The sequence below is a fragment of the Gadus morhua genome, chromosome 23 (genome assembly GCF_902167405.1).
Source record: "Gadus morhua chromosome 23, gadMor3.0, whole genome shotgun sequence".
NCBI classification, from domain to species: Eukaryota; Metazoa; Chordata; class Actinopteri; order Gadiformes; family Gadidae; genus Gadus; species Gadus morhua.
In genome coordinates this window covers 2381125-2453213 of record NC_044070.1, presented here as the reverse complement: position 1 = coordinate 2453213, position 72089 = coordinate 2381125, and the positions used below count along the sequence as shown (strand labels likewise).

The following is a 72089-nucleotide window of genomic DNA, read 5'->3' as shown; positions in this document are numbered from 1 at the left end:
GTCTCTATACCTCCTATCTCCTGTCTACTCCATATCTAGAATTCCATGTCCTGACCTTGACTTCCCGTGACATATCGTGTAACAATGAATGATTCCCTAAAGAACATTGAGCACTGGCATGGAGGATTGCAGCGGGCTGCCCAGCCTCCTTCCGCCCAGGACATAGTCTTCCAATGCGCTCAGCTGACGCGTCTACCAAGGCTCATTATTCTCTGTCTGGCCCAACCTTGACGAGGGGGGGGGCTTGCAGTCAGGGTACCTTTTGGGGGGGGAAGAGATGACGAGCTGTCATCCATACCCCTCGGTATGTTCTCTCGGCCTCCATGTGGCGGTTGAGTTCATCTCTCCAGGGTAGCGGCTGGGGCAGAGGAGGAAGAGTCTCCCCTTCCATAGGCATCTCTCCCCCTCAGGAAGCGTGTCCTTTCAATGGCCTTCAACCAGGGAACTCCTCCCACATGGCCTCCTCCTGCTTCCTCCTTCCCCATGAAGTGAGAGGGGGAGCGGTGCTGGGGGTGCGGGGCTGAAGTAGGTGGGGCGCTGAACTGGGGGAGCCGCTGAGTGGCTGGGGGCATATACAGCCCCAGAGCACCCACAGTTATTCACCATCAGACGTCTCCGGGGCGTGTGGCGAGAGAGACGGGCAGTGGGTGTCCACCATAATGAGGTCATTATCAAATGTTGAGCTTGGTCTGATCAGGCCCGGGCAAAAGGGGGAGAGAACCTAACCCTCTCATGGGAGAGGACATGGTCTGCTCTCTGCAGTGGACCTGCTCTGAGCTGATAGATGTGTGTGTGTGGCTGTGATGGATTGATTCTCCTTGCTCCTGTTTGATTGATTTCAAACTGAGTTGTAACCGATAGTTCTGCTGTAATGCAGAACTATGTATTTTCATAGAGATCCCAGATTATCTCTGCATACCAATGTATTTTTAGCTTTTATGAAGTGTGTGTGTGTGTGTGTGTGTGTGTGTGTGTGTGTGTGTGTGTGTGTGTGTGTGTGTGTGTGTGTGTGTGTGTGTGTGTGTGTGTGTGTGTGTGTGTGTGTGTGTGGTTCTCAGGCTGCTCCAGGGTGTCGGCAGGCCCGACGAGGTGGTGGCGTGTGTGGAGGCCGGGGTGGACCTGTTCGAGAGCTTCTTCCCCTTCCAGGTGACGGAGCGGGGCTGCGCCTTGACCTTTGACCTGGACCTCTCCCTGGACCCCGAGAGAGCAGGTATCACGCCCAGTACCCCAGGTGTGCAGTAGTGCGGCAGTGCCTCCTCACCTTGCTTTAGAGGCTATGCCGTCGTAAACGTCGGGGCACAAACATGCTTCTTTAGCAGCTCACCTGTGAGCCAGCGGTACAATCTTTAACATTAGAATATTAGGGGACGTTTTCTTAGTTTAAATGTGTGTGTTTTTTTACCGAAAGAAATACGGTATTGTCTCCTTGGTAGCTGAAGGCTGTGATGCCGCTGTGATTTTGTGGAGGAATCCACAATGGATTCTTCTGTTGCCTTCATGTCATGAAGGGGAGATCTAGTCATCTCAACTCTCTAAAGATAAAGGCTTATGACACACACCAGAGGATTGAGGCCTGATTCTTCCATTTCCTATTATCATCATCGTAGAAAGTCGCATAATTGCAGGCGTCAGTGTGTAACATCCAGAGGCAAATGATGTGAATGCTAAGCGATAGCTTAGAGGAACATCAGAGCCTAAGAACTTACGGCCATGGTCTGAGATTCACATCCCCCTCGGATACCCCTCTGCCAGCACACACTGCAGTCCGCGCATCCTTAAAAAGTCTTAAATTCATGTTTCTAAATTTAAGGCCTTAAAAAATTCTTCAATTCGTTACAAATGTCATATGCTGGTCCTAAATACTGTAACGCAAGATCTTAAATTTGTCGGGCAGGTCTATTTTTTTATTTTTTTTTCTCCTGGGACTTTTCAGGAAGGACATGTAGAGAGGCTTCTTTCTTGCTAGCTGCATATATAAACGATTATCTGCGTGCTTGCTAGATAGTCTGCGACAATGGGTAGGTGCAAATTCAAGGACAGTTGGCTGGAAGACGTCCGTTTCCGAAGTTGCCTCGCGTCTGTTGCCAAACACCCCACCATAGCGTGTTTAAAGTCTTAAAATTAATTCAAGGTGGTATTAAAAAGGTCTTAAAAAGTCTTAAATTTCACTTGCTGAAACCTGCAGATACCCTAACATAAAGACCATCCACCTAATGTGTAAAGAAACATTGCTACAATCATACCTTGTTAGAACCGAATCCTTCATCAGAAATTTTAGAAGGTGTAGCTCTGCCAATGAATGAGCGGTCAGGGCTTTAAGTTTCCATCTTGAAGGCAGGGAGAGATGGTATGCTAGTTAATTTCTGCTTAGAGTGGCCATGTGGAAGGCAGGGAGAGATATACTGGGTAGCCCCGCCCATTCCGCCGGCGATTTGAGTTCGCCCGGCACAAGGGTCTGGAGAAGAGCAATACATTTCTTTCTGCTTCCGTTTTTGCGGAAGCCAATCACCAAGCTGGCTTTTCCCATTGGCGCGCGATTGGCTGGTTTAACACAATGACGACAGGGAAGCGACAGCAAGCAGCCTATCGCGTACAGAGTCGATTGAACTAGGCCCGTTGATCGCGCCTCTTGTGCTGAAGAAAATGACAGCTTCCCCAGACTAAGGGAGAGATGGTTTGCTAGTTCGATTCTGCTTTGAGTTTCCACGTGGAAGGCAGGGAGCGATGGTTTGCTAGCTTGATTCTCTTATGCTGGTTAAGCCATAGGGACTACAGTCAGGGCTGTGTGGTGTCTTCACATCAATGCCTCACCCTGTCTTGCCCCTGTGTTGTTATCCAGGTTTTATTCTCATTCATTTTATTTAAAGGATTTGCCGATGGGTTATAGCCTCTAGCTTTAAAGGGTCAGTGTGTAGGAATCAGTCCAATCTAGTGTTACAATTGTATATTGCATTCAAACGAATAGTGCTTTGCTTTTTTTTTTGGATGGGGCAACCTGGTTGCAACTATGGTAGGCGGTATATGCCAAGAAGCTTCAGCTGCTTTCACACGTTAGTCCTGCTATTCTTCCACTATTCTCCCGATGGGCTGTATATCTGAACGCTGGGTACGATATGCACCACTGACATTGGTATCCTGAAAATATCCTGAAAAAATACTACCCCTGAGGTAGTATTTTCGCTGGCGGAAATGTTAATGACCTTATAATTGTAAATGAGGAGTAGAAAGTCGGCATTTCACACCATTTGAGTGGGCGCGTTGATGACACTTCGGTCTGCATGTGCATGTCATTGAGTGGCACCCTAAGAGCAGCCTGTTGCCTTTTGTTCGCTGAATGGTGCCGACAGCAGGAAAGGTGTAACACTAATCATCTCGTAGTTGGAGGCAAGAGAGTAAACGTGCTCCAATAGTGCGAGATAAAAATAAAGCACATTCATTTGAAGGATTTTAGCTTGTGTGTGATTTATCACGGGCACGGGCACGCACAAGCTAAAATCATTCTAATTAATGTGCTTTATTTTTATCTCACACTATTGGAGCACGTATACTCTCTTGCGCTCCGCCTCAAACTACGAGATGGTTAGTTACACCTTTCCTGCTGATGGCTCCCAGACCGAGGAGCACAGGGGAGACATTCCCTCCAGGGCCGATGCTCTCTCGAGGGCAACACCCATCACTTTGACCGGCAGTGCGTCTGCTTATAGGTCTCAAGTTTGGTCTCAGCTTTGGTAGGGACACTTCACAGATAAAAACCAAGATCACTACGTAGACTGCATCATGCTGAACAATAAATACTTTATTAAAATAAAATCTAGATTTACATGTGCACAACTTCTGAAGCGAATAACGTGGAGGCAGGTCAGAAGTGCGCGTGTGCTCCAGAGATTCACGTGAATATTTAATCAGTGCCCGTGCCCATCGCGCAAGGTATTTGAAGGACGCAGCTTATCAGCGCCGGGCTTCCCCCCCAAAATCGGCGTGTCTTTAGGGCGGTGGCCGCCGAGTTTGGCAAGAGTTTGCCATAAAATATTATATTAAATGCATTATGTAAAACATATTTACGTTATATTAAATAATAAATCAAAATATTGGTAGGGACAATCCTTTCTTCCCAAAGTTGGTCGGGAAATGTATGTTACCTCTGTCCCTATGCAAAATAACGCCCTTGCTTTATTCATACACACAACCAGACTCGTTCATTACTTCACTAAACGGACACGCACGCTACCGCTCGCTCTCCTCACTCGTCCACTCAATCGCTGACGACACACACACACTAACATACACACACACACACACACACACACACACACACACACACACACAGAGAGACACACACAGACGCACACAGACATGGCAGAGGTGATTTTACACCAATGACGACATATTTATGAAAGAGGACATTGATTTTAGCTAATACATTACTTAAAATGCTTCATAGTGTCCCTTTGACGGTCCTCATATGTAGACGCTTGCCGAGTCAAAGGGTACTCCTCTTTAGCGTAGCGTATTAGCATATATGATAATATAACCCTATAGCCAGCTCTTCATCCTCCTCTCCTCTTCCACTGCTTGTTTCCATCTGCCAGTCTATTTAATTATGGTACTCCTATCTCTCTGTTTCAGTTGTTCCCAGTTACTCACAGAGGCCTTTTCCTTCATGCAATAACTTGGGGGTTCTGTGCTTCCCAGGGAACTCATTAACGCTCCTCTCTGGTGCGCTATCTCCTGCTTTACTTTGTGTCGACGTGGCTTCCTACTCTACCCGTGTTCTGAAGCCCTCTCCACAAGGTGTTTCTCAGCATGGCTGTCGTGGAACTCCTTTGTGTCGGACCAACCTTCTTTCTTCAGCTGGCCTCGTTCAGGCTTCTTCCCCTGATCCTCTGATCTTTCAGTTCACAGGGCCCCTGACTCTGAGGGCCCCTGACTCTGAGGGCTCCTGACTCTGGGGGCCCCTGACTCCGGGGGCCCCTGACTCTGAGGGCCCCTGGCTCTGAGGGCTCCTGACTCTGAGGGCCCCTGACTCTGAGGGCCCCTGACTCTGAGGGCCCCTGGCTCTGGGGGCTCCTGACTCTGGGGGCCCTTGAGGCTGAGGGCCAGTTGGTGAGCCTCTCCCACGTCTTTTGCTTGTCAACGTCCAGCTGGCGACATCCCCCATCAGTCACTAACTGTCACTGGTCTTCTTTACTATATAAGTGCTGATAAGATGATATTATTTCTGATATTTATGTTAGGTTGTGTGAGTCAATATTATCCACTGTCCTAATCTCCCCCTGTTGTGGGGGGAGAGCTCTCTACATCTGTTTAGGAGGTCAGCCTTGTGCATTATTCTGTCCCCCTAGCTGTCGCTACTCTTCCCTATCCCCCAGTGGCAAGAAATGTACTGAATCGATACTGCTGTAAATATGCAAGAAAAGAAGGGGAAACATGGTCTTCAACCGTATTGAATGTATTTTGTCTTGTATATGATTTATATTCATTGCATCAACAAAGCATTCACAGCAGTGACATTTCATTATTACGTATTTCTAATTCATCGCACCGATGAATCGCAAGGCAGAGCATGACAAGGAACGAGGCGCAGATATTAACACACTTTTATTGTGTGTGTGTGTGTGTGTGTGTGTGTGTGTGTGTGTGTGTGTGTGTGTGTGTGTGTGTGTGTGTGTGTGTGTGTGTGTGTTTGTGTGTCAGTGCTGGAGCTGGAGCTTGGTGAGGAGCTGGATGAGACGTGGCAGCCCGAGCGGGGCAGAGATGCTGAGCTGGAAGACGGAGCAGAGACGATGACGCCTTTTGAGATGGATCTGAAGGACACCAAGTGAGTCTCACTCTGTCCACTCACCTCCACGGGAGGCTTCAGTCCGTCTGGGTTCTCTGTTAAGAGCGAGTCTCCTTTTGAATGACCTTCAAACCCCACAGTAGTGCATCTTTTTTGCATTTTTTAGTGCATCACAGCAGAACTTCTTATCCAGCAGTCCTACTGTGTTACAGCAGAATCTCTGATCCAGCAGTCCTACTGTGTTACAGCAGAATCTCTGATCCAGCAGTCCTAGGACTTCTAGATCAGAAGTTCCAGCAGTTCCAGCAGTCCTACTGTGTTACAGCAGAATCTCTGATCCAGCAGTCCTAGGACTTCTAGATCAGAAGTTCCAGCAGTTCCAGCAGTCCTATGTTACAGCAGAACTTCTGGGGAAGATGGACCAGAGTGGGGCGGAGTGACGCCTTGATTCCTGTTTCGTGACAGAGCTATTCTACCGAAATAAACACATTTTTCATGGTGGATGAAGCTATCAGATTGTTTTTCGTCATTGCCTATGCTAGATGGTTTGAATTTGAAACCTTTACAAACCTTTTACAGTTTCCTAGGGCCGGTCAAGTTTGTGTTCAGTAATTAAGGTCTGATTTTGAGTCTAGGGTAGTCTAGTGGTTGGTGTGTGACTCCCTCCCTGCACAAAGGCCCTGGTTCATACCCCAGTGTCCACAGGCTACTTGTAGGCATCTTTCAGACAGATGACCTAACCTTGATCTGTCCATCAATGAATAGATAATTAGTCTTTGATCAAAATAACAAAATAGTAAACAGTTACCCCCAAAGCCACTGCAGAGTGTTGGCCTAAAGAAGACCACCCTGTGTGTTGTATCTCAACCCCTCCCAGGTACCGGGGGGACTTCAGACCGCTGGTGGAGGGCTGCGGCTGCTACTGCTGCACCAACCACCAGAGGGCCTATCTGCACCACCTCCTGGTGACCAATGAGCTGCTGGCGGGGGTGCTGCTGATGCTCCACAACACCGCCCAGTACACCGCCTTCTTCAGGGCCCTGCGAGCCGCGCTGGCCAACGACCAGCTCGAGCTGTTTAAGACGAGAGTCCTCCGTATCAAACGGGTGGTGTAGAACCACCCCCCCCCCAGGGACAGGAGATGAGTCTGTGGAGGCAGCCCAGAGGGCCACACATGAGCCCAACTCAGAGTTCAAGTGATCAACGAGGCGGGGAGGAGAGAAGTTCTAGAGAGACAGCGAGGCAACGAGAGTTTTGCATTGTTTGTTGTGTGCAGTATCGATGCGACTGTCTACCTGCATGCATTCTGCAGGCATTAGTTGGGCCCCCGAGAGCCTCCTTCTCCAATCACTCAGAGAATCACTACCCTGCAGGATTCCTTAAGATATGTAAGACATCGACTACATTTTTGCTTGAAGAAGACTCAACCACGAGAAGATGTTGTTATTGTTGTTTCTAAGACCTGACGTTTGGCGACTATTTCCCCGTTGTTGCAGCGTATTGATCTCTCCAGTGTGTATGCTCTTGCATTACCTTCTACGTTTGACTCATATTCATGAATATTTTTAATGCTTGGCTGTGCCTACAAAGAGATTGAGTCTCACAAGCTGTAATAAAATTGAAGAATCTATTCATCTATTCCATTTCTTATTGTTGCATTGTTATTCCGCACGAAAGTGTGCTCTCTCCCGAACATGCGTGGTGTGATGGGTGGGGGAGGGGCTTCTGAGAGAAAGGTTAGCTTTTCCCCATCAGTCAACCCTCCTCTCCACCTGCCTGGGAGACACTGACCGAAAGAGAAAACCTCCGCTTTCCACCCCAGATAAGAGGCATCAGCAAATACAGCTGACTCGAGAGTGTGGTGACGGCTGTGCCGGAAGTCTGATGCTGTAGACCCTGCTGCTGGACACAGGATATATTACGACATGTAATCTACTTGTCATTGCATCTTTGTAAGAAAAGTGAAAAATGCATTATGTTGGAGACAAATAGTGGCAATTTCAAAAAAAAAAATGTAACCAGAGAACCTTGTGAATAAATCTTCATCAGTTTGTAATGAGGTTTGTCATGACAAACCTCATCAGTTTGTCATGAGGTGGAACATCTGGGTCATGGTTCCTGAGGCGGGCCTACTGAGACGACTCACCATCACGTTACCTCCAGATGTTCTCCTGACTCACCCTCACGTTGCCTCCAGATGTTCTCCTGACTCACCATCACGTTACCTCCAGATGTTCTCCTGACTCACCATCACGTTACCTCCAGATGTTCTCCTGACTCACCATCACGTTACCTCTAGATGTTCTCCTGACTCACCATCACGTTACCTCTAGATGTTCTCCTGACTCACCATCACGTTACCTCTAGATGTTCTGACTCACCATCACGTTACCTCCAGATGTTCTCCTGACTCACCATCACGTTACTTCCAGATGTTCTCCTGACTCACCATCACGTTACCTCTAGATGTTCTCCTGACTCACCATCACGTTACCTCTAGATGTTTTGACTCACCATCACGTTACCTCTGACTCACCATCACGTTACCTCTAGATGTTCTCCTGACTCACCATCACGTTACCTCTAGATGTTCTGACTCACCATCACGTTACCTCTAGATGTTCTCCTGACTCACCATCACGTTACCTCTAGATGTTCTGACTCACCATCACGTTACCTCTAGATGTTCTCCTGACTCACCATCACGTTACCTCTAGATGTTCTCCTGACTCACCATCACGTTACCTCTAGATGTTCTCCTTCCTTCCCCTCATCACGTTTACCTGCCAACTCAGGCTTTCCAGGCGGTCCAAATCAGCAACTCTTTACTTGAACCTAGATTACATACTGCAGCTACGATGACAAAAGGCTATTTCTATTATTATTCTATTATATTATTATTCTATTTGCCCTGTGAGCTTGTTTTAAAGGTTTTTCCCTTTCTGTGACCCAGGAGAACAGGATTGATTGTGTTTGGTTGAAGTAGTGTTCACCTGGGCACACGGTGTCCTAGCAGAGGGATTGGGGGGTTTTGGTAATGGGGGATACATTCTCCCTCGGTATCCTGATGAACGCTCTCATCAGTAATACCTGTTGGTATATTATCAGTGAATAATGTCAAAAATAAAAAACGATAATCTAGCCATCCTTTCCAAGACAGAACAAGCTGCATAACTTTTCTAAACTCTCAGTTTACTTGTTTTATATATTTATTCATATACTTTCAATTTTTTAGCCTTGGACTTACGTGAGCAAACTTCTAGTGTAAGGATCACAACTATCAATAGTATCTTCTATCTATACAGGGATATATACAGCGAAGTAATTGATATACCTAGAAAAGTAGCTGGACTGTAAAGTGTGGACTGAACTGGAGTAGAGTCGATCACAGTACAGTTGGGGAGGGGAAGAGAGATGAGATTTTGGGTAAATGAGAAATGTGAGAGTTCTTTTGTCATCCTGATTGTGTATTGACTTTCTGTCGAGTGAAATGCTCATTGCAAGCTTCCTATTCATGTCTGATGTACCCCCACTGTCCACAAACAACCCCCCCCTCCCCATATGGATATAGAGAATAGTTGCCACGCCCCAGTGGTGGTGGTGACATTTATATAAAAGAGTGCATTCAACTACATTAAACCTTATACTACAATGATCATTTAGTAGGCCATAGCCCTACAGCCCCGTCCCAGACCTACAACCTCCCATTCAACATGCAAATCTGAGAATCAGACATCTATTTCATAACAAGAAAAGATTATGAGCAACATGCATGTGAATTCCTTTTATCTTATAAGGGGCATGGTGCAGGCTGACCTTTTTTTTACCCAGACTACCCAGAAAAAACGCGTCTATGCCGAAATGCATAGACGCGTTCCCCTGAGTCCTGGGAACGACCTACTCGAGATTTAGATTTCTAGTGCTTACAGAAAATATTAGCGGTCAGCTTTTTGGACAAAGCCTCTCAGAAGTGTTGCCTGCAAGAACTAGCGGATCAGAAATCGTTTTGGAGATAGGAATGTCCTACTGCCCTGAGGCTTGACCACCTGACTGTAGGGCCTTACTGGGACCTCTCCCTGGGATTCTCTTAGCCCCGTGGTTATCCTTATGAATTCTCTTTCACGTCTTTCCTTGACCTCATGACGTTTTCCAGGAGAAGAGGTTATGAAAGGATGCTCGTTTATTTTTGTGCTCTTTCAGCGATTACCGCAATTGGCCCCTCATCCCTGGACCCTCGGGGTCTTCTTTACTCTCTGGAGCGATGGGGTCTTCTTTACTCTCTGGAGCGATTGGGTCTTCTTTACTCTCTGGAGCGACAGGGTCTTCTTTACTCTCTGGACCGATGGGGTCTCTTTACCCTCTGGAGCGATGGGGTCTTCTTTACTCTCTGGAGCGATGGGGTCTTCTTTGCACCGAAGACAGCGGTTGTCAGACTTCCATTGTAGAAGGTCTGTGATCCACATGACCGCCCACACACAGCGGACTCCTTCTCTCTCTGAAGGGTCTAAATGACAGTCAGCCCTCATAGATAATTTCAAGCAATTATGCATTTGGAACTTTCAACTGCTTTCAACTTTAAAACGTTGTCCCCACTGTTCAGAACTCATTCAAAGTGGGGGCGTGGCCTTCGGTTGATCCCACATCTCACACGGTGGCCACACTGCTGTTCACTTGAATGGCAGCTCAATACATTTTTAAGCAAAAAGTTTTTCCATGGCTTTCCAAGCCAAAAGAATAGACAAAAGTCTATTGGCTGGGATAGAAATGTGATCGAAGTTTCACGGTCTCTCAAACTTATTTTTGAACAGTTTTGTTGATAAAGTACCACAGAGTCACGGCCATCGCTGCTGAAGCAGACTCAGCAGTGCTGTTCTGCGGCTGCCCTCAAGGCGCTCCGTCTGGACGCCCGGATCATTGCTTTGACACGCCGTCCTCCCAGCTAGGGCTCACTCGCCTAGTTCCACTCGGCTCTTTCAAACAGTGAGAAAAATAAACAATAAAGTCTTTAAATACCCCCACAATTTACCGTGAGGGATTATCTTGATGGCACTGTCCCCATGCTATCCCGGGCCTTGTCCCGGGACATGTTGCAATAGAAACGGCCTTTCTGAAGTGCACAGCATTGTTTTTTAAAAAAAGTTATCTACTAATTTATACCGAAAAGGGGATTAGACTTTTAACCCCTCCAGTGTGAATAACGAATCAGGTGTAGCTACTCTGCCATCATAAGCCATTTGAGTTTCATTACTGTGCAGGGAGAGAGGAAAGGTCACCACAAAGCGCTGCTGCTAATAAGAGTTGAGTAGACCGGCTGCCCTTTGCACCGGTAGAAACGCTTTCACATGCTAATTGGAGCTCTCTGAAGGCAAACAGCAGAGTGTTTTGAGAGGGGGGAGCATGCTCACCGATGCCTGGTTGTTGTGGTCGAGTAGAGAAGGGCATGGTTGAACTCTAGTATGAACAGCCTGGGGTTGTTAGACTGCAGTACATTAGTGTCCGTCTGCGACTCCCTCTCCAGTGCATCATAGTATGCGTGAATCTCTCTGACCAGGACATCTGTCCCCATGACCAGGACATCATGACCAGGACACCATTTAAATGGTTCCCTGAAGTTAGAAAACCAGAAAAGCATTCAACGGGTTAAGTGTTTCTCTTTCGGGACAAAGCAGATGTAGAACGAAAGTAACATCCCAGGATCATTGACTCACAGCTTTAACCTACTGTGTAGATTTTCAGTGCACAGGGGCGAGGCTAGCCCATTTTTAGGGGTGCTGAAGCACCCCTAAAAAGGGGCTCAGCACCCCTAAAACTTGGGAGTAAGAAATGTTGTTATTCTAAAAAAAATTGAACAAAGTTTGTCTTTGAAATTGTTAAATAATGTCCAAAACATACTCTGTAGTTTGTGGTTTAAAAGGAATATGTTAAGGACGAAAATGAAAACATCCCCGCTTAGCAAATGGTATCATCCTCTTCTCACCCACTCCTCTTGTGTACCTGCACCGCTCCGCAGCCAGACCGTCGTCCAGCACGACTCACGCAGTGAGATCCGTTTAGTTGTAGTGTTGTGAATCAACTAAGTAAGTTGCTCCAAAGCTGTGTCTCACACTTCTTTCCTTTTACCTAGACTTGTTCCGATTCTGATACCATATATCGGTGAGTGCTGGAGTCCAGGCACCGTTTACCAGTTAGCTCGGTAGCCCGGTTAGCACCAATAGCACGGCTACCGTCGAACTGGAGCGGTCCATTTATTAAGCAAAAACAGCAGCGCCACAAGTACATGTGTAGTGCGTACACGTGTCTCTGTTGTTAAAGTTTATCGTTACTTTGAGACTCATTTTAACAATCGGGAGTCATGTCAACATGACGTCAGGCGCGTCTTTTCTGGTGTGTGTGCGTCGTCATGGAAACATGAAGCCCTGCCGGTGGTGCGGCGTTTGGACCGAGACAAAACATGTACACGTGTGTACAGCTGAAAAACGAAACGACATAGCACTGTATACCACCAGTATGTGTGAAAACACTCACTGTGGCTTTTTTAATAAATTGTTATTTATTCATAGATTTATATCAGTTATTTGTCAGTTGTGTCTGACTATCAAACAGGACAATAAAATAAAGTTAAATGTTTTTCTTTTGCTGTATTCATTCATGTTTTACAGAGGATTTAACCTGAACCAGGCTTTGCAACAATAATAATCACATAACATTCATGCAGGCGTAGTAGTATATGCTAACTGAGTGAGGCAGGTACAGTTCAGGACATGCTAGCAGTGTACAAACTCCTAGATTCTGAAATGTTCCCTTCACTGAAAGCTGTTATGCAGGTTGCCTTGACAATACCAGCTAGCAGCTGTACATGTGAGCGGTCTTTTAGTGCCTTGCGTCAGCTCCATACATGGCTCAGGAGGACCACAGGCCAAAGCAGACTCCAGCACCTAGCTGTGATGTCCATTGAGAAGGAGTTGCTTGAAAGAATTGAACACCAAAGGGTCATTGACAGGTTTGCCAACCTTTAAGTTCGGCGACATAGATTAACTCTCCCAAAGTAGAGTGTATTACCTGCATACATGGAAGAGCCAGATGGGGATTCAGGGGAAGTACTGTCAAAGATTTCCCTCTCTTTCTTTTTTTATATCTTTAATTTCTAAGTATTTTCAAGTCCTGGGTAAAGTATTTTTTACTTTTTGGGTTTACCTTCTTTTTCTTGCACTAGATGTGAAGCTTGTTTTTTATGAAAGTTCAGACAGGTGTGCAACCAAGTAGATTAGAGATGGCCATTTGTAAATAATTTGCAGAAGATGACTTGCATTTTGTTGTCCAAGTACCTGTTACTTTGTTCACTGACAATAAAGTTGAATCTAATCTAATGACTGTTGATACAAAAGGAGGCACATGGAGTTAACGGTCAGTAAAACCAGCTGAGTGAAGAGGGTTTTGTGTTTGTTAAAGGGGGCTGTGTGAACTGTCACAATAAAGATGGTGCTCTGGAAAGGGCTCCCAAAAAAAAAATATATATTTTGAGTTAGTTGAACCAATTTTAAAATGATAGTTATTTTTCAATAGACATATTTTTTGTTTTTGTGTGAAAAAAGGGTGGGTGGTGTGGCAGTGGGGCTCATTGAGTGCTCAGCACCCCTAAAGCTCTGACCCTAGAATCGCCCTGACAGTGCATATATAAATGCGTGACAATAATGACCTTTGATGCTCTCCAGGTCTGAATGACCATTTGCCAGAATGGGATGCCCAGTGTTCATCGGTGCGTGCACAAGGTTATAGCCTTGTGCACCGTTAATCAAAAGGTCACCCATGTTTGGTTCAGGTGTTCAGCAAGAGATGAAAGGTTGTGCTCAGTGGTTATGCTAGGTGGATGTGCTAGGTGGTGATGCTCAGTGGTGATACTAGGTGGTTGTGCTAGGTGTGGGACCTTTGCTATGATTGTAGGTAAGGTCGCTCACAGTATGGGAACTCCTTGCCCATATGTCCTGCGAACTGTTGATAGTCTGCGCGGTAGAGCGAGCATGCATGTGTGTGGATCGCTAATTTAGTAAAGTTGTTGTTGTAATGACATAGATTGTGATAATACATTATATAGATTATATAGAAAGTCTCAGGCTTATTTATTTATTTATTATAATGGTCTTAATACTAATAGTAACCAGTGGTGTTTCTCAGGATGGAGAAGGCATTACCAGGACCTCAATGGCCACTTGTGGTGGAGAGTTGATAACAGCCTTCGGTGTAGCATACGTATGTGTTTAAGACGCTGTCTTTATTAATAGTTATATTTAGAATTCAAAGGGGATCTGTCCCACCGACTGGGCGATGGAGGGGAGTTCTGTGCTGTACTTTCTTCAGTGGTTATTATGTTCCAAATTGAAACCCCATGATACCTTCATTTGGGCCTTGTGGTTGATATAATGCCATGCCTTTTGTTTTCATGAGTCCCCCTCTAATCCCCTCTCCCAACATGAGGAGGTACTCAGATGTCCCTGTTTGGCTTGACGAACATGAACTGAAGTGTGGACACAAGTGTGGGCTCTTTGGGCCGGTCCATTTAGATTAGAGGGGGTGTTACACCTGATTGCCGCGCTGGCTCGCAGGTTGTCATGGATTCTTCGGAGAACAGTGCATGTAAAAGATGATGTATGTAATGTTTGGATGAACACTGTTTGATTGCCGCCCGCAGAAGCGGAAATTTACAGCTTGATTGATCACCCCATCTCCATGTGTTTACTCCTAGATTAGTTGTAATTATGTATTCATGTCCCGTCAGCCAAGCGAGGGTCTCCCCCGACACTCATCTGACTTAATCAACTGTGCTGCAGGCACATTGCTGGAATAATGAAAGTCTTCTAATAAGAGAGAACATTGCAAAACAATCATAATGCATAACCGAGGCCGTCATTAGCCACACCGCTTATTTACCCAAATGCTGGCATCCTGCATCTCTCAGATTGCCTCCATTACAGAGTTTGAGTTCTGAACAAGGAGCTGTGTCTTATGGGACCTCTGGAATCACTTTCTCTCTCTGACCAGGACATCTGTCCCCATGACCAGGACATCTGTCCCCATGACCAGGAGATCTGTCCCTTGACCAGGACATCTGTCCCTTGACCAGGACATCTGTCCCCATGACCAGGACATCTATCCCCATGACCAGGACATCTGTCCCTTGACCAGGACATCTGTCCCTTGACCAGGACATCTGTCCCTTTGACCGACCAAGACATCTGTCCCCTCTGACCGACCAGGACACAGTCAAGTGCGTGGAAAGATGGCGAACAATCATTTGGTGGCGGTTCTCCAGTGACCGCAGTCCAGGGGGTACGCTCTTTGGTTGGAGCATTCAAGGGGCCTAAACGATCACCCAGCATTACATGCGTCCATCGAGAGAGACTCTCTGGAGCTGTCCATCATCTGCTTCTGTTGGATCTCTCTCCATCCCGATGGGATCCTGTATTCCTCGGTTTCTCTTTAGTTCTCAAGAAGGTGGGCGAGGCGTTTCTTAAACTGACCAGGGGAGAGGAGTTAATAGCGTGCATGCTCAAAAGTAATTGGAAATAAGGGAAAAAACAGACGTGTGAAGTGCTTAGGTGTGAGAATTAGAGAGAGATAAAAGGGAAAAGAGGGAGAAAGAGAAAGAGAGGTGGTTAAGCCTTTGAGATGATGCATAAGAAAATTATTTCAAAGCAGGTTGTGGAAGAATGCGGCCCTTTTCACTGAAGGTAGCGAGACAGAAACCATCAGCAGAGAATTAGGAGTTGGAGGATGTGAGGGAACATGAAAGGGATTGGATGAGGTTTTCAGACGGGGACAACATCTCTAGCACAGTGCAGGGGGCAGAACTGCAGCATGGAATGGAGAAAATGGGATGTTTTGCGTACAGCTGCATATTTTCCTTCCTCTGTCTTAATATAAACATGCAATCTATGGCCTGTCACAATACAATAGACGGATTAGTTGGGAACGCCGTTTGGAATAATAGACGAGAGAAGGGTGCTTTAAATCCTCTTCATCTATGACATCAAGACAGAGCCAGATGGAGCGAGGATGAGTGAAATTGAGAGCGTCTAATTGGAGCATATTTAAATTAGCCAGTTATCCAGTGGTTTGCCTAACACTGAATTTATTGTTTAAAACCCGAACCGGCGCTCAAACCCCGCTGGCTGGAGGGGGGAGGCGGTGAATCCAGACTCACTCAAACAGGTCAAGACTGTTTGTGAAATATATATGGCCATGGTCCCGCCATGTCTGTCAGACTGTTGTGTAACGCAAAGTGAAAGAGAAGAAATGTGTCCTGTTGAGTGCAGAACAAGAGGCCCAGCCTCCAGCCTTGTTGTGGAGGCGCTCCTCCAACAAATCGGTCTGCCCTCCTTTCCCCTCACAGCTGAATGTCAGCTCCTCCCGGCGCTGCTCTACTCCTTCTGACACCTTTCCATCCTTCAGACAGGAAGTTGGTCATGTTATCAGAGCGGTTCTCATAGCGACATGATGCACCGCGGCACGCAACGCATTCTTGTACATCTGTTTGTTGTTGCTGTTGTTGTTGTTGTTGTTGTTGTTTCGTGTTTTTATGGACCTTTGCTTGATTTTCCACTGGCTCTCGCTCGAAGGCAGCTGACTAGGGATGCAATAAGAGGATCAGCGTGGAGGTCGTACACAGACTGAGCCAGAGGGGGTCAACACAGTATTGTGTTTTTGTGTGTAGGCTTATGTAGGTGTGTGTGTGTGTGTGTGTGTGTGTGTGTGTGTGTGTGTGTGTGTGTTTGCGTGCGTGTGTGTGTTTGCGCGCGTGTGTGTGTGCCCCTGTGCATGTGTGTGGTTGTGTGTGTGTGTTTGCGCGCGTGTGTGTGTGTGTTTGCGCGCGTGTGTGTGTGCCCCTGTGCATGTGTGTGGTTGTGTGTGTGTGTTTGTGGGTGTGTGTTCGCGCGTGTCTGTGTGTGTGTGTGTCTCTGTGTGCCCCAGTGCATGTGTGTGGTTGTGTGTGTGGGATTGTGGGCCCCTTTGTGTGTTTGTATGTGTGTGTGTGTGTGAGTGTTGGTTTGTATGTGTGTGCTTGCCCATGTGTTTGTGTGTCTTAACGTGTGCGCGTGTGTTTGTGAATTTTGTTTTGCACACTTGTCTTACATATTCATGTTCTGCCGCTGAGTCTTCTAACACGATCTAAGGCCTCTTGTGAAACACGGTGACCTAGCGCTGGCTTTCATAAAGCAGAGAGGACGAGGGTATATTGTCCTGGATATCTCATCTCCATTACCGCCCCTCAGAGCTTTCACTAGCACAACCCCCCCCCCCCCCCCCCCCCCCCCCCCCCGACGGGAGCACCAGGTGGAGGGCGGACCCTCTGGAGGGCTCAAGGGAGCAGGCGACCATCGCACCGCGGTACCATGAGGAAGAACATCTCCCTGACGTGTTCAATGTCATTGTGTTTTTAGTTCTTTATAAACCAACACAGTTCCACTCAGGACCTGTCAATCAGCCGCTATATCCCCATGCATTTTCTATTCCCTATTGCTGCAGCCAGCCAGTAATCTGTAATGTCTTATTTTTAATTTTGAAGACATATTTCCTCACGGTAATTCAATGCAGGCCGACCTAATGAGGAGAATGAAGTGCACCTCAGCTGCGTTCACTCGCTAAACGGATGCAAATGTTGAAACTGCCTCGCTTTCATCCACAGCATATTTTGACCGCATGGGAAGCACTACCATGACTTCCTCTTCAGACCGCCTCGCCGAGGCTTTGAGAGACTGCTGAGCAGCAATGGATTTTTACAAACCCACAGCAGGTTCAAATGCTTTGTGTGATCGGCGCTGAGCTCTCAGACCACAGTGCATTAAAGCGCTGTGTCGACTCCAACGCTCCAGTCTTTACCTTTATCAATGGCTGCTATGGATTTCGCTGGCTGCCGAGTGAAGAGAGTAAAGCGTGCAGCAAGCCATTCGTCTTTGAAACGCACGCACACAGACACAGGAACACACGCACGCACACACAGACTCACTTACTCGGCGCCCACTTTGAACGCAGCAATTGATGCACAGTATTCACCCAAACAATGAAGAGCCACACATTTTCACACACATGCGCACACACGCACTCAAACACACATTCACACACGTGCACATGCACGTGCATACACACATGCAGAGGCTGATTAGAAAGTGGAGGCAGTGAACAGGGGCGTAGCACCAAATTCTGGGCCCTGTATACAAGAGGTACCTATGCCCCCCCCCCCCCCGAATTCCCTCTACCAGCCCCCTGGGCAGAGTTGTTAAGGGGGTGGGGGGGAGAACAGTTGTTGACGGGACGGGACGGGACGGGACGGGGCAATGTGGGAACACTGCCACTAGGGGTTGGTAGAAGAATAAAAATTATTAAAAATATAAATATATATATATATTTTTTACATTCCCATAATGGGCCCCCCTCTGCCTTGGGCCCCCCCAAGCCTGTCCACCTTACACCCCCAGTCCGGCGGCCCTGGCAGTGAATGTTGCTCATAACAGAAAGAGAAGACAGAATGGAGGGGGGGGGGGGGGGGGGACGCCTCCGAGGAGGAGCAGAGTGAGCAGGACACCTGGGTTCAAAACACGCAGGAGGAAAGAGAAGGAGAAGGAATGCTGGAGAATAATCCCCTTGGTAATCAGGCAGAGCCAAACGTGGGCCATATAGTGGCCGTCTCGCAGCGAGGTCAAAGGTCATCCCTGAGGAGGACATATATGAGGCGAGCCTGGGAGAGCGAGGGGGAGGAGGAAGAGGATGTTCCTCACATGGACCCTTCCCTTCCCCTGGTGCCTGCGGCCCTGACGGAGGCAGCAGGTGGAGGCCCCACAGCCCACTCTACAGGCAGCAGCCCCACGATAAACCATGTCATTAACCAGACATACTGACAGGTGGGCTCCATTATAAAGTAATTATATAGTGTTTGGCTGCTCATTGACATACCCTGCCCCTCCAGTTGGCCTCAGAAGAATGATTTTTCACCAAATGTCACCATGTGTCTGTCAATTCCGTCCGTCCCTTCCTCCAGTGCTAATAGATACACACATGTACACACACTCTCTGTGTGTCCATCTCTGCTCTCTCGAACACACTTTGTGGATCTCCTAACCCATCTCTTCCCACTCCCGGTAGGCTGTCAAGATGATTACAGTTGACTGCTATTTGCTTGGAAAAAGAGGGAGAGAGAGAGAGAGAGAGAGAGAGAGAGAGAGAGAGAGAGAGAGAGAGAGAGAGAGAGAGAGAGAGAGAGAGAGAGAGAGAGAGAGAGAGAGAGAGAGAGAGAGGGAGGGAGGGAGGGAGAGAGAGAGAGAGAGAGAGAGAGAGAGAGAGAGAGAGAGAGAGAGAGAGAGAGAGAGAGAGAGAGAGAGAGAGAGAGAGAGAGAGAGAGAGAGAGAGAGAGAGAGAGAGAGAGAGAGAGAGAGAGAGGGACAGAGAGAGAGAGAGAGGGACAGAGAGAGAGAGAGAGAGAGAGAGAGAGAGGGACAGAGAGAGAGAGAGAGAGAGAGATGATTGAGGTATACAAGTGTGTCCACGGGGTACGCCGTCACTTACGAGGTAACGAGAAACCATTCAATCTGATCCCCCTCTCCGCAGCGACCAGCTTCCCCAAACGCTCTGCACATCCAATTACAACCTTCCACTTCACTTCACAAACATCTTCTTGCAGCTAACCTCATCACACCCCTCGCTCGTTAGGGCCACGGATACTGCGGTGGGGGGAGGTGTGTGTGTATTGGGGGGTGGCTGGCTGCCATCTTGGGACTATAGGAAGCTGAGTAGGGATTTATATGTGGTTCTTGGAGGCTTGGCAGTGCATGGACGAGCCACAGGGAGGATAAGAGCCGTCCTCATGGGCTTGATGTGGAGGAGGGGGGCTTATGGTCACACATCATGTCTCTATTATTGAACATTGTTCAATAATAGAGACTTGTGGCACAGTGTCTACATCAGTTTCACATGTGACACAAAATAAACAGCTTTCTAAAGAGTGCCTGTCATCTTGCTGATTGGTGTATCTTGCTGAAAGTCTGTTCTTTCATCACAACACGTAAACAAAGAACATCACTTCCTTTGTGTACAATCCGGGACTCAAACTAATCTGAATCAATCAGCTGCTTCATGCCATCTGGGGCCTAGCCAGAGACCAATCACAAGTGATCAAAGGTAAAGCTCAAACCAGAGGACAAGATGTTCAGAGAAGGGGATTCAGTCTCTCAAACTGCTTTTTTAATATAATTGAATTTCATGCTGCAGCCACATAGTGTTGGATGTTTGATGAACTTATATGTGTTTAGGACATATGATAAAAAATAAGAACACAAAAATCTGAGCATGGAGACCATCGATTTTTCCAGCTATGTCCAATTAGTACGAATGTTGTGTCTACCACAAACCAACACCGACACACACATGCACACACAAACACACACACACACACACACACACACACACACACACACACACACACACACACACACACACACACACACACACACACACACACACACACACAAATACACACACAAACGCCTACACACCCACACACCCAAACTAACATACACACGCACACTCATTCACACGCACACAAGCACTCACACACACACACACACACACACACACACACACACACACACACACACACACACACACACACACACACACACACACACACACACACACACACATACACACACACACACACACACACCCAGACAGATACCTACACACCCACAAACAAACACCACACCCGCACACTCACACACTCACACACAAACAAACTTACACACATCCGACATTTCGCTAGTCGGATCGACCAATCTGCTGCTCAATGTCATCTTGGTGAAGACTAATCACAGAACAACAGCACTCACAAACACAAACACAGTGACAGTCACTCACTTCAGCACACCTCTTCCTTGCGTGTTGCTCTAGCCTTGACCATGCACAAAACACAAACACGCAGAGGCGAGCAAGCTCTGCCTGTGTGAACTTGCCCTGCAGCATCTCAGCGCGCCAGGCAGCGACTACAAGACCAGGGGCCTCGTTTATAAAACTCTGCGTAAAACCCTCCTGATCTATAAAACCGTGCGGCGTACACCTGTACGCACTCTTCTCGTTATAAATGCCAACATGTGTTACATTTTCCAGTGTGTGTCACGAGGGTGAAAATGCGTGCACTAGCGCCATGCTCCTCCCAAGATTGTCCGAAAATAGTCCTTAAAAGGTCAATGCTAAAAATCAATGAATTTCCTAGTATACAGTATAAGGAGCCTTTGATGGCCTGTCATTACACGGGAAAATGGATACGCCTACGCCCAAGAAAAAAGCAAGATTTGCACACTGTGAAATAGAATTGGCTCTTACCAAAGTAGAATCAGCACAGGGGTAACCTTGCATGGCAGTTTGTGGCAGCTGCGGTAAACAAGGTCAGTTCTACCCCAAGATAATTTCAAGAAGTAAAAAATAAGTGGTCCAGTGTCCTTCCATCCTCGGCCGTGTCCTTACTGATGTCGTGCTGCAGTCACAGAAAGACATAATATAAGCCATTGGTAAATGAACTGCCGAAGTGCGCAATGTCACAAGTGTATTGACATTTGCTGTGCATTGAAAGAAAAAAATTAAAGTATATCATCTGTCTTATCTGTCAATAAACACTGCATTGTTCGCGCAATATTACCGCTCTAGGAGCGCGCTCCTCATTTGCCGCGTGCGCGTTCATCTCGTCTGCCAATATGTTGTCTTAACTGCACATGCCCTGATAATACGGCAAACCTTTTCCGGTGTAGCCTATATAAAAGGATTCCTCCAAACCTATCAAGGCACCTCCATCATGATTACAAATGCCCAATGGCACGTTCAATCACCACCAGACCGCGCGCATGAACAGCATTATAACAATGCTGAGCTTCGGTTTGTGGGTTGGGGAAGGGAGTGAGGAGCCAGTTCGTCAGGGGGATACCCACTATCTCCTGCATGAGAATTGTAGGTTTTGGAAAACCACTCTAGATGACTGTTTTAGCGAGAAGCCAACAATCTTTCACGGCGCCAGCCTGGAGTCTTCTTCCTACACTACTTTGTCTCAACATAAATGAGTAGTGGGTTGAGCCTTGCCAGTGAGCCACAACATTTAATAAGGTCATGTGTCTGGATCACAGAAAATGTGCACGTTAACTGAGTGGTATTGCTCCGATTCACACCAGCATTATCATTATCAGTCGGTGCTTTTATAGCCACATGTGTGCCGTCAACAGCACACATTACATTAGGAAAACCGGACATTGCAGCAAATTGCATTTTACTGTAATGTTGGCCTGTTCAACAGCAGCATCAGGGGCGGTTCCTTAGAGGTGGCAAAACCTCCTCGTGATAAAAAAGAAGAAGAAAGATTTACGTGATGATGAAATTATTATTAAAAATATTTTTTCCTTTCATAATTATCTATGTGCAATGTGTATTTATTAATGACATGACATTGAAAATGTTGAAAAAAATTGCCAAGTGCCTTTGCAAGGCAGGAGGCTAGCCGACGTTACTCTGAGTATGTTATGTCCGGGGCTAGCCACTGAAGGCAAAGAGGCCAAAACTCACTTTTGCCGCCTTTGAGAATAAAATATAACGAATTACAATTCAGTTTCACTGTTGCGAGGTAAATCATCCATACTATGTTAAACATAGGAAGGGCGGCCAGCCACATCTACTCCCTGCAACCAATCACAAACCAATCACGTTTTTTTTAACGTTCTAAGCAAATGAGCCCTCAGTTGCTTTAGAAAATACATGCATATGCGGGTGCACTGCGCGCGTTCATGAGTGCGCGTTCATCTTTGCCTCCCTGGTGAGCTCGGCCTGGTGAACTCGGTCCGCTCAGTCATGGCTGCGATATCCCGGACCGATCGCCAAGGTCAGGGTTAGGTCAACACTTGTACATGCACAGGTATGGACCTATTCCGACGAGTACGCCGTTCTAAGGATGGTGCCAATTCAGCACAGATGTCCAGGAGAATGGCTCTAGCTTACCTGAAACGGCTTATTAGCCATTGATCATCATGGGCCAGGAAATCTTGGTGGTCTCGAATGCGTCTCATACCTCTTGCCAAATCCTTGAGCAATGCCAAAGCTCCCATATTTTAGCTCATTTTGTGATTAGGCCACCAGGAGAATTATTTATAGTCCTAGTGCCAATATTATAATTTATTACTGTAGCCTTAGGCTAATTTAATGTAGGCCTGCATATATATGTATCAGGCTAATTAATTAAACTTAAGTGATATTTGGTTTGGCCAAGGATTTTGATTTAAAAGGGGTTGTAGTGTGAACACAAATTTCCTTAATTCATTTTTCATAATGCATGCTTTTTATAAAATGTATAAATTAATCCGAAGTGATATGCACGATGTGGGTTAGGTATCCAAAGTTGGAGTGTTCTTTTTCTTTTTGGCTAATTGGCGGTGTGCAACCTGATATGGTGCTTTACCGCCAGCAACTTCCTGTTGTCATCGCCAGAGATTGCCGTTTGTAAAACTTAACGGGACCTTTACTCCTGGGTGAAAGGATCCGTTGAACTGCGCAATCTTTTCCGCATGGATTATTTGGAGGTGAAAGATGCGTACGCACATTTCCTCCCTGTATCCGCAACATTTTCGTGCGGAGAGACCTTTATAAATGAGGCCCTTGGCCCCAAACTTCCAATCCAGCGCCGGAACTTTACATACGCTAAGCTCCACGTAAACAAGCTTGCGGCAGCACAAGGAGTCCAATTGGTCCTGTGGTTCTCCTGGGGCTCTGAGGGGAGGGGCGTACGGGACCCCTGTCATCTATTTTGTCCCCCTCGCTCATTTCATTACCCCTCTCTATCTTTTCTCTCACTCGCTCTCCCTCTCTCCTTTCCTCTCTCTCTCCCTCTCTCCCTCCCCACCCGCTCTCACCCCACCCTCTCTCTCTCTCTCTCTCTCTCTCTCCCTCCCTCTCTCTCTCTCTCTCTCTCTCTCTCTCTCTCTCTCTCTCTCTCTCGCTCTCTCTCTCTCTCTCTCTCTCTCTCTCTCTCTCTCTCTCTCTCTCTCGCTCTCTCTCTCTCTCTCTCCCCACTCTCTCTCCCTCCCCAACCTTCTCACCGACTCCTCGTTCTGCATTCAGCTCTTCTCCTCGTCCTATCCTCCTATCCCCTCGTCTTTATCTTCGTCCTCCCAATAGTTCCTTTCTGGTAATCTTTGCTTCCTCCTTCCTGCTCACTAGTGACGGTTAGTGATCAACCGTCCGTTATTTCTTTGTGTGATCCTCCTAATTGCTTCCACCTGCTCCTTCACCACCCCCCCTTAAGGGTTCTTTATCTGCAGAAAACTCTCCCTCCCTCTCTCCTTTCACTCCCTCTCCCTCCTCCTCTCTCTTTCTCTGTTTCTCTCTCTGCCTCTCTCACAGCCTCTCTCTCCCACTATTATCTCTCCCACTTCTTTGTCTCTCTCTCTCTCTCTCTGTCATGCATTCTGACTCTCTCCTTCACTCTTGCTTGTTCTCTCCCTTTCTAGGCCTGTCTCTCCCTTCCCCTCTCTCTTTCGGTCTCTCGACCAAGGACCTGCTGTGTATTGAGCACTGTCCTGCAGGCAGCGTCTCCCGACGCTTATACACACACACAAACACTCACAACCACACACCAACACACACATATATACACCCACACACATATACACACATACATAAAAACACACACACACACACACACACACAAAAATACACATACACACCCACACACACCCAAACACATATACACTCACAAACACACACACACACACACACACACACACACACACACACACACACACACACTTGCTTGCGACGCAAACACCGAACTCGTCTCACCATTTTTATTTCATTGAGGATACTCGCTCCACATTAAATATTCCTCCTTCACAGTTTACAGTCGTGACTGAGACATCCCATCAGATTCCCCCCCCCCCCCCCCCCCCCCCCCCCCCACTGAGTGGAGCAGCCCCTTTCAGATGTGCTGTTGGAGGCTGCTGCTGATCACTGGGGAGGCTTGGCAGCCTCTCCAGTCTCTGAATAACCACGGTAACCCCCTCCCAGCCCACTCCTTCACTGTGATCCACAACATCTACACCACACATCAAGAACAATAGACATCAACACATTACGCTCTTTACTATGAGTCCCTCTCTTCTTCTGGCTCTGTGGCTCTGGTCCCAGGTGGCTCTGTGACTCTGTGGCTCTGGTCCCAGGGGGGCTCTGTGACTCTGTGGCTCTGGTCCATGGCGGCTCTGTTTCAGTGGACGAGGGACCTCGCCGGGCGTTGCCCCGGGACGCAGAAGACGGTGATTCATTCATCTGTCATTTATTATCTATTAGTTATCCTCACAATAGGCAGTGTGGTTTCCAATCCGAGTGACGGCGAGACTACAGCGGTGAGGAGAATCCCGTGATGGTTATCTCGATGCAGTGGAACGATGCAGTGCACAGCTGGGTGAGCAGCACATGAATAACTGTACAGGTCTATAGAGAGAATGTTCAACCATGTGGAAACCGGTATAAATCTTTAAAGGGAAGTAGGCAGAGGTTGTCTGGTACCTGACTGAATGCTCTCCCAGTCCAGAGCAGTCTTGATCCTGAGGCAGTCCTCTGTCTGTCTGTCCCACTAACGGCTGCACCTTGTGCCCTCCATGTGTGTCACCCCTCATCCCCAAGTCCCTCCCTCCGCACCAGCATGATGGGGGAGGGCCGGGCGGTCCTGTGATGCTGTCCCAGGACAGGTATGGGATGTGATGCTGCAGACTAGTCTGGGAGGACTGGGGTGGGGCTGGGTAACATGTGCACTAACCCCAGTGGGGACCAGGGTTCCTTCCCTTGACTCTACTCAACTCCATCACCACCACCACCACCTCACCACCACCACCTCCACCACCACATCCAACACCATCACCACCATCACCACCACCACCTCCACCACCATCCCCCCCTCAGCAGCTCAGGATCTTGATGAATGCACGGCGGAACTCGACGTTGAAAGTGGTGTAGATGACGGGGTTGAGGGCGCTGTTGACATAGCCCAGCCAGGTGACGGCGCTGTACAGGGTGGGGGGGATGTAGCAGGTGCTGCAGTGGGTGTTCAGGATGTGGGTGACGAAGAAGGGCAGCCAGCAGATGAGGAACACCCCTGAGCAGAGGCAGCGAAGAGGGGGGGGGGGGGGGGGGTCACATATTGGGGAGGAGTTGAAGGGGAAATGGAGTCAATGACAGGAAAGTACAAAAATACAAAATAAACACACAAAGAAGAATATATATATTTGTACATCCATAGCTTCAACAGGCAAGTGTGGAGACTTCACTGTTAGCATGTGAGCATGTGAGCCAACTGAATCCCTAGCATGTGAGCCAACTGAATCCCCCACCCCTCCCTTTCCCAGTACTACGGTGGCCTGTACCGGCCTGTATTGTTTTAGGTCAAAGTTGGTATTCGACATCCCACCAATGTAAAAAATGTATGGTTCTAGCCTGCAGATAAAACAAAAAAAGTGTAACTAATCACAACAGGTTATTTCGGTCACCATGGCCATAAAGTGTTACTTACTTACTGCATCCTTATTGGTAAAACCGAGTGAGTCCGGACCCCCGGTGTCCTGACCCAACCAGGCTCATTCAATCTGGCCCCCTAATCATCCTCCTGTATAATTGGCTGACTCATCAATTCCCTCACTCTCCACCTCAAGCTGGTGTGTGGTGAGCGTTCTGGCGCAGATTGGCTGCGGTGCATCACCCAAGTGGGTGCTACACACTGGTGGTGGTTAGTGAGGTCCCCCCTTTACTGTAAAGCGTCTTTGAGTGTCTAGAAAAGCGCTATAAATTCAATCCATTATTATTATTATTATTATTATTATTATTAATAAATAAATACACCTATAATTATCACTATCTGTTATATGTATTGATCATTCATGATAGTAAACTACCATCATAGACCTATAATTATCACTATCTGTTATATGTATTGATCATTCATAATAGTAAACTACCATCATAGACCTATAATTATCACTATCTGTTATATGTATTGATCATTCATTATAGTAACTACAATCATAGACCTATAATTATCACTATTTGTTATATGTAATGATCATTCATTATAGTAACTACAATCATACACCTATAATTATCACTATCTGTTATATGTAATGATCATTCATAATAGTAAACTACCACCATAGACCTATAATTATCACTATCTGTTGTATGTATTGATCCTTCATATCGATGGCAGTCGGCGCTACAAGCCAACATTTACTGGCTCTGTGGTATGTGAATATCGAATGCTTTTGATAACAGCAGTTGCATCGCTACAGTTTCTTTTTGGATAGCAAAAAGATTTCTCAGAAAGAGTGATAGCCTACATTGAGTTATCGAAGAGGAGTCTCTAAAGCATGGATGTATTAAAGCATGCAAACCCACTAATCATAATCCCCATCACCCACCGCGCCACTATTTTACATTTTGAAAAGTGAAACTCTGTCCTAATTTAATCCTCCCAAGTGGTTCTGCTAGAGGCCACTGACGCCCCAGTGTCCTTTCATCAGGAGAGGGTGGAGCCTCCCGGTCTTCTGTAGCCTCCCGTTGAGACTGACTGTAGCGCTACAGGCTCGATGGGGCTCATGTGTTTTAGGAGTTAAAACAACCGGAACCAGGCGGTGGATTCTGATTGGCCGCTCACTAGCTCCGCAAAGAGCCGGCGCCTGCTGGTGAGGCGGGCCCGACACGCGTTTGCCTGTGCCGGCGCTCGCCCTCTAATGAGGCAGACTGCTCTAATTATGGCCTCACCCAGCGAGACGGGAGGCTGCTTCAGAGGGGGATAATGATGTAGAGAGGCAGCTGTCGCCCACCTCAAGATTGCGCAGTAAACGAGGCGACCTATTCTGGTTAACTGAAGAGCACCCAATATACCGTTATAACAGGGAAGGTCGAGCATGGTGACCACCAGGACCACCCGCCCCACCTCCTCACCAGGACCACCCCGCCCCACCTCCTCACCAGGACCACCCCGCCCCACCTCCTCACCAGGACCACCCCGCCCCACCTCCTCACCAGGACCACCCCGCCCCACCTCCTCACCAGGACCACCCCGCCCCACCTCCTCACCAAAACCACCCCGCCCCACCTCCTCACCCGGACCGCCAGGACCAGCCCGCCCCAGCTCCTCACCAGGACCAACCCGCCCCAGCTCCTCACCAGGACCAACCCGCCCCACCTCCTCACCAGGACCAACCCGCCCCACCTCCTCACCAGGACCAACCCGCCCCACCTCCTCACCAAGACCAACCCGCCCCACCTCCTCACCAGGACCAACCCGCCCCACCTCCTCACCAGGACCAACCCGCCCCACCTCCTCACCAAGGACTATGGCCAGCATCTGCGTGGCCTTCCTCTCGCGGGCATGCAGGCTCCTGAGGCGGGGCTGATGGAGGCAGGGCCGGTGGAGGCGGGGCCGGTGGAGGCGGGGCTGGTGGAGGCGGGGCTGGTGGGGGCGGGGCTGGTGGGGGCGGGGCTGGTGGAGGCGGGCGTGGCCGGCGGGCCGCAGGGCGGTGTGGGACCGTCCGTTGGACAGCTCCTTCACCTCACAGCTTCTCCTCACTGACAACCGCTTGCTCCTCCGGGCCGCCCCCTCCTCCTCCTCCTCCTCCTCCCCCTGCCCCTGGTCCCACCCCAGGTCCTGCTCCAGGTCCTGCTCCAGGTCCTGCTCCAGGTCCAGGTCTGTGCGTCCGCAGGAGGCGTGGCTGACGCTGCAGTAGTGGTTGGTGTCCACTGGTGGCGCTGGCGGGCCGGCCCCCGGACCCGTCTTGGGCCGCTTGCGACGGAGGCACATGGACAGCAGGTCAGACTTGGGGGGTCCGGCCGGCTCCTCTGCCCCCTGCTGGGAGAAATAAATGGCAGCGTCATGGCGATCCGCAGCGGTGGGAACGTCTGACTTCACCTGACGGCCCTGTCTTCATCCAAACACACGCCCCTCGTCGCTTCATCACCCCCCCTTCTCCAACACTTACACCCAGAGGCACACACACTGGGTTATGCTTTGTGTGGAACCCCCCATCACATCCCTGGGCCTCGGACCCCTCCAGCCCCCACGGACTGCTCTCTGTAGCCCCCTGCTGTCGTCCTAAAGAACACACACATTTACACACACACACACACACACACACACACACACACACACACACACACACACACACACACACACACACACACACACACACATACTTACCACATTTATCCTGATAGGTGATAGGTCTGCCCTCACATGGGATGCCTCCGGGCAGGTCTCCTGGGAGGAAGGGGAATACAAAGCAAACAATGTTTAGCATATACAGGTAGAAGCTAACCTATGGGTTAGTTAGAGCAGGACTCAAACCGCCACTACGTGACTCACCCACCCAAAATGAAGATCGTTAACACAATTCTCTGTTACTTCTAAAGAATGTCTTGACTTCGACTTCCCGCTTACTGTTAAAGTGCCAAAAGTGACCCAGCTACTCTCATTCTGAACGGTCTGAAACATTGAGAAGAAACTAACAACGGTCCGCCGCAGTCTCCTCTTCTGACCACTCCACTGCTCCTCAGAATGTCAACAGTGCAAGAGCTCATCAGAACTCCTCAGAACTTCATCTGGGCTTCAGCACCTCACAGCTACCAAAACAGAACAGATCAGGGGCGGACTGGCCATCGGGAATACCGGGGACATCCCCGGTGGGCCGATGGCCGAAAATATAATTCCACCGGCCCATCATCGCATCAGCCGAAATGATTAACACTGCGGCACAAGCATAATTTTCTCCAAGAGCTATACCTATCTTAATCTGACTGATTCTGACTGACTGACTGACTTTTATACTGCTACTCGCAATCGGTCTTCCCACTCATGGTGACTATTTTTCGAATTTTTTTAAGTGTCTTCTAATATGTGTTTTACAGACTTCGGAAGTCCAAAGTAAGAAAAGATCTCCACCTTATTAATAAACACCTCTAAATTGGTTCTTACACAGCCGAAGTGTTCTCAACTGTGCGGATTGAGGTAGAGAATTTGGATTTGCATACATACACGCAACGCGGCACCCAGTTCTACGCATGCGCTCAACCCATGAGGCCCAGTGATGCTGGTGGCGATACGATACAACGACCTACGGTAAGCTTACTGATCATGAATTAAAACGTCTCTAAAATATGTTTGACTTAGGACCTATGTTCTATGGCCAATTTCGTTTGCATTGTAAATACAAGACAAGTCTGTAGCTGTTGCTAGCCCTCAGCCTACTCTACTCTGAAACAGCCAGCCGTTAGCCTACACTCTAATGTTGTGTGTTTGAGTGGTGGGCTAGCCGGTTAGCCCATTGGTGCGCGGTCCAGATACCGAATTATGATAGCCCTATACTCCGACAACAAGAAAGTCATTAGTCCGACAGCCCACCGCCCAGGATAGGGTGGTGTCATTTATGTGCCATGGTGTACTGTATGATGATGTTATGATGTTCATTTATGAAGACGTGAAAACAGTGGTAGCACTGGCGTGCGAAGTGCTGCAAGATGCGGCGGGAACCACACCACCTCCACCACAAAAAATGAATTCAGTTCACAATTTAGTGGGTACTACTCTTGATACAGTAGAGTAACATCTGATCCATCATTTATTCTCTTTTCTATTCTTTGTCTTTGTCTTCTATTTTTTGTCTTTCTCTTCTATTAAACGCAGGTACACACCCAGTCGGATGAACTCTACCCATTACTGTGATGGACGTGGAGTATACTTTTTTTGTTAATAAATAACACCTTTTGGAAGTGTATAATGCGTCCACTCTCACTGATTGCTATTAAGTCATTGCATGGCTTAAGAGGTATGTGGAAAATAGTTGCACAGTTGGAGTCAGGCTTTTAGCTAGGATTTTTTGTACAGCACTTGATCGTTTTTAGGTAATATTGCAATTACACTGATTTATTTATATGTTTAGTAATTTAATGCATAATAACAGTGAGTGTAACTGAAACTAGGTAACAAGGTACAAAATTCAAGTAACAACTTTAACAAAAAGAAACAACTTTCTACACAACTTTAAAGTGTATGATGTATATTGTATTGTATTGAATTTAGATTAATTAAGACCACCACCTTAACACACAAACTCTTGTTGAACTCATAAAGTAGTAGGTTCAGTGACGTGCGGTGAGACAGCTGTCTTCTGTAGCTTCTGCGAGCCCGTGAATCAATGTTTCGTTGGAATCATGATGTAACGTTGTTGGAGAGAACATGTAGTGCCATGTCATAATAAAGTGATGACATGGAACAGACTGCACGCATCAGGCTCAAGCCCAGAATGACCCGAGTCTACAGCCAACTGAAGCGCTGCCTAAGGATTGCCGAGGCCTCGTTAGCCAGTGCTGATTGGCCGACCACAGAGAGGCGGGTCAGGCCGGGCTGCACCTGGCTGCTGGCCTGGCGGAAGGCGATCCTCTTCCTGCGCATCCGGAGGAAGACGTAGATGCGGATGTAGACCAGCAGCGTGACGAAGAAGGGCAGGTAGAAGGACACCACCGAGGAGTAGATCACAAACTCTGGGTTGGAGATGGAGCAGACCGTGGGGTTGTCTGGTTGGTCAGGGAGAAGGAAGGAGGGGCCATCCATTAATGAAACCTTATTTATAGACCGTTGAAACAGAGCTTCAAAAACAAGGAAAGAAATAAAACGACATGAGCAGAAATTCACTTGATCACACTTCAACACTACCTCATTACTAGTGAATTTACACCAAATGGTGTGTTTGACGATGGCATCACATGATCACATCTGATTCCTTTTGTTACAGGAATATTGTACATGACTCTTTTTTGTGGTTTGCTGGTTCAAACAGAGCAGGTTCAACAAGCTTAATGCTGTGTACCGTGCAACACCTGACCCTGATAATCGGCCTGGAGCATGAGATGGGCGGGCCGGACCCAAGCGCCAAGGAGGACGGACACTGATGCAAGACCCACATGCTCCCAGCCAGGAACCACCGCCCTGGAGGACGGACCTGCACCTGATGTTAGATCCACAGGCTCCCAGGAACAACATCCTCCCTCCTCCCTATCTCCCCCCTCCTCTCCCTCCCTCCGCCACACACTGTGATCCCTAGACTAGAGGTCATCCCTACAGGAAATGAATCACATTGCATTTCCCATATCAATCATTACTGAGTCCTGAATAACAAGATGGATTCGAGGCTCACACTCATCAGATCAACGTAACATAAAGACATGTACATGGTAAGAAATAGCAAACATACAAATAGAGGCAGAAGAACATGCAATTCAATTCAAAACTCCCAAGAACAACAATATGTATCAGTCAGGAATACATAAGGCATCAGGGCAGCAGAGTGACCCCCTGAAATAGGCCCTGTGACTGCCTGTTCACATATAGCGCTCTGCAATTCCTCCCCAGTATTACAACCCTGAGGGAATTAAATTACTATGCCAAAATCGGACCGTGGAGCCTTTTCAACACATCGTAATAGATACCTGATGAGAATACCTTTCACCCGAGGTAATAAACCTAGGCAGATTGGCAGAGAACGGTCCTGCAGGCACAGACCACAGTTGCTGGAATGCATATTGCGTGTTAGTGCTGCCATCCCCCAAACACAACGTTAGCTGACACCCTGTTAACCCTCCTCCCCGTCCTCCCCCTCCCCCTCCCTCACTCTGGATCCATCATGGGCCAATCATGCCTCATAACAGGAAGATGGAAGAATCCCCCTCCCCCCACGGTGTCACGCGGCCCCCACTTCTTTGAGGGAATTGGGGGGGGGGGGGGTGCGTGTGTATCTAATCCGACGAGAGGATGGACTTGATGTTTATCCTCAGCCCCCGGTTATGTGTGTGTGTGTGTGTATGTGAGTGTGTGTGTGTGTGTGTGTGTGTGTGTGTGTGTGTGTGTGTGTGTGTGTGTGAGTGTGAGTGTCTGTGTGTGTGTGTGTGTGTGTGCGTATGTGTGTGTGTGTGCGTGTGTGTGGGAGGGGGGGATTCTGATCATTTCATTGCAAGGACTGTCTTTGGAGAGGGACGCCTGGCACAGAGCCTCCATGTAGGTTGGGTATGAAGGGTGGCTGCGTGTGTGTGTACACAGGCTACTTATATATGTATAGGAATTCTAGATGTGTTTGCTTTATAAGGCATAGTATTCTATTTTAGATAGAAGATATTTCAGGAGTATGGCAGATGGGTTTATTCATTGATTGTAATTGGAGTACATTGTCATGGCGGTCTCACCTGTCGTGTTCAGTCCGAACAGCAGGGGGCAGGAGACGGCGAAGGCCAGGAGCCAGACCGCAGCGATCATGAGGGAAACCCGTGTCCTGGAGCTCTGGGTGGTGTTATACAGGACGGGCAGGACCACTGCTGTGTACCTGCACAAGGTTCACACACACAAACACACACACAGTCATAGGTGCACACACACACACACGCACACACACACACGCACACACAGACACACACACACCGACAGTACCAGCTCAACTTGCCTTGGTTCGGCCCGCTTTTTTGTGCGTTTCGCCAGACTGAGGTACCTGGTACTTTTTTAGCCTGACAGGTTCCAAGAGAGCTGATCTGATACTTTTGTGTGAAGTTAACAGGCTGCAGGCCACTGATTGGCCAGAGTGACGCCACTGGACAAGTAATGATGAGCGCGACACCCGACGCCCAACTGCGTCACCCAGCATCTTTTAATATTGTCATCAGCGTCCAGGCAACAATAGTGATTGATCGCAGGAACAGCGTGCAAGTACACGCCGTGGACCGTGACAGAGGTGGAGACGCTCCTGTGTGTAGTCTTGTGGTCGCGTATGTGTCGCAATTTCGTGAATGCTTGCTATGACAACCCGCCCGCCCTGGTACTGTTGGTGGAAACGGTGCAATACAGTCATAGGTACACACACACACACACACACACACACACACACACACACACACACACACACACACAGATACACTCATAGATGCACACAATCGCAAACAAATCGTCTAATTTGTTGAAATTCTCTTTAAATCCCAAAAGCAATCGATAGTGCTCTGACAAAATAAAAATAATGTGTGTGTGTGTGTGTGTGTGTGTGTGTGTGTGTGTGTGTGTGTGTGCTCAGAATGCATTCTGATGTTACTACCAAAGGGGTTTAGCGGTCGTTGTTAGTCATTACAGGGGTCATGACCCAAATGATAGTGACTCAATGGTATTTGGACCACAGGAAGAGTGCCATGAACGATTACTCTCATCACACTAATTATACTTTTCTTTCCATTCTCCAGGCGAAGTAAAGGGTACAGAGGGGTGACCCAACAGAGAAAAGAATTGTAATAAAAAAAGACTACTCCCTCCCTCCCTCTTGTCCCTCCCTGCCCGCTCTCCTCCATCCCTCCCTCACTCTTGTCCCTCCCTCCCTCCTCTCCTCCTTCCTTCCCTCCCTCTCTCCCTCAGTCACTTCCTTATCTCTGCCCCTCCTCTCCTCCCTCCCTCCCTTCCTCACTCCTCTCCTCCCTCCCTCCTCTATGCTGGTCCCTGTTGTTCTCCTCTATTCCTGCAACCTGACCTCTGTTTACTCTGCAGGTATGGAGTTAGAATCATGCCAAAACACCCCCCACACACAAAACGTGTTTTACTCACGCACAACGATTCACACACACACTCAATGTGGTTTGCAAATACAAAACATCATTCACAAACTAATGCATTTTGCATTAGTTTGTGTACAGTATGTTTTACACATACAAAGAAACATATTTCTTCAATTACAAAAAAATATCCTCCAAGTACAAACTAAAATCTTTCAAGTACAAACTAAAATCTTTCAAGTACAAACTAAAATCTTTCAAGTGCAAAAAAAAATCCTTCAAGTGCAAAAAACAATCTGAAAAAAGTACGGAAATCTGAAAGTTGCGCGTGGATCTGAAGGCATTTGTGCGTGGATCAGCAAGGCGGAAAATGAGTGCCAAAAGTCACGTGACAAACAAATGTCCTGTGATTCACACTACACAACAGCAGGTGGCGCTGTTGAGTCAGTTTAAGGCCGCCAGGACGATCGCCATAGTAACACGGTAAATAAATGTAAAAAAATAGGCTGAGAACGAATTTGCATTTGCGTTATGTTTATTAAAACGTAATCACGGACAAAATACGTTTTTCAGAAAAACGTAATTGAGAATGCCGAATAGTTCTCTGGGAACGTAATTTTGATGAGATAGGGTTGCTCTGTCAGTTGTCAAAAAAAGCGGACAGACGCGGTCTCTATAGCAACGACCTCAGCTACCCAACACAAACAACCAACATCAAAAAAATTATTGTTTCTCTCAATCAAAGCACAAAACAGGTAAACTGATGTCCATAGCCTTAACCCATACATGTTGTGTAATTAACAAGGACACGTTGGTGTAGTTGTGTTGAGTAATGTCACAGATTTCGCCGTTAATGTGCAGCCATCGGGTCTTCCGTTAGCCAACGGGATGAATGCTCATAGCCTCATATATTGCCGTGGAGGGATTAGGCCTACATTGTAACGAGTTGAAAGCCCCATGCGTCGAAAAAATAAGCACAAGGGTACCCTTTTGCGTCAGAGTCTGAAGCCAAATGGCGCGTTTCCACTGCAGGGTGCGGTACAGTTCGGTTCGCAAAGGTGCAGTACGGATTGCGTTTCCACCGCCAAAAGTGGGCGTGACCCGGACTGAGCCGTACTCGTTTTTCCCTCTTCTTCAGTACTCCTCCGTTGGGGTACTGAGACGCCTGAAAGGGTGCCGGAAAATGCGAGCTACACATCTCCTCCATTGATTGGTCGACAGAATCGTAATTTCCGGGCGACGTGGGGATAAAAACAAACAAAGTAGCCTTGAGGTATTATTCTTTACAATGAACATGTCGCGTAAAACGCTTGCTTAGGCAAACAAGGAGGTGGAGACGTTCCTCTGCATTCTTGGGGAGGAAGACGTTGTTTACGTAGCTGCCGCGGCGATCGACATCCGGCCTACCATAAAGGGTACTGTCGGCGGTGGAAACGCGACCTCGGAATTGAGCTGGGCTATACCGCCCCCTCCCTACCAGACTGAGGCGAACCGAACCACACCGCACCCTGCAGTGGAAACGCGGCAAAAGTCAGGCAAAAATATCGTCCTGGCGGCCTTAAACTGACTCAACAGCGCCACCTGCTGTTGTGTAGTGTGAATCACAGGACATTTGTTTGTCACGTGACTTTTGCCACTAATTTTCCGCCTTGCTGATCCACACGCAAATGCCTTCACATCCACGTGCAACTTTCAGATTTCCGTACTTGTAGAATTGTTTTTTGTGCTTGAAGGATTTTTTTTGTACTTGAAAGATTTTAGTTTGTACTTGGAGGATATTTTTTTGTAATTGAAGAAATAAGTTTCTTTGTATGTGTAATACATACTGTATTTGTTTCTGAAGCAAAATGCATTAGTTTGTGAATGATGTTTTGTATTTGCAAACCACACTGAGTGTGTGTGTGAATCGTTGTGTGTGAGTAAAACACGTTTTGTGTGTGTGTGAATCGTTGTGCGTGAGTAAAACACGTTTTGTGTGTGTGTTTTGGCATGATTCTAAATCCATATGCAAGCGTTAGAGAAGAGAGAGAGAGAGAGAGAGAGAGAGAGAGAGAGAGAGAGAGAGAGAGAGAGAGAGAGAGAGAGAGAGAGAGAGAGAGAGAGAGAGAGAGAGAGAGAGAGAGAGAGAGAGAGAGTGAATGAGTGAATGAGTAAGAGAGAGAGAGGGAGGTAAACCCGCGGCCTGAACCCTGAAACAAAGCGGTTGCATCTGAGCCAATGAAACAGACCCTCGAGGCGCTAACACCTAGACATCATATATGCTCACTGGTTTCCTACGGGAGCACAGTGAACTGGTTTCCTGCTCAAAAACACCTTCTCTGGAAATGTAAGTTCTAATAGATGGTGTGAAAAGCGTTGTGGTGCGAATGTGCATGCTCTCTAACACTAACTCTAACTCAAATTCTAATTCTAACACTAACACTATCTCTAACTTTGCATGCACTGCTTAATCTGATACAGCCATTGTTCGACTATGCTCCTCAGTTGGAAAACTGCTATTGTCCGAGTATACTGTACATGTGTAACGACCCTCATTTCCAGGCATCCATGAATAAAAATTCAGAGACCGGGATTCCTCCGTAACATTTAATCCTGCATTCACAATATAACAAATTCCAATGTGACTGCGTGAATCGCCAACAGGGTTTCCCTAGTTCTCAGGAACGGGTCAACACACTGGATGACGCAGTCATTTCACCTACATACATACACATTACATCAACAACATTCTCAAGCTATTTACATTAGGAAATTATCACGTACCTGCATTCACAATATAACAAATTCCAATGTGACTGCGTGAATCTAGAATAGCAAAAACCAAAGGAGTACAATGCTCTCCATCACAGACATACAGCATGTGTTTGCCGCCAAAACCACAAAGTAAATCATAAAGCCTGTTAACACCATACTTAACTTAAAAACGCTATATACATATTATTAAATCAAAATGTGTAAATAAAACATGCTTTTATTGAAATCTCAAATTATATACAGAGCGCTCCGTAGAACCTGCTTACCGCCAACAGGGTTTCCCTAGTTCTAAGGAACTACGGGTAGCGCTAACGCCCAAAAAGCGTGAAAATAAAAGACATGCAGTCACGCAGCCTCATATTAACATATTGAATGCGGTACAACATATTAACATGTAAAATAACATTGGCATGTTAATATTATAATTTTGTGAGAATTCAAATTTCCAACTTTCTTTTTTAACTCTGTTACACACACCCCTACTGAATTCTGGACAAAATTTTACACACGTTCACAACACTATACCTATGACATATCTGGTATCATGGGACTACACACAACAAGACCGACTGTAGAAGTATCCCTCAAGGATGCAGTGGATAGAGAGCGATGTCAAACCCTCCAACCAACCACCGGAAATAGAATGCCTTACACATACTACACTTGCCCAAAACTGCCAATACACATATATAGGTACTAGTGTTCACATATCATATTTTACAGTATTTCTAAGCACAATCAGAAAAATGTATATAATAAAAATAAGAATCTTAAGCCCTCAGAGCTTGAACTACAGAGCTGCATACAGTCCGAACAGTCTGCCATCGTCCAGTGACATCTTGTCTAGCTATGGCGTAAAGGAGCCTGTTAACCGGTCGAACAACACGACCCAGACGCGTAGTGCGATGTGGTGCAGACTCAGGCAGTACAGTGTGTGCAGCATCACTCACAGAAACAGAAGTAACTACTGACAAAACGGTGTGATCGTCACTAACAGCATCATCAGAGTATGAGTCTTGGACCTGGTCAGTCAACGCGTCGTCAGTCAGGTCAGCAAATGACTCCCGGGCACTCCCTTCAGGAGGCTGTTGACTCGGGGTGTTCAGGTGACTGACCCATTCCCTGGTCCTCACCCCAGATGCAGGTATGATATCCGAGTTATTTTCAAGTCCCTGGATGCTCACAAAACACCAGATAAGCGTAGAAGTTCAGCGATCAACTCGCTTTCAAAGTTTGCACCCTGGTCACTGTGAATCCTCTCAGGGAATCCATAGACACAGAAATACTTCTCCCAGAGAACTTTTGCTACTTGTTTGGCTGATTGATCCCTGCAGGCAAAGGCCTGAGCCAGTCTGGTAAAATGATCGGTCATTACTAAAACATCCACAGATTTGTTGTGCGAATCTTCAGCTGACCAGAAATCAATGCAAACAAGTTGCAGTGGGCGGGAAGTGACAATACTTTCGAGAGGAGCTCTTCCTGCAGGCTTGGCCATCTTACTCACTATACAACGCTGACAGTGACGAACGTACTCCCTCACATCCCTGTCCATGTGCAGCCAAAAGAATCTGTCTGGCAATGCTCAGGGTCCTTGACTGACCCTGATGACCCGCACTGTCATGGACTCCTTTCAAGACTTTAGTCTTCAGGCAATCAGGGACAACAAACTGATGGCGTCTTGTCTTTGAAATCTGATCATGTGACACTCTGTATAAGACATCATCACTCGGAACAAACTTTCCCCAGTGTTTCAGCAACCTCAGAACTTGACCCTCCTCCTGTGCCCTTTCACGTCTGGATGGTCTCCGAGACCTCTCCACATAAAAATGTATACGAGACAAGGTCTTATCCTTAGACTGAGCATCTCTTAAATCTTCAACCGAGAAGACAGGCAGGCTGGACAAACTGTCAGGAATGAGCTGGGGTAGATGACCCACAAGGGCCGTCGAACGAGTCCTAGCACCAGAGGCCCATTCAGTGTGTGACTGGATAACAGCAGCGACTTCCTGCGTGGACAATGACTGAGCTGATGTGTGAAGGGACTGGGCATTTGTGGCTAAAAGACATGTTAGCTTCTCCGCCATTACAGACTGGTTGGTGGATTCTCTGAAGGTCTGTTGAACGGCTGTGTCAGACACAACAGCGGCTTCTCTGGCGAGTTCATGAAGTGGTTCACTGACCAGTCTGTGACCGACACTTTTGCAAAAAGGGACACGGCTGAGAGCGTCAGCAACAATGTTTCGTGGGCCTGGCACATATTTGATGTCAAAATTGTAACTGGCTAATTTTGACACTCATCGCTGCTCACAACAGTCAAGTTTAGGCTTAGTCATAATATGTGTCAGTGGATTATTGTCAGTCCACACAGTAAAGTCGTGGCCCTTCAACCAGTGGCTAAACTTGTCGCATACTGACCACTTCAGTGCAAGAAACTCTAATCGATGGGCCGGATAGTTATTTTGTGACCGAGTTAAGGACTTGCTAGCAAATGCAATTGGTCTAGCCACTGAGTCACCCTCACGCACCTGTGATAAAACGGCCCCAAGGCCATCCAATGAGGCATCTGTAGACAGCAAAAATGGTTGACTAAAATCTGGATGAGCCAAAACAACAGAATTGATGAGGGTCTGTTTGAGTTCAGCAAATGCCCGGTCATGGTCTGCAGTCCAGTCGGTTGATTTTAGTCTGTGGCTCACTACAGCACACTTAGACTTTCGGCCTTTCTTCTGTTTCTGACCAGCCAACAGTGAGAACAGGGGTTTCGCAAGTGCTGAGTACCCCGGAATGAAGTGCTGATAAAAGTTTAGCATACCGAGAAAGGATCGTGTACGTTTCTCAGATGGTGTCACTCCATCAGCTTCCATCAAGTCATTCACAGTCATACTGCTTATGCTCTCAACTTTGCCCGGGTCAGTCGAAACGCCATGCTCGTCAACAATGTGGCCAAGGAATTTGACAGACTTCCTCAGAAAATAGCATTTCTTAGGCGCCAGTTTCAAGTTGTGGGCACGGAGTCTGTTGAACACCATTTCAAGACGTTCAAGAGCAACTCTTTCATCAGGAGCAAACACCAAGATATCATCTAAATAGCATAGCAGACTTAGATAATTTTGATCACCAAAGATGGAAGTCATCATTCTCATGAAACTCCCTGGACTGTTACAGAGCCCCTGTGGCAGCCTGTTGTATTCGTAAAGCCCCATAGGTGTAGTGAATGCTGAATACTTCCTGTCATCCTCATGTAAGGGCATGTTATAAAAACCTGAAGTCAAGTCCATTGTGCTGAACAGCGAATTTCCACCAAGTGCTGCCAAGCAATCGGCCTGATGTGGCAGAGGGTGAGCGTCCTTCAAAGTCCTCTTGTTCAGCCACCTGAAGTCAGTACACACACGCAAATCACCATTCTTTTTCCAGATAAGGACTAACGGTGAGGCATACTCACTTGTCGACTTTCGAATTATCTCTTTTTCTTCCATTTCACTTAAGACTTGACGTAGTTTTTGGTACTGGCTCGGTGGCACACGTCTGAAAGGAAGTCTGAATGGCTTTTGGTCAATCAAGTGGATTCTGTGAACAAACTCTTCTGCTTTGCCGCAGTCAAGGTGGTTGCGAGAGAAGACATCCTGGTAGCGAACAATAAGGTCGGACAACTTGTCTTTACAGTCAGATGACGCATCACACAAGCCGACGTCAAGCTCACTCAGGCCAATGGACTCTAGCACACCAGTACATCCCACATCAGGACAGACAGGGCAAGCAGGCACGGTGGAAGTGCTCTGATGACAACTGACCAAGTCTAAATCTTCCAATGCGACACAAGGCACCAGGTCAGCAAGCTTAGCATTACGTCTCAAAAACAAAGGCTTGTCAGAGACATTCATCACTTTCAAGGGTACCCACCCATCTGCCCATAAAGGTGTGACTATTCTGGCGACCATGAGCCCCTTGGGTGCAGACCGTGCTGATGTAGGCTCTGTCATCACTGCACTACCAGGAGACACGCGTGTGGTTTTTGGCAGCTTTACCCATAGGAGGTATTCACAGCCGGGTTGAAGGAAAGTGGCTGAGTTGCAACGCACTGTGCCTATCTTCTCGGGCATTTCACCATCTCCCCATCTATGCAAGCCAGCAAGCATTGAAAGAAATCGTTCGGTTTCAGTGTCTGTAGATGACGGCGCAGAAACTGCTGTCCAGTATGTACTACACTTCTTTGACTCACGCAGTATGTGTTTGATCACATTGGTTCCAATAATTAAGTCATCATGTTGTCCTTCAACCACGATCGTGGGCACAATCATTTTGCAGTCATTAACTTCCATGTTAATGTTGAAGGCCAACTTCGGGTGCACTCGTCGACCTGCAACACCAATGAGAGTCACATCTGTGGAAAACCTCTCTGCTTCACACACTGCCCCAGCAGAGAGCAGGTTACGCATAGCAGTATCACTGACTGTACATGCCATCGAGCCACTATCCAGCATACCGCCGATAGTCACTTTGCCCCCAACCTTCACTGGTACATAAAATAAGCTGTCACTGCCACCCACATTTTGAGTGTTTTGATACACAGTGTTCGTCATTTTAAATTGAGAGAAATCATCAAAATTCAAAGCCGAACCGAAATTATCGGTGTCTAGCGAGTGGGAGGATTCCGTATGACCTGTATTACCTCCCTCTGGACACAGGTCAGCTAGTTTCCCGAAGCTGGGCTGAGTTCGGGCGGGGCAATGTTTGGGCAATCCTGCCTTGAGTGACCAGGGGCCAGACACTTGAAACAGAGATGGTCAGATCTGCAGTGAGACAAGGTAGAGTGATTAGCATCTCCACAAACTCTACATGGTGGCGAGCTGAAAAAGCTGGAGCGTTTCTGTCGACGCTCAGGATTGGGCGGTTCCACCCTGGCCAAGACTCTCTCAAGCATGCTCATCATGCGGCCCAGGACTCCATCATCTTGCCGCTGAGCACTCAGCGGTGGCAAGACATGTTGCGGGCGCTGAACGTGCTGTGGCGGCAGAATGCGCTGTGGACGCTGGACGTGTTGCTGGACACAAGCAGAGTCCGGGCAGGAGCTGTGAGTCTGCATCAAAGACGTGGCATGAGAAAAAGTCGACTGGGGGTCCATACCACGCGAATCCGAGTGCGCAAAGGCGTTTGAACCATTGTCTAGCACAGCTGCAGGGTGACTTTTCAGCTGTGGGAAACTCTGAGACGTTGCAGACACACCCCATTCCCTTTGATATTCATCTACCCTGAGCTGGATGTCTCTAGAAGTCCACTCACTGACGGGCTTGCATTTAAAAATGGAGGAAAGCTGCGGATCAGGACAGTGTTTTGCAAACATCTGTGCCACCTCCCCACAAATGTTCTCCATTTTCCTACCCTGACGGTGCAGTCCCTCATAAGCTGTGTCTGCGGCTTTGTTTAGTCTGATCCAATAGTCGACTGGATTCTCTTTTGGCTTGGGCAATGTGGTGTAAAAGTCTTGCAATGGAAGTGACGATGAAGACTGACCGAAGTAACGCATTAGAATGTCATATATGAGATCTGGGTCCTGCTTCACATCAAGTGTGTCATCACTCCTCAGCGCTATGTGGACCACATCTCTTGCCTTTCCCAAAAGCCCTTCCCTGTATCTCATCTGCCTGTTCAGCTGTTGTGTAAGACTGCTTCCTAAGGTGAGCTTTTGTCATGGCAATCCATTCCTGAACAGAGTACTTGTCAGGACCATCGCCCCTAAAAGTCACAGGTTCACGTTCAGTCTTGGCATAAACTACTACTGGCGTTGTGTTCTGTTGTGTAGGGCCTTGAGTCGGAACAGTCACTGGTCTGTCAGTCAAAGGTGTGTCATGTGCATTAGTACAATTAGCAAGTCCCGAAGAAAAAAATCTAGCCGCAATAGAGTTACCTATTTGCTCTCCCAGTTGGCCTACCATATCAGTCAGGTGTTGTATGGCAACGTTGTCATCCACTGGAGTAGAAGTACGCACATCCTCCCTCAAAAACTGTTCACTAGGAGACCAGCCCGGGCTAAAACTGTGAGTAAAACACGTTTTGTGTGTGTGTGAATCGTTGTGCGTGAGTAAAACACGTTTTGTGTGTGTGTTTTGGCATGATTCTAAATCCATATGCAAGCGTTAGAGAAGAGAGAGAGAGAGAGAGAGAGAGAGAGAGAGAGAGAGAGAGAGTGAATGAGTGAATGAGTAAGAGAGAGAGAGGGAGGTAAACCCGCGGCCTGAACCCTGAAACAAAGCGGTTGCATCTGAGCCAATGAAACAGACCCTCGAGGCGCTAACACCTAGACATCATATATGCTCACTGGTTTCCTACTGGAGCACAGTGAACTGGTTTCCTGCTCAGAAACACCTTCTCTGGAAATGTAAGTTCTAATAGATGGTGTGAAAAGCGTTGTGGTGCGAATGTGCATGCTCTCTAACACTAACTCTAACTCAAATTCTAATTCTAATTCTAACACTAACACTATCTCTAACTTTTCATGCACTGCTTAATCTGATACAGCCATTGTTCGACTATGCTCCTCAGTTGGAAAACTGCTATTGTCCGAGTATACTGTACATGTGTAACGACCCTCATTTCCAGGCATCCATGAATAAAGATTCAGAGACCGGGATTCCTCCGTAACATATAATCCTGCATTCACAATATAACAAATTCCAATGTGACTGCGTGAATCGCCAACAGGGTTTCCCTAGTTCTCAGGAACGGGTCAACACACTGGATGACGCAGTCATTTCACCTACATACATACACATTACATCAACAACATTCTCAAGCTATTTACATTAGGAAATTATCACGTACCTGCATTCACAATATAACAAATTCCAATGTGACTGCGTGAATCTAGAATAGCAAAAACCAAAGGAGAACAATGCTCTCCATCACAGACATACAGCATGTGTTTGCCGCCAAAACCACAAAGTAAATCATAAAGCCTGTTAACACCATACTTAACTTAAAAACGCTATATACATATTATTAAATCAAAATGTGTAAATAAAACATGCTAATTTATTGAAATCTCAAATTATATACAGAGCGCTCCGTAGAACCTGCTTACCGCCAACAGGGTTTCCCTAGTTCTAAGGAACTACGGGTAGCGCTAACGCCCAAAAAGCGTGAAAATAAAAGACATGCAGTCACGCAGCCTCATATTAACATATTGAATGCGGTACAACATATTAACATGTAAAATAACATTGGCATGTTAATATTATAATTTTGTGAGAATTCAAATTTCCAACTTTCTTTTTTAACTCTGTTACACATGGCCGTAAGAGAATCGATTCATTGGCCGAAGCATGTCATGCCCCGGTACGATAGGTTGCGCTGTACCCATTTAATTTCTGTAATCGCCACGGCTGACCTCTTTACGTCCCCAGCAACAACAAAGCATGTGGTCACGGGTTGCTGACTGGCTCTCCTTGATTGTTGGTGCCGCCCCGACTCAGATTAAGCCGGGTTGAAGATGGCGGCTCATTCTCTCTCTCACTCGTTGTGAAGACTGACGCTGGCGCATCCGCACCTTCGTTCATATATAACGTTAACATCGTTGCATCACATTTGTTAAAAGCTTGGGGGTTATCTTCTGCACGTTTTAATTTAGTTTCAGTAAGGGTAGTCATTAAGATCAGTGTTTTCTGGGGAGCCATTTTTTTTAAACTACAAACTATCGCGACCCAATTCATAATAGGCCTTATCTATAAAATCGGGAGAATAACTAATTTGAATGAACATTCCTGAAAGTTTTTACTGCCAATTCCGCATCCCCTTATATATTAACTTAAACCAGCCATTTCGAAGAGATAAATCAAAAATTTGTTTCATGCACTTGTTATTGAAAACATAAAACACGCATTAAAGATTTTATAAATGAGACCAAATAAATGCATTTAGGCGGAGTTAACATCTTGTTTTGGCTATCTCATTGTTTTTATTTCCTCTCATCAGTAAAAAAAAGACAATGTACGTTTGCCTTACAACTAGAATCAATGTTATAAGTCAAATTAACAGTTACAAACATTACAAACATTCAGTACTATCAAAATCTTGCTTCTTGTTGAAAGTTTTTTTAAATTCTAATGTGTCAATTCTTTTTTTTTATATTTATTTGGCGACCCAATTCAAATCTCCTGCGACTCACATGTGGGTCGCGACCCAGTCTTTGGGAAAGACTGATTTAGATGACCTGGAAAACTCACTGTTTAATTTGCCCGCGCCACAAGCTGTGCGTCAGGCACGGGAGTGAGGTAACCTGTATAACCCAGCAAGTAAGAGTGAGATTTTCTTTTCTGTTTTCCTTTACTGCCACCTTTGCTTTTTCTTCTGTTGACAGGTTTTGGCTATTTGTTATTTGTTTCACTTACGTGGAACTCAACGAACATGCTCAACCAGTAAAATCAATGCTTTTCCCCGCAAACTTCTTTATGTTGCATTGTCCAAATATGCTGATAAATGTTTGTTGGACACCGTAACAACCACCTTTTTAAATAAATCTCTGTTTTATTTAAAAATATATGGTCCTCGGCACTGAGGAGTACGGAGAACCATATCCTTGCTGGCCACTTGGGGGCCACTAGGAGGACCCTGTGGCCTGACAATCTCACCCTGTGAAGAGTGAGCATTGTCAGGGGGATCGGAGGGAATGCATAAAGGAGACCACTCGACCAGGTGTTGGCGAGAGCGTCCATCCCCAGCGGAGCACTGGTCCCTGCCAAGGAGGACCATAAGGGACGTGAGTTGTGTATTCGGAGGCAAACAGATCTACCTTGGCCTCCCGTACCGATCCCAAATCATCTGCACTACCTGCGGGTGCAGCCGCCATTCCCCAGGGGGTAGCCTCTGGCGTGAGAGGTAATCTCCCACAGAGATGGTCTGCCTGGGAGGTGCATTGCCCTCAAGGAGGCCAACCGAGGATGAGCCCATATCCATAGTCTCTGGGCTTCCCTCAGGGACTCCAGTGACCAGGTCCCTCCTTGGTTGTTTGTGCGGACGAGCACATGTTTGCTCCTGAGGCAGCTTCAGCGCCAAGTAGACGGTCCGGAGTTCTAGGACATTGAGGTACTGCCCTCTCCACTGAGGGCACCAAACCCCCTGGACTGACCTCTTTTGCCATACCGCCCCCAAACCATGGGATGAGGTATCTGTTGTCACCACCTCTCGCCTCACTGGGACTGAGCCGAGTGGAACACCATGCAGCAGGAATGTGCTGTCCCGCCACCGGCGGAGAAGAGCAAAGCACTTGCGAGTGACCTCGATCATGACCCATCTGTGTAGCCGAGGCTCCATGTGGAGGCGGTTGAACTACCTCTGCAAAGGGCGTAGATGCAGCAGGTCCAGTGGTGTGATTGCTGAGGCAGCTGCCTAAGTCATGTCTGGACGGTCAAAATCGCTAAAAGGTGGACAGAACGTAGTAGGCCTAGATTCCTCTCCACCTGTTCCACAGTCAGGCGGGCCTGCATCGACACTGAGTCCAGAGACACTGGACTCAGTTTCGGGTGCAACAAGCTCTTCTCCCAGTTTACAGACATGCCCAGCGCCTCGACATGAGCGAGGAACCCGGATGTCATTTGCCTCCCGGAGCGAGAGGGCGCATATAAGCCAGTCGTCGGGATAAGGGAGAATCAGCGTTGAAGGAGAGGGGGTAGGACCATTTGAGTTGCGTCTTTTCAAAATCTGCTGGCGTATCGCAAATCACATATCCAACCTATAATCTAACTTTAGAAAAGTCATTTCGAGTCATCTGTCTCAAGTCTAAGTCAAGTCTCAAGTCATGAAGACCAAGTCAAAGTCAAGTCGAGTCTTTTATCAGTGTTAGTCAAGCAAGTCTCAAGTCCTCAAATTTTCAAGTCATGTGACTCGAGTCCCCCATGTCTGGACTGAGGTCACCCTGATCCCTGTGGGTGGTGGTGGCCGGCTGTGGAACTTGGGAGCAGGGAGAGGGCGTTCCCAATAGGAGCCATGTTGGCAGCGGGTTAGTGCCGTGACCTGGCACTGTGGCCTGGGACAGCAGGCATTGTCCCTGAGTGCTTTATCTGGTGAGAGGACCAGCGGGGCAATACACTAGTCTATGGGGGGCATGTGAACCAGACCATGCTCCCCTGCATTGTGCATGGAAGCCAGGGTCCTAGCATCAATGTCCCAGTGGGCAGATGCCCTTGGATCCACCCAGCAGTGCTTCAGCTCCTTCAAAAAGGCAGGTGAGGGTGGGATATCAAAGGATGGGGCTGCAGGAATCCGTCGAAAGAACAGGTCACGAGCTTCACGCAGTGTTGCTCGCATGGGCAGGGTCCCTCCCCCAGCTCAGCACTCCCCGAGCTCCTGAGGCAAGGCTCTGAGCCATCCTCAGCCTGTATATTCCAGGCTCAGCCACCTGAAAAGACTGTTCACGGTAAGGCCCTGGGGATAAATTCCCCACTGCGGGCCTGAAACATGGCATCGTCCCCCTCCAACTCCCAGACAGCCGCCTGAGGTGGGGTAGGTGGAGCCCGCTCCAACGCTTTAAGCTGTTCTAGATAAGCTTGTAACGCCTCCATCTCCTTGCGAGAGGGAGCCTTCTCCTTCACCCTTTTAAGTTCAAGGCTACTGCGCTCTCCATGGGGCCTGCCTCTTCGCTTTTTCCGCTGTTTGCGGGAACCAGAGCTTCCACAAGGACCCCAGGGGATGGAAGGTCATCTCCAAACAGGAGGCCTTCCACCTGATGCAGCCTTCCCTCTCTCAAGGAGAGTGGTAAAATGCCACAGTTCATGCATGGGTCAGACAGGGCTTCGCTAAGGTGACCGAACCCCAGACACTTGGGGCACAATTCATGGCCATCCTCAACCTGAAGCTGAGCTCACAAGAGGACATCATTGTTCAAATTCAAAATAGGTGGCCAACCAGGGAAACAGAAATCCAACTCCAACACCAACTCTAACACCAACTCTAACGGGGCCTGCCCGTAATTCCGACACCTCATTGTTCCGACGTCTCAATGGTCCGAAATATTTCCCATTAGATCGACATGCCACTATGCAGACGGATCAATGTTACGAAAACGGAACCCATTGGTCTGAAGGGCCGTTTGTCCGACTTTTCAAAAAGGAGGCGCATTAGGCCGACGGATCAATATGCTGAATAGGCCTACATATAAAGAGTTTTATACCACGGTCTGCGGGAATACTCGATTCTGATTGGATGCAGGGTGTGCATTAACTCCTGATATACGGACACCTGGACAAGTAGTTCCGTCAAATTGTCTGTTTACCGTTCTCAATTAATGCGCTAGCTGGCGTATCGTCTCTAAAATAGTAGTAACCATAGCAACGGGAAACAAAACAAAGCTCAGCGGACTATAATACCTCCCGCTACCTCCCGTTCTAAAGTCGTAGCTATGGTCCGTCCTAATTACTGGAGGAGGGAACAACGTTTCCGTTGCATGAGAACCCAACGGGCGTGTAATGGTGGTTCCGGGTATTAGTCGGACCCTCAGGTGTAACCAGGGAAACAAATGTATGTTTTGTGGAAAACGTTATATTCAGATTGTAAAACGCATGAAAATATAAATTAATGGTCTTAATTTGGTCACCGTTGGTAAGTGACCGTGGTATAAGCGGGATAATGCCCTTCGAGGTGTCCATTATCAGGAATTAACTGATAACTAACTCATCGGGCATTATCCCTTACTTATACCTCGCTCGCGCTCTCTCTCTCTCTTTTGTCATTTTGCTCTCCAATATTCATTGTGAACGTGATATGTAGGCCTAGGTTGTATTTAGGGAGAGAGAGAGAGAGAGAGAGAGAGAGAGAGAGAGAGAGAGAGAGAGAGAGAGAGAGAGAGAGAGAGAGAGAGAGAGAGAGAGAGAGAGAGAGAGAGAGAGAGAGAGAGAGAGAGAGAGAGAGAGAGAGAGAGAGAGGTATAAAACTCTTTATATGTAGGCCTATTCGGCATATTGAACCGTCTGCCTAATGCGCCTCTTGTTTGACTTATCGGACAAACGGCCATTGAACAGTCGGCATAGTGGCATGTTGATCTAATGGGAAATATTTCGGACCATTGAGACGTCGGAACAACGAGGCGTCGGAATTACGGCATGGCACCACTCCAACACCAACTCTAACACTAACTCTAACATTAACTCTATCTCTATCTCTAACGTGTACACATATATACACAATCACTTGCAGCCGCAATCAACCACACACACACTCACACTCACAAGCACACACACCCACACTCAAACACAAACACGCACACACTCACACACAAGAGAAGGTCGTACCTGTCGATGCTGATGGCACACAGGTTGAGAATGCTGGCTGTGCACATCATCACGTCTAGCGTGACAAAGATGTTACAGTAGAGACGACTGAAGACCCAGGCCCCGCCCACCACCTGCATACCACACACAGGAGCTCTGTTAGAACACTGTTACAACAATCCTGTCACAACATCACTGTTATCACAACACTTTTATAACACTGTTTCAACAACACTGTTACACCAACACTGGAGCTCTGTATGAACACTGTTATGACACTGTCTCAGTTAGAACACTGCTAAAACAGCACTGTTAGAACACTGTTAAACCAACACATGGAGCTCTGGGAGATTCTTATACGGTGATACCAACAGGCCAGAACCACGTGGATGCACAAGAGAAGAAGTTCTACCAACAGAGGGACAGACTGATACACTGACTGACTGATTGATACACTGGTATGAAGGTATTATTGTAGCAAAAGTCTTTAGCACCTGTAACTTCAGAATTTGAATGCGTACACTAAAGTCACAGCAAATTTGAAGTCGTATATATTTATTTTGCATGTGCACTCTAAAGTCACAAATGTGTAACAGTACATTTGTAGTCGTAAAAAAAAATAATATTTTTTTTATACCATTGTAAACACAAAATAGGGTCTACGAGTACGCTAATCTGTGTTACAGGTGCACAAATCCTTTTGCTACAATTATTGCAGCGCAGTTGGTGCAAAACACATTTGCACACCCGTGTTTCATAATCTGAGAACATGCCCAAAAGGGGTGCATTCGTAAACCCAAATTTGAACAAATGCATCTGAAGTTGCACATCTGTGAACGCTATGTTAATTCAGCATTTTAATGAGCGAGCACAAAACCATTTTACAACTGCTCGAATCTGCTCCTGCAAGTCTCAGCTGTGGGGATTTTTGCAGGTTGTTTTGCAACACGCCTAGGTGGTAAATGTGTAGCAAAAGTATTCGTATCCGTAGATGACAGAGCGTCCGTGAGCGGGACAAAATAGTCCCGCCCATAATTTCCTAATCCAATGAAAATCGCCGGCAGGGATGCATTTCTCAAATTACAGTGACGGCTGGTGATGATTTTGGGTGGGTGGGCTAAAGAATGCATTACATTTATCAATACTTCACAGGGCTCCAGATGCCATGAGGTCACCTTTATATCTCTGTTCATAACTTTCATATAATGTGAATGATTTTTAAACAAGATTAAGGTGTAGAGAAAGGCATGTCTTTATTTGAAGCACAATTATAAATAAAAAGAAAAATAAGGTGTTTAAAGTGCTTCACTGAGCCGAAATTGAACATTTCGAACTAAACCATTAAGCAAAATAAAACTTTTTTTGTGCTTAAAGTATTACACAATTAAAATGTTGACTGGTCTCCCTTTGCGCAAAATGCGGCTGTAGACGATCACACACTCTTTGGTAGAGGCGTCTGTGTCGCCGTCAATCATGAAGGACATGTAGGCCTATGTGGCGTTTCCGATGTCCGCAGCTGTCTTTTGCTTTAAGGTGTCGCCCATTAGGCCTACTGCAATGAATTGTGCACATTCCATCTCATTGCTATACGTCGGGTTGATGTTTAATCCATTTCTCTTCATGAGAATAATTTCGGATTTAAATTGAGAATGGCAACTCCTCTTTGGCAATGTTGTATGCAACATTAAATGAGATCATTTCCGATTCCTTAGAGAACCTTATTGTTACTGCCTGTCGCTGAAATGCAGCTTGGAGAGGGGCCACTTTCTCTACACACTTGTCACGTCATGTTGGGTTATTTAGACAGCTTTTTAAATGTTTCGATACGAAACGTAGTTGACCCGCTTACAAATGCACTATTACCGGTCATATTCTGACCGCACTCCTGACAGTAAATCTGTACATCGTTTGGTTGATGTGTCCCCAATCTTTTCACTTCCAATTTTTCCTCCAAAGACATTAAAGAAAACCGATTAGAAAGTAAATAATCCACTTCATCCATTTTCATGCTAACGCCCGCCATACTGCACTTGCGCTACTGTGCTGTGATTAGTCGAAGGTCACTGTACTGTAGCTACTGTGCTAGGTCAGCCTTTGGGCTAAACTAATTTAGCCCAAATGGGAAGCATATGAAGGGGGCGTGTCAGGGCACCTGTCAATCAACGTCAATGGAAGCTTACGCTACTGCGCTTGGGCTGAATACATTTAGCCCATTCACAGGAAAAAAACGAAGATATGTATATCCTGGGTTTTTCTGTCACTTTTTGGTGCTGTTGCTCCTTTAGGTTCTACCAAAATTTAAAACAATATGTTCTAAGTTTTTAATAATATTTTTTTTATTTTCACTGTAAGAGGGCTTAGCCCTGTTAGCCAATTTATACCAGCCGTCCCTGACTGGGACCCATCGCGTGCCAGCCATGGAGCTATAAAGATCGCAGCATTCTCAGCGCGGGTACGTTTCTTTCTGGAGAAGTGAAGAGGGCGTCCTACTGAACGGAGGTGGGTATCCTACATTATGTAAAATGAAATGACTTAGTTCGACTGAATTCTCCCCAAAGTATTGCATTAACATTTCTGAATTTATGTTTTGGCGACCATTAAAATACATTCAAGGACATTTGCGGCATGTTAATGAAATACTTTGGGGGGAATTCACTTGAACTAAGTCATTTCATTTAACATAATGTAGGATACCCATCTCCGTTCAGTAGGACGCCCTCTTCACTTCTCCAGAAAGAAACGTATCCCGCGCTGAGTATGCTGCGATCTTTATAGCTCCATGGCTGACACGCGGTGGGTCCCAGTGTAATTTGAGAAATGCATCCCTGCCGGCAATTTTCATTGGATTAGGAAATTATGGGCGGGACTATTTTGTCCCGCTCACGGACGCTCTGTCATCTACGGATACGAATACTTTTGCTACACATTTACCACCTAGGCGTGTTGCAAAAAACCTGCAAAAAACCCCACAGCTGAGACTTGCAGGAGCAGATTCGAGCAGTTGTAAAATGGTTTTGTGCTCGCTCATTAAAATGCTGAATTAACATAGTGTTCACAGATGTGCAACTTCTGATGCATTTGTTCAAATTTGGGTTTACGAATGCACACCTTTTGGGCATGTTCTCAGATTATGAAATACGGGTGTGCGAATGTGTTTTGCACCAACTGCGCTGCAATAATTGTAGCAAAAGGATTTGTGCACCTGTAACACAGATTAGCGTACTCGTAGACCCTATTTTGTGTTTACAATGGTATAAAAAAAATATTTTTTTTTTTTACGACTACAAATGTACTGTTACACATTTGTGACTTTAGAGTACACATGCAAAATAAATATATACGACTTCAAATTTACTGTGACTTTAGTGTTCGCATTCAAATTCTGCAGTTACAGGTGCTAAAGACTTTTGCTACAATAATACCTTCATACACTGGGCCCTATTTTAACGGTCTGAAACTCAAATGAGAAGCGCCAAGCGCAATAGCTTTGTGGGCGGTTCTACGGCGATGTCGCTAGTTTACCGGCGCGAAAAAATGACTCTTGCGCCCGGCGCAGATCTAAAAAGGGTTGGTCCGAAGTAGCCTAATTACCCGTAGGTTTGGTTTGGGCGTAACGTGCCTCAAACCAATGAGAGTGCCTGCTCCCATCCCCTTTAAGAGCCATGAGCGCATTTGAATCTGACAAGTTGATATTTTGACAGCGCGTCTGCAGTCTCCGATGAGACAGATGCACATGAATTTCAAACTGCCAATGGCTCAGTTTATGTTCAAATGGCTCAGTTCAAATAATATGGCCTAATTTACACATAGAATAAGGTTTTCTTCCACAACTTCCTCAAGAGTCCTCAAATAAATTTCGGCAAAGAAAACGTATATGATATAACATATGATATGCGGTAACTGTGGTTCTATTTAATGATGTACGCAATACATTATAAACATTGTTTCTTATCAGTATTGTATGCATTATCGTTATCGACTTGTGTTCCTAATATGCATGTGTCCCCCCATTAATATACATTGCCATGCACTGTATTATGCGTTACGTGTTTAGTTTGCGTGTGTTTAAACAGATGGACGCACACACGCATTCATTCATTCATTCTTGTTAACACTCACTGGCGGTAAAACAATGTTTTCTATCGATCAAATACTCATCAATCCTAAAAGTTATGGGCATGTACACGATGTCTGTGTCAAGAAAATATTTGTTTGCTGTACGGTGTTTGCAGATGCATTGATTTAAAAGTACAACTTATTACCGCTGTATCAGCTGTTCTTTCCCAAATAATTTTCCAAGAATGTGTGGCTAGGTAGAAGAGAGAAGCAAAGTGTATGCGCGAGGTGCACAAGCAACATTATGCATGCGCCCTTAAAATAGCATTTGAACAATGCGCCACTGACTTTAAACCAGGTATTTCCTGGTTTGTGGCGCAAGTGGTTTCTGAAACGTCAAAATAGCACCAGGGAACGTTTGCGCCAGTACACGCCTCCTCCTTTCGCCGAGCCGCCCCTTGGGGCGCAAGATCATTCCCTAATTTACCGACGTGTAGCGCAGGAGGGAAACGAACGCTCTGCGCCAGTTGCAAACTAGCAACGACACATGCGCCAGTGATTAAGTCAATTGCGCCGGATGCATGATAGGGCCCACTGACTTAATGACTGAAGACTTATTGAATGATGACCTGACTGGCTGACTGATACACTGACTGGCTGACTGATACGCTGACTGGCTGACTGATACACTGACTGACTGACTGACCAACTTATTGACTGATACACCGCCTCGGAAGCGGGCAGCATGACTCGCGCGGTGGTGCCTCGCGGCGGTGGTGCCTCGCGGCGGTGGTGCCTCGTGGCGTTGGGCCCTCGTGGCGGTGGTGCCTCGTGGCGTTGGGGCCTCGTGGCGGTGGTGCATCGTGGCGGTGGTGCCTTGCGGCGGCGGGCGACGGGGCTCCGGTGGAAGACAACCGCGGGCCACAATCCCTTTCCCCTCCATGTCGCGGTTCATGTACTTCAGGGAGGCAAAGCCAAAGTTCCTTTCCCCTAATTCCTTCTCAACCATGGCTGAGATAACCCCCCCTACGAGTCTCGTTGTGGAAATACCAGAGACGTCAGAGAACCGACGGGTTATTTGTTGCCATGGCGGCGCGCACATTTGCAGCGGCTTATAACGGCTCTTCCCTTTCGGTGCTTTATTTGTTTTTTACGCTTTTATTTACGTTTTTGTTTGTGTCCACTACGCAAGGAAACAATTGCTACAGTAGACAGGCTTTACTGGACGTTGGTTTCCACAGAAAATCCCCGGTTACAGACGATTTCCACCGCCACAACAGCATCCCGGACGAGATAATGAGACCACCAGGCTCTCCGTGGATCGTCATCAGCTACGGCAGGCGGCGCCGACGGAGAAGGGAGAGGAAGCAGAAGCGGGGAAATCGCTCCGGCCTCCTGGCAAGACTGAGGAAAGACCTACATAAGCCTCCTCTACCGAGTATGTTCCTCTCCAACGCAAGATCTCTGACCCACAAAATGGACGAGCTGGAACTACTCGCCAACGGTAACCGCTATGTACGAGACTGTTGCGTGTCTGTAATATCAGAGACATGGCTTCACCCGTCGATCCCCGACGCAGCCGTACAGCTAGGGGGGCTCACCGTCCACCGCTTGGATCGCAACAAAGACTCCGGTAAGAGCAGAGGAGGTGGTTTGTGCATCTTTATACACAACAGCTGGTCTATAAACACAACAACTTTAGAGACACATTGCTCCGCGGACTTAGAGTACATCACAGTTAAATGTCGCCCATTTTTCCTGCCCAGAGAGTCTGTCCTGCCGAAGTTTTATCAGCACGTGAAGTGTCCGACCAGAGGGAAAAACACATTGGACCATGTTTACACTAACATTAAACATGCTTACAGAGCCATACCACTACCTCACTTAGGCCAGTCAGACCACCTCTCTCTGCTCATTCTTACACACCGAGTGGGATGTTTTTGAACACCAGGACCTGGCTGTCCACACAGAGTCTGTACTTTCCTACATCAAGTACTGTGTGGGAAACGTCAGAGTGGATAAACGCATTTGTGTGTTCCCCAACCAGAAGCCCTGGATGACCAGCCAGGTCCGGACGCTCCTCAAGGTCCGCAACGCCGCCTTCAGGTCTGGAGACAGAGAGCAGTACAGCGCTGCTAGAGCCGACCTGAGGAGGGGAATTAAGAAGGCAAAGGCGGACTACAGGAGGAGAATAGAGGATCACCTCTCTGAAAACAACCCACGGCAGGTGTGGCAAGGCATCCAACAGTTAACAAACTACATCGGACGCAACACCACAACTGTGAACTCAAGTATCTCGCTGGCAGAAAAACTGAACAGCTTCTTTGCCCGCTTCGAGACATCAAGGACATCACCTCAGCTTCATCACCACCCCAGCCCCCACCAGCTCACAGCACCCACTCACTGACTGTACAGGTGCAGGATGTGAGACGCGTGCTTAGTGGAGTCAATCCCAGGAAAGCTGCCGGACCAGACGGACTTCCTGGGAAGGTACTCAACGCCTGTGCTGACCAGCTCTCACAGATCTTCACAACAATTTTCAACCTCTCCCTGACACAGGCCATCATCCCAGCCTGTCTGAAGTCCTCCACCATCATCCCCGTACCCAAGAAATCAGCACCGGACACTCTGAATGATTACCGCCCAGTAGCACTCACACCCATCATCATGAAGTGCTTCGAGCGGCTGGTCCTACACCACATAAAGGCCTACCTCCCCCCCACCTTAGACCCTGACCAGTTCGCTTACAGAGCGAACAGATCCACCTAGGACGCCATTGCCATAGCCCCTCATCCCGCGCTGAGTCACCTGGAACACCGGGAGAGCTACGTCAGGATGCTCTTCATTGACTACAGCTCAGCCTTCAACACCATCATCCCGGCTATCCTGGTCTGCAAACTGTCTGCCCTGGGTCTCGACCCGCTCACCTGCTCCTGGATTAGTGACTTCCTCACAAATCGACCCCAGAAGGTGAAACTCGGTCCCCACTTCTCCTCCACCCGCACCCTCAGCACAGGCTCTCCACAGGAGTGTGTGCTGAGCCCACTCCTCTACTCTCTGTACACCTTTGACTGCAGTCCCACCCACCCCAGCAACACCATAGTGAAGTTCGCGGACGACACAACGGTGGTGGGACTGATCTCAGAGGGAGACGATTCTGCCTACAGGGATGAGATCCTGAAATTAACATTGTGGTGTTCAGACAACAACCTGGCATTGAACACCACAAAAACTGCTTTTCCTGAAATCCTGGATTTCAGGAAAAGCAGAGCAGACCCGGCATCCCTCTACATCAACGGTGAATGTGTAGAGAGAGTCCACACCTTCCGCTTCCTGGGCACCATGATCTCTGCTGGCCTCCCCTGGAGTGCCAACACGGCGGCGGTTTCCAAGAAGGCTCAGCAGCGGCTACACTTCCTCAGGGTGCTCAGGAGGAACAACGTGGGAGAGAAGCTGCTGGTGACCTTCTACCGCTCCACCATCGAGAGTCTTCTGACGTTCTGTATCTCAGTGTGGTTTTCACAGTGCACTGAGGCAGAGCGGAAGAAACTCCAGGGAGTGATAAACACCGCACAGAGGATCACCGGCTGCCCCCTCCCCTCCCTGAAGGACATATACATCTCCCGCTGCCTCAGCAGAGCGGAGAGAATCACAAAGGACAGCTCACACCCTAGCTTTCACCTGTTCGACCTGATGCCCTCTGGCAGGCGCTATAGGTCCATCAGAACCAGGTCTTCACGGTTCAGAGACAGCTTCTTCCCAAAAGCTGTATCCACCCTGAACACACACATGTACTGACCCCCGACTGACTGACCCCCCCCACTTGCGTTACAGTGTGTGTATTCACACACACAAACACACACACACACATGTGGCGCCCGCACTGTCAAACTCAATTCTCTGGGTGGGCAAGGAAAGGGGAGTTAACTTGGCCCCTTATGACTACATATTGGGCCAAATTCTAAATCAGAGCGTCTGAGCCTTCATTTTTCAAAGGCGGAGCAGAATACTTAGTGCTCGTTTTACACCAAACGCCATTTCTAGCTACTGGGGGACCATAGGCAAGCTAGAGGAACTCATATTAATGTTAGAAAACCTCATAAAGTGAAATGTTGGCCATGGGACCTTTAAACAGTTTGGAAAGCAAACTCAGCGTCCAGATACAAAGCACTGCTGGTATAGCAGCCTGTCGCTGTGGATACTAGAGGACATAATTAGTGCAGCAGGAGGAGGACTATCTGATGTTCCAGTCAGCTTGTCAGGGAGATTGGGGTGAACCCTTACCTCTTTAAAATTAGCATTTTAAATATATATTGATTTTTATCTTTTAATGGTTTCATCAAAGGCACATTACATTTCCCATATTTAAACATTATAATAAGGTTAGGATTAGGATTAAATGGGCGATTTACCTTTATAATAGACTCATGTTGTACCCGCCCAAGAAGCTAAAACTGCTGATGATCCTAGATGATTAATTACTATATATTATTTATTTTTGCTTTATTCCCTTACAATCTATATCATGTTGTTGTAATAAACCCTTGTGTTTATTATTCGGATATATTAGACCTAATTTGGACATTTGTTGCATGGATGGAATTCCAACAATAACAGTTAGAATTTATTCTTTGATAGCAGACAGGAAGTACAACTAGGAGGAGGGTCTACATCATGGCCCTCTATAATGCATGACACTCCTGACCTGTCACACTCACACACACACAGGAGTTTTTGCATTGAGTATTCCTCTGTTTTTTAGTGAACCTTTTACATTCTTTTTTAATTCGTACTGGGATCCAAAGAGATGAAGGTCAATACTATATATACTATTGAGCTCAAATGAGCGCAACTGATCTAAGTGCAAGAATAAGAATTGGATTTTGGATTCCACAGTCATATGAACTAAAGCTATTCCAGTCATATGAACTAAAGCTATTCCACAGTCATATGAACTAAAGCTATTCCACAGTCATATGAACTAAAGCTATTCCACAGTTATATGAATTAAAGCTATTCCACAGTCATATGAACTAAAGCTATTCCACAGTCATATGAACTAAAGCTATTCCACAGTCATATGAACTAAAGCTATTCCACAGTCATATGAACTAAAGCTATTACACAGTAAAATGAATTTATTAAACCTTATTTCGCAGACTTTTTCTCATTTGCAGTCCACACAATTACTCAAAGCAAATTAGTTCATTATTTGTTAATCTTCAATATGTCCTAAGCAATTATTCATGATGTGCATAAATAGTGGAGCACTGCTCAAAAGCCAGTTTGTCTTTATTAGGCACTTTTCTCTCCTGCTTCCACCCTCTCTTTCGCCACACGACAGTGCTTAATAAGCTCCAGATGACCCCATCCCTTATCTTCTCCACTCCAGCTTTTCCCTTTCCAGCAGTCCACTCTCTCCTCACTCTTCCCTCAATGTTCCCACTATCTCCTCTGGCAGAGCCTCTTTACCTCTGTCTGACCACCTGGAGTGGAACCGCCTCTCCCTTCCTCCCTCCCTCCCTTCCTCCCTCCCTCCCTCCCTTCCTCCCTCCCTCCCTCCATCAGTCCTCGTCTCCTGGCTGGGACACCACTAATCCCCCCCCCCCCCCGCAACCCTTCCGAGCCACCTGACATGAAGGAGAAACGTCGGCTCCATGGGCGTTTACAACTCTCACACAGTCCACGATTTCCCCTACCTTCCCTCTTCAGGCCTCCGTCAATAACCTCCACCCTCCAATCCTCCCCCCCCCCCCCCCCCCCCCCCCGCCCCCCCTCCCACTCTCTCTGCCCATTCTAAACCTTCTCCAACCCGCCAACACACCAACACACCCTCCTCCTCCCTTAACCCGACCTCCCATCCACCGTTCTCCCCCCTTCCTCCCCCCTCCCTCCTCCACCCTCCCATCCTCCACTCACTCTTTGTCCCCCTCCCTCACCTCCAGGTAGACGGCCCAGGGCATGACCAGCGATGCCACCAGCAGGTCGGCCGTGGCCAGGCTGACCACCAGGTAGTTGGTTGTGGTCTGTAGGGCGCGCTCCCGCACCACTGCCAGGCACACCAGCACGTTGCCAAACACGATGGCCAGGATCAGCAGGGAGTACAGCATGGCCGGGTAGTTGCAGCCACCGCCGCCCAACCCCCCCGGCCCCCCGGCCCCCGGCCCCACACTCCCGTTCCCCGACGCGTCCGGACCGTCCGAACCGTTCCACAACCGCTCGGCCATGCTGCTGAACGTCGCCATGGAGACGGCTCGCTGACATGGGGGTAAATTGACGAGAGTCCTGTAGGTGGAGGGAAGAGAGAGAGAGAGGGAGAAGAGAAAGTCAAATAAATAAACATGCACATACACACACACAAACACACAGACACTACAACATGCACAAACACACACACACACACATGTGCACAGACACACACACACACACCCCTGTGCGCAGAAACACACACAGGCTACAGAGTAGGGCAGATGGGGCCAGCATAATATTAACGATCAGCCAAAGATAATTGCATCCCCTCACTTCCTAACATGGAAACGTGAACATGGAACTGTCCCCTGGTGCTCGAGGTTAGATGTTGACCGCGATGGCCATGGAACAGTCCAGAAGGCCTGCACAAGACGCAGAGTGTATGTCCAAAATGGTGCACTTGGCATTGCCTCATGCTTGTCTTCAGTGATGCCACCCGGTAGGGCATGGCCGGTACTCCTACTTTATGACAACCAGCCCCTCACCCTTCAACAGATAAAGGGTGATAGGCCAGCCGAGCAGCCTATCCCCCACTATAAGGAGCTGTTCCTACCAGGAGCTACAGAGCAGGCCATGTGTCTGTGTGTGTGTTGGCTTTGGGATCAGAGTCCTCTCACGCTTTTCTCCTGTTGCTCTGCTTGCGTTGATCCCATGGAGCTGGGCGCAGCATCAGCTGCGACCGGATTAGTGCCTCCTCACACCTGTTCACCTGCTCACCGTGGGTGAACAGGTTTAAACCAGCAGGTCCTGCTCATGTATTATCAACCGCTCTGTCACACTTCACCACTTCAAACCTATGCATCTTCACTCTTTTACTCCCCACTCCTCCACACTCCTGCTTCACTCTTCTCATCTATACTCGATACCAATCCTCTTTCAATCCACTCCTCACTCCCCCTCTTCACTACACTGTTTCAATTCTCTACTCCCCATTACTGCTCCACTCTGTACTTTTCCCCTACTCCTCCTCCCCTCCTCTCCTCCCCCACTCCTCCTCTCCTCCCCCACACCAATACTACATGAGTCGATTATTCAAAGTGTTTACCTTTCCGAACACTCCCCCCGGCTCCACACTGATGGCGAAGGTAGTGTGATGGTCTGCAAAATAACCACGCCCACTTGATCAATTCCCCCTCTCTCTCGTCCCTACAACCGGCCCGCCCACCGCTCCGTCCAGGGCCCTGTGTGTCTGAGCTCGGTCCCGGAGGGACTGCAGGGAGGGGGGTTGGATCTGTGGAGAAGTTCTCTCTGGTATCAACAGTCTTCAGCAGAGGGAGATCATGTACAAATGCAGCCTCAGCTTTCAGGCAACCCAACATGATCCACTGATCAACAGATCCACTGATCCACCGAACTACTGATCCACTGATCCACTGATCTACTGGTCTACTGAACTACTGATCCACTGATCTACTGGTCTACTGTTCTACTGATCTACTGAACTACTCATCTATTTCCCACATCCATGATGTCCTCCTGGCTGATTTATTAGCCACCTTGGCCATAGCATTATCACTTGGTATTCCTTGTGCTTGTAAACCTCTGCCAAGCTATCAGTGATGAATGGCCAAAAGGCACTGAGCAGGCCCAGAATTATGCTGCACCTTGCATTGATTCAGGTGAATCTGCAGGATCCTGTAACATGGATTTAGTTTGCCAAGCAGCAGCCACCTGCATGGCCAAAGACCTTCAACCAGGGTAAGAATTTCACCGGCGGCCACGACGGCCATGACGGCCATGGTCGTCGTTGCCCCGTCGTATGCCCATCAGCCACTGTGGTCTTGGTGCCCCGCGCTCTGCCCGTTCTTTTTTTTTCTTTCCCCCCTGCCTCTCCAGTCCTGTCGAGTTCATGTACTTGATTGGTCAACACAAAAGTGACGTTATCAACAAGTGTGACCATTATAAATGAAAGCGTAAAAGAGCTCTCATTGACCGACTACCCGACCCGTACAGCACAGCGACCCCGAAGACGACGTGACGATAAATGTAAGCGTTCGAAAAACGATCAACAAATAGCTTTTTTCTGAATCAAATAGCTTTTGAGTAGCTTAGCTGTTTTATTGACCAAATGATGCGGTAGCGTCGACACAAGTTACATTTTCAAGAGGGAGGGTTATTATAATTTTGAAATAATCGTGATTATAATGTGTAATTAAAAAATATATAATACTTATGGCAAATTCTAATCTTATAGACAATCATACAGTTAGAGTTAATATTTAACAAACTTGAACAAATTCACTCAACTTTTTTTCCTTTTTGAAAAATAAGCAGGGAATTATCGCAAAAGGGTTCTTCAAGATGCAGATAAAAACTTCAAAACAATGAACATTTCTCTAGATTGGTTATGCTGCAAGTCACACCTCAAATCCTCCACTAGGAGAACATGGGGCCAACCCTCCACTAGGAGAACATGGGGCGAAACCTCCACTAGAAGAACATGGGGGGCCCCATGTTCTTCTAGTGGAGGTTTCGCCCCCAAACCTCCACTAGGAGAACATGGGGTCAATCCTCCACTATGAGAAGATGGGGGCAATCCTCCAATAGGAGAACATGGGGCATAAATTTAGCGTGTAAAAATGCCGCTTGAAATAATAGCATTTGTAAAGCTATGCACTGCTCTTTATTTTTCTACTTTAGTGGAAAAAAACGTCATTCTTTTGAAAGGCAAATAAGCGACTGGAGACGAAATACCTGGATTTATTCTCCAGTGCAGAACGCATGAGCGTTCATCCGGAGTGCAGGTGAGGAGGCAGAAGCAGGAGATAAAGTTATCCTCTCTGGAGGAGAGCGGGGACGCTCATTTCTGCACGCAGGGAAAGCGTCCTACGAAAAGCAGCAGGAGAGAGCTTCAGATCACCTCGGTCTGCGAGGAGAGAGCTTCGGCTCACCGGTCTGCAAGGAGATTCAGCTCACCAAAGTGTGCAGGGAGAGCTCCCCGCACACCTCATTGTGCGAGGGGAGAGCCACAGATCTGCGAGGAGTGAGCTTCAGCTCACCGGTCTTTGTTGAGAGAGCTCCAGCTCACCTCGGTCAGCGAGGAGAGCGCTTCAGCTCAACGATCTGCGAGGAGAGAGCTCCAGCTCAATGGTCTGAGAGGAGAGAGCTCCAGCTCACTTCGGTCTGCGAGAAGAGAGCTCCAGCTCACCTGGGTCTGCGAGGAGAGAGCTCCCGCACACCTGGGTCTGACTGTGCGTTAGAGCCAGTCGTCCTTTTTCTTCTCTCTTTTTTTACTATTCCACCATCCGAGCATTGTCCGGGAAAAAAACATTCTGCTCCATAATGATCAGCTGCGCCTGCACGACCTCTCACAATAGTCCTCTCCCACCAGTCCTCTCACACCAGTCCTCTCACACCAGACCTCTCCCGCCAGTCCTCCCTCACCAGTCCTCTCCCTGCGCGCCTGTGATGCGCCCGGGAGTCCCCGGACGATGAAGGAGATGTAGGGATAGTCTTTTGGCTTAGTTTTTAAATGGTATTGATTGTTGGAGAGTGAAGTTGATATTTCAGAGGGATCAGATGAGACAGATGAAGGTCTGTCGGTCGGTATGGATAAGAGAAGGAACTATTACTGCGTCCAGTCAATCTGCAAGAAGGAAATAAGAAACGCCGTATGTACAGTTTGACTTTGTTAGACAATATCGGAATGCCAATAATACCCTTTGCTCCTCCTTCTTAGGTCTACCTCTGATAGCCAAGACAGTGTTGGCCGTTAACTTTTGAAACATGTTCATACAACATCGATCATATGATATAAAGCAGATAACTATTTATATAAACCCCTTTGTCCGTTTGTCGGTGATGTCTGATCATTTTTATATTTACAAGTAATAGGGACAATATTTATTAAACATTAAATATTTTCTCTCTTTCACATACACTTCACGCAGGCAAGCAGACCCCCCCCCCACCCCACACACATATATACAAAGAGTAAAACACACACACTCACACACACACACACACACACACACACACACACACACACACACACACACACACACACACACACACACACACACACACACACACACACACACACACACACACACACACACACACACACACACACACACACACACACACACACACAAGGATGACTACTGAAAGCTGATGTTACAATTGATTGGCAGATTAATCGGCAATAACTCTTTAGGCTATAATAATTATAATAATTAATAAGTAATTTAAATGAAGCATTTGGTCCCAATGTGCAGGTCGGAACCACACTTGTGCTCCATAATATGCATATGGAGGCTCTGGAGATGGTTGGCATTCTGATATTTGAGGATCGCTGTTCTCTAAAGGTGTGATAGACGAGTAGGGTGATGAGGGTCGGATGAGTTCGAGCCGACTTGAGAAGAGCGGAATGGCGACGTTGCCGGGACGGCGGTATTACCGGCAGATGTTGAGTATGGTGTGAAAGCAGACGCACAGAAGTTAAAGTCGGTGCCATTTTCAGAAGTAGAAATGGGGTCATAATGTGGGAACCAATGATGTTAGCTAACAAACGCTGTAAACTTTGGATATAAAATACCAGTTTTAAAGGAATCCGATTGCAGGCGACTCAAAAGACAACACTGGCTTCCAGAAAGTTGAACTTAAGCAAATTGGATTTCCCCATATATCTATGTGGATATATCCACGTAGGCTATAAGCCTTTTGCTTTTGATATTGTTATATAATATTGAATAAATAAACATTAAGATATTTTCTCACATGATAAATTAACTGACTTGCTTTTTTTTGGTTGTCAATGTTATGATCACATTATTATTGTTATTAATCCTTTATTTTACCAGGCAAGTCCCATTGAGATTACAAGATCCCTTTTTCGAGGGAGCCCTGGCCAAGATAGGCTATAGCAGCAATACAGCTCCACAACAATATTCAAAGTACATCAAACAAAACCTTCAGTATAGTAGGTCTTAGTGTCCTGTCTAACAGACTGCTGGAGAGTCTAGTGAACCACAGATTTATATAAAGGATTTGCCTCCAAATCCTTACCATAGGGATGAGATCTGTCTGCATGTGCTCAAGGCTGCAACGGAGGGATTCAGTGCGAACCCAAGGGACCGATAGTAGGATAGTGTTTGAACGCAAACAACTATTGCTGGTCTTTTGTGAGATATATCCACAAAGTGTCAGTGTCTCATTGAGGGAGTCTGCACTGAACTCTGGCCTATTGGATGCAGCGGTGAGGGAGAGCAGTCTGTGAAAAACCTAACAGCTCTCGGGTTCGGGTCCAGCCAATGCCAGCATCGGGCCGAGGCGAGTCTACAACAGATCACCATAGCCATAAAGGGAAAGAATGTTTCTCAAACTATTTCTTCATGCCAGCCTAGGAAAAGCAGGATTTGGTTCTAAAACAAAGACAGAGCTTAAGCTTCAGTTTCTTTACTAAGTTTTCAATGTGAAGTTTTAAAGTTAAATGGTATCGATCAAATATTTAGATGTGACCCTAATAATAACGGACGGCCCTGCAAGGTTAAAATGTTGGGGAGTGAAGCAAGTGTTTTCCTTGCATCCATTTCGTTTTTGTGAGATACAACACAAGTTACAGATCCAACAACCGTGCTCTAACCATGATTGAGCAAGTGTGGCACCACAGCAGTCTATTACAGTATCGCCGGCATACAGATGAAACATCAGGAACAGTTTGACCCAGGTGGTAAACATTAATAGTAAACAAAATGGACCCAAAGTAGAACCTTAGGGGACCCCTGACGCAACAAATTATACACTGGAGGACAACTGATCTCATGGACGTTGAGGTTCAACATCCATATTATTACAGCTGCCCTCTTTTGTAGTTTTAACCTGATAACATTCAAATAAAATCTTATATCCCATAAATTCCACACACACACACACACACACACACACACACACACACACACACACACACACACACACACACACACACACACACACACACACACACACACACACACACACACACACACACACACACACACACACCACTAACTGCAAAGGTAAGCTACTATCTAGCAAATACATCAAGAAATTCCGGATGGGGATTGGTAGAGCTTTGGCAGCTGTCAGGCCATTAAACAAGGGACCCAAGGACCTTGGACAGCCCTCCTGATGGATTTTCTCTGAGCTGTTGTTCGCTGATTCTATATCTCATTATACCCATCCAGATTGAGCTGGTTTAACCGCTTGCGCTGAAGGAAAGCACCGAGGGCCCTCGACCAACGACGCCTCGGACAACGGAACACGATCCATTTTTGTGGAACCCTGCTGCCACCTAGTGGTGTACATCAGTCGCATTGTACAGTATATTATAAATAGATGAAATCATAATTAATGTATCCAATATAAACAAAAAATAAAACAAACAAACAAAATCATAACATAATTTAGTTATCCTAAAATAGTACAACGTATCATTAGCATTAACCTTTGCCAAGGATGGACATGCCTTGAAAAGTGACAGGTCCAGCAAATCCCAGGGGATCACAGTGGTTAATGGTAATGAAATGACATACTTCACTAATCCCCCTGGGGAAAAACTCATTATTTGTATGTCATTCATCCTATGCAGGGAGCAGGGGGCTGCACACGGAGTGGCGCCTGCATGATGTGCATCATTGGGTTATGAGCAGATTTGTATCAGCCTTTTTATTATTAAACCTTTATTAAACCTTTACCAGGTAAGTTCCATTGAAACGAAGCTCCAATTCTCGATGTATGGAGTGAAGAAACCTTGAGAAGGTGCACAGAGTGGGGATGCATTACAGGGGCATAAATAGTGATGCTAGAATAGGATATTTGAGAATCAAGCTCATATACAGTGGAGGCTGCAAGTCGTCTGAAACAGTGCACAATAATAAGGAATCTACAGTAATACAGTAATGTTATACATGATTATTTAAATTAGCGTTATTTTCAGAATCTTCTTCAGTGATTGACAGATGGAATTTTGTAAGCGTGCTGTATGTAGGTAGCTAGATTATATAGGTATTGGCTCTTTATAAAATCGATCATATTATAAATAGGCTAGTCCTCACTAGCTGCGTTTCCATCCCCCTGGTTTTATGCGAAGTATCTAATCAGTAAACGGTGATGGAAACAACAACATTTGCATAAAAATCCTCTAATTCACCCCTCCCAGCCAATCAGAATTCTTAAATGAAGCGAGCATTCTTAAATGAAGTAGAATAAATATATATATATATTGCCTAATTATATATATTGCCTATATATATATATATAGGCTATATATATAATTAGGCTATAATTATATTATTTAGCGTGTAATGAGACAATCTATAGCCAAATTGTCGAAGATGCCCGAGAATCTCCCGAAATATCAGCATGGGAAATCGGCGCATCAGACCTGTCACCCATGAAAGACGTCATCTCAGGAGTGAGAGAAAGTTTGCGGTGCTGGTTTGTGTCACGTAAGTACAACTAGGTGATTGACTGCTATGTAAAAACGGTTGAATGCTTGAAATACTACGATTATGGAGTTGATAGTGCAAATAATTGTATTGCCGTTGTCAAAGAATATTAACAGGTATTAACAGCTAATAACAGATCACAAAAGCGTTGCTTCATAGGCTAATGTAGCATGCCACCTGTTGCTCGGGTAGGCTAGCTAGTTCGTTAGTAATTGAAATTGAACAATGAGAAAGGCTTAGATAAGTACCATACACGGCATCATGTTAGTAATTTAAATTGAACAATGAGAAAGGCTTATATAAGTACCATACACAGCATCATATTGCACAATCATTTTAAAACGTAATTTACATAATGTAGTCGGCCATTTGTAAAAAATAGTTCGTTTTTAGTGATTTACTTTATTTCTCCCTGCAGCTTCAAATAAGCATCATAAATCTTAACTATCTGCCAATCTAATATTTTATATCTATCTATCTATCTATAATCTTTCTTATCTATCTACTATCTGTGTATCTAATCTGTTTTATTTATCTATCTATTCGGTTAGTCTGTGTTTTTGTAAATTAGGTAACCTTTCAATATGCCAGGTAGTACAAGCAAGACATGCCCCTCCTGCCAAACCATTCTGCCTTGCGCCAAAAAAATGCAGCCACTGCAAGATGGTCCAGCCAGTGAAAAAACGCCTCAAAATTGCATTGAGCAAATTTGAGGCAAAGCGGGAAGAGTGGGCGTCTTCCTGCAAAAAGAACCACAACATGTTACGGTACGGGTTACTGGGACCCAAGTGCAGGACGCAGGGAGGCGGAGACAGGGTAAAGGCAAAGGAATTTATTCGTGGAGCGTTCGGGAAGTCAGGCAGGCGGGGGTCTGGTGACGGGCTGGCAATCAGGTGGTCACGGGCTAGACGGTGGACGGGTAGTCAGGCAGGCGGGGGTCAGGAACCGGGAGGGCGATCGTGCTGGAGGGGGCTAGGCGAGGTTCGGGCAGTCAGGCAGGCGGGGGGGTCTGGAGCCGGGAGGGCGATCGTGCAGGTGGGGGCTAGGCGAGGATCGAGTAGACGGGCAGGCGGAGGTCCGGTAGCGGGAGAATTGCTGGAAGTGTATGACGAACTGGCGCCGGTGTAAGTACCATATCGGCTCGGCTTCCAGATCGGCTCGGGGTCCGTCGTCTGCTGATTACGTTACACAATATCATTGGCTGTACGCTTGAATGGGCGTACATTGTGATTGGCTGTACGTCGGACATTTGTAGCAAATCATTTTGGCTTTGTTTAGGCATACATTTGGCCTCTTTGGGCTTGTTTTGGCACATGAGAAGCTCTTCTAAGATGTGTGGGAGACCTGTGGCTTAATTATGATCTGCCATAATAAATAAAGGGCGCCACGTTATTCTGGCTGAGTTATGGCTCATGTCTGGTTAACCAGCCGACAAAGTGATGATGCATTTCATGACTTACGGGTGCGCTTTGGCATCTATCTGGCTTGCCTTAAGGCTGCGCCAAGCCCGGGAATTTTGAAGATTTATGCCCAGAGAAGAGCCCTCAAACATCAGTTTGCCGGCGTGATACCTTAAGGTAAGTTGCATAGCCTACATTTATTCTCTTTCTAAAAAAAGGTATTGTTATTAATCACATGAAGTTACTCATAGTCGTTTTATCTGTTTGAAACGCCCTGGTCATGCACTCCACAGCTTTACATTTAATAGCTTATAGCCTACTGTACGTTAAAGCTTCTGCTAAATTACTAAATGTATGTAGGTCTATGGTTGGATATAGAGCAGGCAAATGCAGCGAGCCGATCATTATAAATATTTCCTCTCTAGCTAGAATATATTCTAGCCTATTTCTTGTGGATAATACGCCTTGCATTTAAAGTGTATAAAGGTGTATTAGAATAGGCTATGGTAAATCCCGAGTCTATCCGCGCTACCTTCGAAACCTATGTCGATTAAAGTCGAGCAGGCTAGGCTAATGAGTACGCGCTATACCGGTGGGACCGTGGGAAATATGCAGAGACAGTTAAAATAAATAGTAGGCTCAACAGTAGCCGCGTTTAACTTTACATGGACACATCTGATCCGTATAGATTTATATGCGGAATAGAAAGAAAGATCACGACAGATCAATGATCTCACATCAAATATCGAGACAATCAAATATTGTCTCGATATTTGAAGCGCGATATTTTTTCAAATATCGCGCTTCAGAAACGGCCAATCATAGGAAAGCCCGCCCTCCCTTGGTTCCCTCCCCCATAGTGCCAAAACTAAATTTGCGCGCGAGAGCAGAACATCATTCGCGAGAGGCTGTTACGCGCACACACACACACACACACACACACACACACACACACACACACACACACACACACACACACACACACACACACACACACACACACACACACACACTCAGTAAAACATGCATTTATTGATTTGTCAATGTGTTCAGTTATTTTGGAATCGTTCTTGTTGTTAAATTTGTGTAGGTTAGGCAGGCAAGGCAGTAGGGTTAAACTGGTTAACAGAGTGTGATTTTTGTTCTCATGCAGAAGACCAGCTATGTTTTCCGTTGTCTGCTTTGACAATTCCGAGGAGGTGGAGGTTGTGCCAACGCAATGGTACAATAATGGGGCGTGCAGGTGGCCCCCCCACAAGGCTGAGGGAGTCAATCGGGCCATAAGGCAGCTGGAAAAGCCCCAGGATACCTGGCCTCTATTTGACAATGCCAGGGTTTTTTTTTCTTCAGGTATGTATACTTAAATAATTAACTGATCAGTCATGATATCAATAAATACAATCCTAAATTTGAGTTCTGTTCAACAGATAACTATCTGGAGTGTCGCCAGAAGCTGCCACTGGCTCAAAACCAAACTGATTTGGCATCAGAGGTCGAAGACCCAACAACAGACCGGAGACCCAAAAGAAAAATCAAGTATGACTTTTATGCTTTAAGTGCCTTTTGTTCCAACATATTTGTGCAAAGCCAGTATCTTTATGAACTCATGTATTTTTCTTTTGTTTTGTCTGTCTCTAATAAAGGCCAAGTAGACACGTCCGATCGGACTTTGAAAGTCAAGACCCCTGCAGTCCTCCAAAGAAACAGGCCTTCCAAATCCTCCCTAAGGCCCCTGCCATCTCTGGACCGTCCAACATCAGGCGCTTCATACTAGCGCAGCCCACGCAAAGTGGGTGTTATGAGGTCCCTGTGAACAACGAGCAGCCTCAGGGTTTTCAGGTAGTCGAATTGCAGAAGTAATTTAATTTGGCTTTTTTAGTGGAGATGATAGATGATAAAATAAGTAAATTGTTGTTCACTAATAAACTAGGCAATCAGAATTGAAAATTAAGTTGAAAGTTGAAATAATAGCAATTCATAATAACAATATATTTTTACGCCCACCTCCAGCACTTAATGACCCTGGGGTCAACCCTTCGCCAAGCAATTGGCGCGAGTTATGGTGGAGGTGACATGGCAGAGACAGGGTCAGAGGAGGTGATGGTAGGGACACCTTATCAGGGCCAGTCTGTCAGTCCAGGGACAGGGACTCAGAAGGAAGGCTGTGATCAAATGTGTGGAAGTAAGAATTAATGTGTTACACTCCTCCAGCCTTCGATTGATATATGAGTGATATATATATGAGTATATATCCTTGGAATAGAATAGATAAATAGACACATACATAAATAAATATGAATGTACATACAAAAATACATGCGTTGAGGATTTAAAACTGCCTTTTTATAGGCCTACTAAATGTTTATTTTTTTCTTTTTCAGCTCTTCTGCGTGACCTGTTGGTTAACCAACAAATACTGATGGACCAGCAAAAGACCATGATTCGCATGATCCAAGACCTCCACAGAAACACCCAGGGAGGTCAGAGGATGTCCACCACCTCCAGGCATACTGCCTATTTTCCACTAGGGGATAAACAGGCTCTGGAGGCCGACCTGGCAAGCCAGCGGGACCTTCGTCAGGAATTGGTGAGCTGCTTTTGATTTCCTTTGTTTCCCATACATAGAACAATGTGTGGCACTGCGCCACAGAATCAACACTGAGCACCTAATTGATTCCGCTTCTTTTTTTTGCGATATTTAAATATAAATATTGTTCCGTTCATTCATCTCCTCATAGCACTCTTTCTCCCTGACATTCTTGTTCACACACACACACACACACACACACACACACACACACACACACACACACACACACACACACACACACGCACAAGCGCGGGTAGGCTACACCAAACAGCAGATTCGCCCGCTCCTCCGCTCAACGCGCCTATCAAAGGAAAACCCAAAAGTTTTGTATGATATAGGCCAGCGGTCCCCAACCCCCGGTCCGCGGACCGGTACCGGTCCGTGGGTCATTTGGTACCGGTCCGCAGAGAAAGATTATTTATTTATTTTAATTTTTTTTTATTATTATTTTTATTTATTTTTATTTTTTATTCACTTCGCAATACTGTCACTCTTTTACATGCCATAAGTCTATATGCAGTTGTTAAATTGCATATAACATGTTTGCATTTTTGGCAACCTCTGCGCAACATAACCCAACCACCCCACCCCCCGGTCCGTGAAACTTTTCGGAGAATCATACCGGTCCTTGATGCTGAAAAGGTTGGGGACCCCTGATATAGGCTACCGTGCTGAAAAACACCTGGCCAAAATTATTGTTAACTCAGAAAAAACGATGCGATTAATATGAAACACGGCCGTCAGAACCAGGCCTTCAGGAATACTCGTCTCCCCCCGTCAGGACTCGGCGTCGTTGTCTCAAGACTTCTGCGCAGGGGGGTGGTATGGGCCTGAAACCCCCGGGCTGAAAAGGGGTCCCACTCCGCCTCACTCACCACACATTGCTTTCTGTCTGTGGGAAACATGTAAGGGATAATGCCCGAGGAGGTGTCCATTATCGGGAAT

The 72089-nt window shown here is 46.9% G+C and overlaps 3 protein-coding genes across 8 annotated transcripts in view; 2 read left to right on the top strand and 1 right to left on the bottom strand.

Moving 5' to 3' along the window:
- Window positions 1-7417, top strand: part of qtrt2 (queuine tRNA-ribosyltransferase accessory subunit 2) — a 10845-nt gene extending 3428 nt beyond the window's left edge. For 2 of the 3 annotated variants that reach the window (XM_030349072.1, XM_030349073.1), the window contains exons 7-9: window positions 1059-1231; window positions 5695-5818; window positions 6657-7417. In XM_030349072.1, the coding sequence (XP_030204932.1) occupies window positions 1059-1231; window positions 5695-5818; window positions 6657-6894 (535 nt within the window). In that variant the 3' untranslated portion in view covers window positions 6895-7417. The remainder of the gene's footprint in view (window positions 1-1058; window positions 1232-5694; window positions 5819-6656) is intronic. The other variant, XM_030349074.1, reaches the window with a different exon arrangement.
- Window positions 7418-24790: 17373 nt separating this feature from the next.
- Window positions 24791-63072, bottom strand: drd3 (dopamine receptor D3). Its single transcript, XM_030349691.1, has 9 exons — window positions 62422-63072; window positions 59418-59763; window positions 49444-49556; window positions 33074-33210; window positions 31218-31411; window positions 29040-29099; window positions 28337-28688; window positions 28172-28246; window positions 24791-25943 (listed from the first exon to the last, which is right to left on the bottom strand). Exons 1-9 carry the CDS (start codon window positions 62448-62450, stop codon window positions 25747-25749), a joined length of 1503 nt encoding a protein of 500 aa, XP_030205551.1. The 5' UTR covers window positions 62451-63072; the 3' UTR covers window positions 24791-25746.
- A 4048-nt stretch (window positions 63073-67120) lies between these two features.
- Window positions 67121-72089, top strand: part of LOC115537703 (uncharacterized) — a 6533-nt gene continuing 1564 nt past the window's right edge. Inside the window, exons 1-7 of one of the 4 annotated variants that reach the window (XM_030349748.1) lie at window positions 67125-67154; window positions 67706-68731; window positions 69708-69904; window positions 69982-70090; window positions 70198-70393; window positions 70565-70736; window positions 70936-71141. In XM_030349748.1, coding sequence (XP_030205608.1) covers window positions 69718-69904; window positions 69982-70090; window positions 70198-70393; window positions 70565-70736; window positions 70936-71141 — 870 coding nt within the window. In that variant the 5' untranslated portion in view covers window positions 67125-67154; window positions 67706-68731; window positions 69708-69717. Of the gene's footprint in view, window positions 68732-69486; window positions 69905-69981; window positions 70091-70197; window positions 70394-70564; window positions 70737-70935; window positions 71142-72089 lie in introns of those variants that run through there. The other 3 variants (XR_003974840.1, XM_030349750.1, XM_030349749.1) reach the window with 3 other exon arrangements.

Bases quoted from the DNA above. Each gene is read 5' to 3' on its own strand.
- drd3 (XM_030349691.1), bottom strand. From the start codon at position 62,450: ATGCGTTCTGCACTGGAGAATAAATCCAG. The intron at 59,764-62,421 runs GTATTTCGTCTC...CTCCACCTACAG, and splicing joins GCACTGGAGAATAAATCCAG to GACTCTCGTCAATTTACCCC. The intron at 31,412-33,073 runs GTGAGACCGCCA...CTGACCAACCAG, and splicing joins GTTCGGACTGAACACGACAG to ACAACCCCACGGTCTGCTCC.